Source organism: Mustela nivalis (genome assembly GCF_964662115.1).
Source record: "Mustela nivalis genome assembly, chromosome: 14".
Lineage (NCBI taxonomy): Eukaryota > Metazoa > Chordata > Mammalia > Carnivora > Mustelidae > Mustela > Mustela nivalis.
In genome coordinates, this window is record NC_139033.1 from 22,566,573 (window position 1) to 22,638,661 (window position 72,089).

The 72,089-nt window shown below is 44.1% G+C and overlaps 1 long non-coding RNA gene across 1 annotated transcript; it reads left to right on the top strand.

Moving 5' to 3' along the window:
• Positions 1 to 14,435: 14,435 nt before the first annotated feature.
• On the top strand, positions 14,436 to 18,012 carry LOC309847970. Its single transcript, XR_014302749.1, has 3 exons — positions 14,436 to 14,623; positions 16,348 to 16,547; positions 17,603 to 18,012. It is a non-coding gene; the product is annotated as an uncharacterized lncRNA (long non-coding RNA).
• Positions 18,013 to 72,089: the final 54,077 nt, after the last annotated feature.

The following is a 72,089-nucleotide window of genomic DNA, read 5'->3' on the forward strand; positions in this document are numbered from 1 at the left end:
TTTAAAGCACTACACTTGAAGATTCGATCACGGAGTTAGAATTCTTGAGTTCAAAGCCAAGCACCGGCCCTTAGGCGTTATTTGATGTGTTTGAGCCTGACTCCCCATGTGGGAAAGAAGTATGATCACACCTCACTCACACGGCTGTTGTCAGTGTCGGTGAGATAACCCACATCAGACTCTTTGACACAACCCTGAACTGTCATACACACTTCCCAGTACTTTGAAAAACTGTAGTTGATTAAGTTATTTTATCCGAAGAGTGCGGGTTAATGAATTTTTGACAAGAGCATCTCTGCCACTGTTCCTTTATGTTTTGTCATGGACCAGAATGAAGGCTTGAATTCATGTTTATTGGTTACAGGGTGACCCAGAGATAAAAGTGAAATGGTGGCAGCAAATTAGATGATAAATTCCTGAGTTTTTCTCTTTCTTGAATGTATTTCTCAGGATTCTGTTTTCCCTCTATAATGTCACTACCACAGTCTACCTTAGATGATCCTTTATTTATGTATCTTCATCTTCACTAACCTGTGAGGGTTTTAGGAGAAAAGCTTCAGATTCATCCAGTGGGGGAAGACAGACGCGTATACGGTACCGTTCACAGAATCACAACCGAGCAGTGTGATTAAGAAGGTTGGGTCTTGGGGAAGAAAAGAATCTGAGCTGGGATGAAAACAAAATCTAAGTCTAATATTTCATGCCCACCTGGCCGCGTGAGACCACCAAGCTGCCGGGCACGGGACGGAGGGGGACAGCAGGGCAGCGGTCTGGCCTGGCGCGCAGGAGGACCGCACAGCCTGCAGGAGCCAGCGTGGGAGGGGCTTCGTGGCCTCGGGTGAAAGTGCAGTGATCTCTGGGTGCATGGAAGTTGGTGAAAATTGTGGAGTCAAGATTCCATGGAAATACTGGCTCTCTTGCCATGAAGGAAACAGGTCCTGTGTGGATTTACCAGGTTTATAGATCATTAATATAATCAAACTCAGGCAATCCAAGAAAATACCATGACTCCTTTCTTTTCCTATGCCCCTTAAACCCAGATCTCTCTGTTTCTTCCCTCCTCTGGGGCGGCTTATTACCAGGCCGAGCTCAGCAGGATACTGATGGGAGTCGGTAAGGGCAGTGCTGGGTGCCTCCTGCCTTCTCTGTTTGTTAGGAACTTGGCTACAGACCAGCCGGCAGCAGACGGGAAGGACACTCGTGGTCTTGACGAGAGTTACCGCGTGGATTATAACACATGTGTAGCCTGGTCATCAGTAACAGAGTAAGCAGGACTATGATGGAAATAGGGATTTAATGAGTTTGTAGTTTCTATAAATAGCATATGTGCGTCACCCCCAAGACAAAAATGGACAACATGGTTTTCTGTGAAGAGGAATTTGCTGGAGGAAGTCTTGTCCATTCTTCTGAAAACAAACAAACAAACAAAACAACAACAACAGATATTTGTTAATAGGCTGACCACAGACCATAGATGTGATGCCGGCCGTGGCCAGCCTGTGTTTCTTTCATGACTGTCCTTCTGAGTGTTCAGAGGAGCCCGCCCGTGTCCAGGGGCTGTCTGCTCTGAATCATCTCTGACGAAACGCGTTGATCCTTTCCCTTTGATTTTTTTTTTTTTAATTGAAACAATTCCTTGTTTGGGATCTAGTTAGGCTCTAGATCCTACATGTTCCACGTTGGCCTAATGGCTCTGGGGCAGAGAAGCCCTGGCGCGGATTCAGGAGAACGCACTGCCCGGGAGTAACGCTAGTGCTGCTCCTCGGTCCCAGGAGCCTCTGGTCATCTTGGGAAAGGCTCTATTGTGATTATTGGTGCATTGTTTCTCTAGGTTTTAGCTTTGTGAGATCGAGATAGGGGTTCCTGAATAGAACCTTTTCGTTTCCAGGGTTTAAACACTTCAAGGAATCAAGGATCCTTGGACCGAGGTACAGTGGGCTCAGTCTGTGTTAACTGAATTACATCTCAAGAGATACTTGTCTGCAATCTTTAACAAACACTGAAATGAGAGATGGCATTCACTTCTTCCAGAAACACACAGTGGAAGGGCCCTACAGGGCTTATTTCCTTTACCCCGTGGCTCCTGAACAAGCTCGGTCAAGCCCTCCGGACACATCCAGCTGTCTAGCCGGAGTTTTCTGAAGAGGAGCTGCCAAGTGTGGGGATGAGGTTGGGGCCAGGACCGTGGCACCCGACAGCCTTTCCTCCTTCACAGCCAGTCATGGCCCCCAAGGTCACTCTCTGCCCCCTTAATGTTCTACCACTTCTCCTCTGTGCGGCTCAAGTGCAGAGGGGACCACGGAGCCGCATCCCCCAGCAGAGCCAGGCCTGTTCGGAGCCCCCCACTGGTAACAAGGATGCACCAGCCTCTCTTGTTCCTCTTTGGCTCGGCTCTTCCTGGGGTGCGTTAGCTTGGCTCCGGGGAGAGCTGTGTGGGGTCAACCAGAGGAAGCGCTGTCGCTGCCGGGGGTTTGGGGACAACGAGGCCTGTGAAACAACCAGGACAAATGGGGAGGGAAGTGGGTCCCCAGCAGCACGGGATGCATGACCAGACAGTGTGGGCATTGCTCTGTGGACCCCCCCTTAAAAAGCCCTAAATCCAGCGGAGGGAAAGGAAGCTCCAAGAAAGGGCCCGCACCTGCTGTGGCCGACCGGCCGCTCCCAAGGACCTCGCGTCCCTTCGCATCCTTCCCTTTACGCCCTATTTGTTGGCTTGTTCAGGCCTCTCCCTACCATGCTAGGGGAGGGGAGCTCCTCCTCTGCCTTCCTCTGCTTCCGCTAATGTGCTTGGCCTCCAGGAAGCCATGCTGGGCCCCAGTGGAAGAGAGCCTAGTGGAGGGGCTTGGGCCAGGCCTGTCCTGATCCAATGCCTGGATCCAGCTGCAAAATCAGAAGTGGTCAGTGCCTGTCAGCGTTGGTCTCCTGCAAAGCCGTGAGATCCTGGGAACCACCATGGCGTTTTCTCTGCCATTATCATTATTCACTCTTAACAGCTATGGGCAGCCCAGGGCAGGGCAATAGGTTCTCGGAGTTGCTGGGTCCCTGGGGTTGGGGCTGGAGGGGCATGGTCGTGCTTGGTGGCAAGGCCACATTGGATGGCTGGTGGGACCCAGGCCAAGGGAGGCTGCCCCTGATTTCCCTGGGAAACCCTCTGCCCATCAGTAGCCTGCAGGGTGGTTGAGTGGGTGCGGTGTCCCCATCTGGGGACTCCCACTTAGCGCTTCTGGCAGTTACACGGCCGCTCTAAAAACCAGCTCGAAACAGCCAGGAGTCAACATTCTGTCCCTTAATGCATATCGAGAGTAGCTTTGGGTTTCTATTTTAGAACTTGCTATAAGAACCGCTCTTCTAGTTTAATGGGATAGGAAACTCAGTAAAGAGTAAAACTTGTTAATATTTTTAGCAAATACAAGCATTGATATACGTGACTTTATTTTGAGACTGAGATGTCTGCTTAAACCAGAAGATATTCATTATTTGAAAATGGAGAGGTCAAGTAGGCTTCTGTGCCCACTCTCCCCAGGGGCTACAGCCGCAGACTGATCCCCTCCCCCCTGCCGTGCCCAATCTGAGGTACCCCCAGAATTCCTGGCCGCCGTTGGGTAAGGCAAGGGCTGAACACTCACCAAAGTAATGCCTGAGGTGCTTGAACGGACGCTAAGTCACAGGAGTGGGAAGGTTTTGTGTTTTGGGAAAAAGGAATTCAGTAGGTGTTTCTTCCACAGGATGCTGGGGGAGAACGAGTCATGACAAGGCCGGGCCGAGGGGCCTGGCTGCTGTGTGACAACAAGGCAGGATGGGATGTCTTTGGACTTGGCAGGGATGTGGCCTCACACCAAATGGTCTGTCAAGCAACTGTCTCTTGGTGGCATTGTTCATCTGGTGGGTCATGTGGTTGGGTCCCAGCTGAACGTGGTTCAGCCCAGGCGAGCCAGGACACCGCCGGCATTCAGTGATGTGTGTGCCTCAGCGGAAAGGGAGGGGGAAGGAGATGATTCTCACTTTCCTCGTGTGCTAAGAATTATGACCGTAAGAATGTAAGAATTCTACGGTGTATGGTCATTATGACCGAGCAAATTTTGTACGTCTAAAGGCCCAGAACTGCATGCTTTGGGAACAAGACAGGACAAGACAGGGAACAATCCGAGACAGGATTCCCAATAGGCGTCACTCGCGCAGCAGAGGGGACGGCGAGAAGAGGTGACGGGTACAGGCGCCTTCCTTCTGCCCCGGCACTAGGAGGTTGCGGAGATGGGCCTTTAGAATGCACGAATCTCCTCTCCCTGCTAGGTCTGAGTTGGCTGCACGTCCAGACGTTGGATTCAACAGGGGCATGCATCTGGAAGGTTATTGCCTCAAAACTCCCCTCCCATGTTTGTTACCCTCGTGGCCCCAGGGAGGGCTCTGTCTGCCTGGTCCTTCCTCTCCCTGGTGTTCCAAGCCCGGTGTTGGGAGGAGCTCAATGAATGTTTTGAACCCAAAGTGGGATATTTAAACACTGTGCACACATCCAGAGATGCTCTAGGGCAGGTGTCCCCCGCCCCCACCCCTGAACCCTACTCTGTATGAACCCTCATGTCCCACCACCTGACATCAGTGTCGTAACATGCTTGTTCACATTTTCAGCCAGCTTTTCAGACAGAATCTTCCCAATACACTTTTGAATGCTTTGAAAACCAGTTCATTATGCAAGTGTCAGATTGCCTGTTTGCCGAAAGACTAGGAGATGAGAAAGTGAAACTTCTCAGTGAATCCCAGAAACCCCTCACTCACTCGCCGAGAGTGATGTGCCAGCATGTGGGTCTCCAGCACGGGAACCCTGCCGCGGGTCATCCCACAGGAAGACATTCAAATACTCAACCTCCTAATTGTCTGCAAGGTGATTTGTCCAGATCTGGGAGCAGAGAACACCTGGGGACACGCAGGAGCGCGGTCTATGTCACCCACGGGAACACGCGGTCTATGTCACCCACGGGAACACGCGGTCTATGTCACCCACGGGAACACGCGGTCTATGTCACCCACAGGAACGCCCCGGCCAGGCCCATCAGATATGTGCTCTGGTCACTTAGTTATGCCACACCATGTTTCAAACAGAAACTTGAAGAAAGCCAATGCTGTCAAATGTGTGCTTGGGAGGGGAAGAGAAGCAATTTAAAAGAAGACATTCTATTATTTGTTCTTTGGGTGTTGAGTTTGCTAAGTTCTTTATAGATTCTGGACACTAGTCCTTTATCTGATATGTCCCACCCCCTTCTCCCAAACCCCCTCCCCCCAGCAACCCTCAGTTTGTTTTGTGAGATTAAGAGTCACTTATGGTTTGTCTCCCTCCCAATCCCATCTTGTTTCATTTATTCTTCTCCTACCCACTTAAGCCTCCATGTTGCATCACCACTTCCTCATATCAGGGAGATCATATGATAGTTGTCTTTCTCTGCTTGACTTATTTCGCTAAGCATGATACGCTCTAGTTCCATCCATGTTGTCGCAAATGGCAAGATTTCATTTCTTTTGATGGCTGCATAGTATTCCATTGTGTATATATACCACATCTTCTTGATCCATTCATCTGTTGATGGGCATCTAGGTTCTTTCCATAGTTTGGCTATTGTGGACATAGCTGCTATAAACATTCAGGTGCATGTGCCCCTTTGGTGAGTGCTGTGAAGTGTGTAAACCTGGTGATTCACAGACCTGTACCCCTGGGGATAAAAATATATGTTTATAAAAAATAAAAAGTTAAAAAAAAAAAAAAAAAGAAGACATTCTATGCTGTCAGTCATGGAAATGTGCAGCAGCCCTGATTCTTTACACCTTTACCAAGACTCACTTGAGTTTAGGCAGGACAGTGGCTGCACTGCACTTTCTTTCTACCTTTGGTCCAGGAGGATGGAAGGCTGTGTGTGTGCATAGAGGTGAGGGTCTGGGTGTACAAATCATACACCTGCCGGGGCTGAGAGCCCTTCTTTCTGACTGCTTGGACTTCCAGTAAAAGCAGAACATTCTATAGTTGGAGACCATGCGGTTTTCCCCAATAACGGAGCTCTACCGGGAATGAAGGACAAGAGGTCTCCAGGACCATGAGGGTTAATCTGATCTTTTTATTTTTTTGGAAAAAAAATGTTTCATTATTATTTTTTTTAATTTTCTTCATTTCAGAGCTGTGTACCTTCTGTCTCATGAGCTATGCTTCCCTGCAGGGGCCTTAGTGAACCAGCGAAGGGCAGGGTGTGGGCACCAGGGCGTGGGCTCGAGCACTCCTTTATGACAGTATCTTGTTACTGATCAGAGCCTGCCTGGTGCAAAAGCACGGTTTCAAATTCTGCCCTTGAAACATGGACAAAGCAGTGTTGCTGATACGCATTCGTTCCTGTGCTGTCAAACATTCACTGATTCTGGAGCCTACGACAGCTTAATAGCTAGGTCCTCGGTCAATGTTACTGCACCAGTGCCTCCCTGCCTTTAAGACGCTGAGATTTATGTGAGCAATAGGTAAAGAATGATACGTAGTTAAGACCAGTTCCTGGTTATGTATAGATCATCAGGACTCACTGACGTCCGGAAAGACCTGATGACATGGACAGAGTGTGCTGTCCCAGGAGCCGCCAGCCCCAGTGCCAGAAGTCATGGCTCCTCAGGTTCTTCACCCCGGGATGGGGGGTGGCCGTGGTCCAGCTGTGGTAGAAACAGCATCACCCAGGCTCCAGCTCCTGGGATGGTGGCTGGAATGGATTTATTCTTCTTTCCTTCTTGTTTAAAAATGCAGACATAATGGTTCTTTGAACATATTGCTTCTAGAATATTGTTGGCTTCTTGGTATATGTTTCTCCAAGATACCCTCTCTGACTCTCCAACTTTGGAGATCTGAGTATAATAGTGGATAAGAATGTTCTTTGCATCATGTTTATGACATGAGAAGATTGGAGCTATACTTCAGCGGACTGTTTCTGAGGAGCTTAATCCAACCAGTTAGAAACTGCGCTTTGATGGAATAGTTTTAAGAGACTGCCGTGTGCTTCTATTTCCATGAAGAAAGTGAGGGAACCTTAGCCGTGCAGATGATGCTGGCTCTTGTCTCCCGGAGGTCACATGCCAGTTCTTCCTTCCATAACGCAGATGTTTGATCACTGCTAACAGATCGAATGAATGCAGGGCTGGGTAAAGAAATGCTGATTTGAGGAAAGTCAGTTCTCATAGCTTTGGATTTAGCCATTCTGAATACATGCATTTTTATTTCATATATTAATGACATAAGGATAGACATATTTCACACACCTAAAACTTTTTACTTAAAAGGGCCTTTTCTTTAATCATGGAAGACAAAGTCAGCTCTCACTCCAAGAGCCATGGCTCTGTTCCTTCCCAAGAGAATTGGCTTAGGTTTACTTATCCACGTAGAATCTAAAATTCACTCTGAGCCCTAGCATACACATTTTAATTAACATGGAGCAATCATGCTAAGCCCCTTCTCCCTTGTCCTGTGGAGTGGAAGGGCACAGCCTTCCCCTGTGAGACACGGGGGAACATCTTCAGGTGGGGCGTCTGGGACAGAGGTTTTAGCACTTACAAAGAAAACCACGTGCACTGTAAAAAAGATGGGGAATGCCAAGTGCTCATGAGGACGTGGGACAGCCTTGGCTGGTGGCATGATAGGGCGCGGCAACTCTGATGATGTGTGCAACTGTTTCCCGTGAAGTTCCACACACACTCATGATCCAGTGAGACCCCATTCCTGGGAATTTACGCAGGAGAAATTCAAACACCTGCCCACACGAGGACCAGCGTGCCTGCACGCTGCCCACACGAGGACCACGGTACACTGCACAGCTGCTCTGACAATCACCCCAAATGGGAACTGACCCAACCGTCCATCATCCGAAGAGCAGATGCAGCGTTGTGGAGGAGACAAGCAACGGAGAACTGCCAGGAAGCCGGTGACGGGGCAAACCTTGGTTCAAGCCCAGTGAGCGCGCCAGGCCAGGAGAGGGCACGCTGTCTCTCCGTTCCTAGGGATGCACAGATGGTGACAGCCAGTGTAGCAGCGGCTCTGTGGGGCCAACTGGGGAAGGGACTGCCTCACAAGCGGTACGGGGAAATTTTTACGGCGACTGTTGTGGAGGGGATCACAAGGGTGTATCTACGTTTGTCAAAAGTCAGCAAAATGAATGCAATGGATCTGGATTGCATGTAATTTGTCTCTTGGTAAAAAGAAAATCGCAGGAGCGCAGAGGACAACACAGTGCCTTCTTCTGTCCATGAGCAATGATGTGACCTGGAGGCCAGTCTCCATGCTGAGCCATGACCGGGAGCAGGTGACCGGCTGGATGGCATCAGTCGGTGGCAGGAAGTCGGCCTTAGGAAGTCGAGCTCCCTAATGTCCTAGTCTCGGGACTAGTGACTGGTCATTTTCTAGTTAAGCATACCCTTCTTATTGTGCAATCCCATTTTCTTGGAGCTTTTCTTTCTTTCTTTTTAAAAAATTCCTGATGGCCCAGATCCCACTGCTGATGGCATCTGCATTACTAAGGTATTTCTCAGCACAGCCACCGGAGTGTCCGAGGTGGGCTTGCTCATATGGCTTTAGAAGACGGGAACGTCTTCAGGCCAGAGAGGTGGACTGGCTTATCCCAAGTCATAGTGACAGGCAGTAGGGCCTGGGGCCCATGTTTCTGACTTGACAGTCCCTCTTACTCCAGCTTCTCTCACGCAGAGCTACCAATGACACGTCATCATTTTCTCTCCTCTTCATACTGTGCTTGTGTTATCATCAGTGCACTACCTCTGCCCCAGGAAGGCAGTTTTGGGAAGATGCTGACCACACTCCACCTCCTCTCCTGCCCCCAGATGAATGCCCAACAGCGGTGAGCGTACGGCTGAAAGTTGGGTCCTGGTTCACCACGTGGGGGGTGGGGCACATGTTCATGGGGTGCATGGTTTCATAGAAACCCTGGCCTGCCACGCACACTATGGCATCCTGCTGGCCGCCTTCGACACAAGCCTGTGCAGGTCCTGGAACTTGCTGTGTGGCCCAAAGGTCGAATTCAAGCACCTAAGTGGGTATTTAACTCATTTGAACATCTTAAAATTCTACCTACAAATCAACACTATTTTTAATCTTCCCCTACCTGTCCATTCAAGTCTGAATTCATTCTCATTCAAGGACATTTCTACTCATGTGCTATTTCCAAATGTCCCCAGCTCAGCAGGTGGAATCAGAAGAGAAACTGAGAACATGAATATTTAAGCCTTCAGACGATCATGTAAGCTTCAGATAAGAATCAGTCTTTTGGGGACTTGTCTGAATTTAGCTTTTCTATTTTAAGTACTTTTACTTGGACATTTTTTTTTTTTTACACTGTATTCTTAGCTCATTTGTGCCTTCTAACAATACCTTTCTAAATGGTGCTTAAAGAAGGAGGCTCTGACATATACTCCCCAGTTTGTGGACCACGGATGTTAACGCTCATCCTCCCGAGGTCGCTGGGCTACAATGCAGCCTGAGCGGAGGACAGGGTCTCTGAGGGGCGTGAACGTTGAGACTTGTCACCTGTGATGGTCCACATACTTCTTTACCTTCCTGTCTTTCCACCGGAGGCAATTCATTGATTCTGTCAATCTGTCACCTCAAAGCCTGTATTGCGTGTCCATCATGAGCGAGGTTTGGAATGTGTCACCGCATCCCTGACTATATCCAAGTAGAGGAGTTGACAATCTTCCTGTAACTCCTCATTGGACCTTTTCACAGAGATCTTTTGGTGTCACTGAAAAATTCAACCCGAGGAGAGGCTGAGCCGCAGCTTCCTTCTCCCTCCCGGCTGGCCCTGGCGCGCCCCCCACCCCCATCTGGGCTGCGTGCTCTTCCCGCCCGTTGCCCAAGTTCAGAGCCACGAATTTATTGTAGTATTCTCTTCTCTCTCCCGACAGGTAAATCACTTCAGGCCATACAAATTCTCGCACCAATGTCACTCACATTAAGTCCACTGTCACCACCCACAACCAGGCCCAAAGGTACAGATTTCCTTCTAGCACTGCATCCAAATTAATCTTCACTTAAAGCTTTCATCATATCACTCCCTTAGTAAGCATTTTCAAAGTCTCTCCCTCACTTGTGAGATAATATTCAAAGCTTTTTGCTTAGAATTCAGGGTCACATATTGACTCATATTAATATACCAGAATTAACACTGAGTTCTGACAATTTTTAAGCCCTGATGTCTAGTATTAAGAAGAGCTGCCTCATTTAATGCTGTGGAGAGTGTCTCCTATTTCTACATCTTTGTAAAAATAATTTAGTGAATCTTGGTAAAAGTAACTTCATGAGTCTTTGATTCCCTAAAGCTGCTTCTTTTTAAATACAGTAGTTTGAAAACATTAAGGAACTGCACTCCTTGATGGTCATGTATTGTGTTATTTTCACTGCGGACAGAGTTTGTTTCTGCTGTTTGTAACCCTAGAGGCCACTCCAGTTCTTCTTTAGTCAGAGGTGACTTGCAGAAGCATCCCGAAGGTCCAGACGGGTGGATGGCGTGGCCACGGAGCACAGTTCACAGGATGTGGAAACAGGGCTTCTGTGCTCTGAGCAGTGCCGCAGAACCAGCGGGAAGGGCTGGGCTAAATCAGCATTAGGCACCAAACCTGATTATTATTTATGATAAAGAGAAATTAAATGCTGGAGGGAGCTGGCATGTGGGGTGCACAGGTTTTATGACCTCCCTGATTTCTGCTCCCAGGCTCCCTTCCCTGTAACCAGGTAATCTAGGCACTTACTTTCGAACATAGCTAACCCATGTTAGATTTTCTGGCCTGGACGACTTCTCCTCTCTTCTACATGCCTTTCATAGCTGTCAGGGCTGATCCTCGTTCCACCTCCTCCCTGCAGCAGACCTTGATACTGTCACAGGCTGCTGGTGCTGAATGGAGCCAGGGGTCAATTTACCGCAGTGGGTGGTCAGTCCTTGCTGGGGATGTGGAAGGAAGAGTGTGCACTTGGACCTTATCATCAGGGGGAGGGCAGCTTTTCCGTGGAGAATATTCCTGTCTTATCCAATGCTGGTGGGAATGAAAAATGGAGCAGCCGTGGTGGGATCCCCCTGACAGCCCCTCCCTCAGCAAGTAAAACGTGGAGTTACCCTCTGACCCGGCGATTCCACCCACAGTCTTACACACCAGAGAGTGGAAAATGGGGACTCAAACAGGTGAACAAACATCTGTGTCCAGGGGGGCAGGATTCCAGACAGAGCACAAGAGCCCAAAAGTGGGAACAATGACCCAAGTATCCTTCAACAACAGATGCCAGCCGGATAAAATGTGCCCTAGTTATACCATGGAGTATTACTCTGCCCTAAAAAGGAATGAAGGGCCAACACCTGCTACAAGGGGTGAACCTTGAAACATTGTTTCAAGTAAAAGAAGCTGGAAACAAAAAATTACATATAGTACAATTCCATTCATATGAAATATACAGAGAGGGTAAATCCACATAGATTCGTGGTAGTTTAATAGATTAGTGGTTTCCAGCGGGCTGGCGGGGAAAGGAGTATTGGGAAGTAACTCCTTTATCCAAATAAGGGTGCTTTTCCGCACTCACAGGTTCTGGGCGTTAGGACACAGCGTGTCTCATCAGAAGCCACCGCTCAGCCCCTTGCAGGTGGTAACTGCGCCTCAGAACATGTCTGTCCTTCCACCTGGGCCTCCTTGGGCTGCAGAGGCTGACAGCCCCCCTCAGAAGGGAAGTGTTCCCCAGCCCCTTGGGAAAACCCACCCTCCGAGGATGAATCAGGAAATTAGTCTGTTTCCAAACAAGTTCATCAGTGTCTTTTTTCTGAAACCACATTTGGGTTTTAGCTGCTCCCCGTGCTTTCCAGATGTAAACTGCTGCATTTACAACCTGGCAATAACTCTGGAGTCCAGGGGACCTACACAGGATATGAACGGAGTCCAGAGACAGCAGGTGCCTTGTGACCGTCGCTGGGGGTCCACTCTGATGCCACCTCTGCTGGGAGGGCTCTCTGACAGCCAGAGGGCAGGGGTCCCAGGGTTTTGAGGAGGAACAGCTGTTACCAGAGGAGACCACGTCCATGGGGAAGTCCACTCCACCGGGAAGTCCTCCCCACGGGGAATTCACGCGCATGCGCACAGGTGCTCTCTTGTGGGATGTGACGGTCCTGTGTGTCGGGAGCCCAGGGTCCATATGGAGGCAATCTGAGAAGTGCATGAAGTATGACTTCAGCTTCCATTCGTTCCACCTTCCAGATTCTCCTTTGCGTTTCCTTTGCCACATCCGATTCTCCGGAACCATCCCAAGTCCGTGCCTGCTCAGCCCAGGACTTCGCGCGCGCCCGCCCAGCGCTGACCGCTTCCCTTCGTCGGGTCTCGGGATCCCGAGGCCTCCCCACCAAGGGCCTCCTTCCCTGCTCCCAGAGCGGGGACAGGCGGGGCCTTCGGCCTTGCGTCCCTCCACCTCGGTCCTTCCGCTGACCGAAGGCGGACTGGGTGCGGGAGGACTTCGGCCGTTCGCAGCCTTCGGGAGCCTCGGAGGCCGGCGCGCCCGGGGCCTCCCTCGCGCCCGCGCTGCCCGCTGCGGTCACCGCCTCCCGCGGCTGGAGGCCCCGGCTCGCTCCGGTCGTCCGGGCCCGCGAACCTCTCCCACCCCAGCCCTCTCCGGCTGTGATTTAGGGCTGACGCCGCTAACGTCCGACGGGGCCATCCTGGAAATGAATGAGGGGTTCGGAGCGCAGCTCCAAGATTTCCCTGGGCGGCGCCGAGAGGGGCGGATTGGCTGGAAGCCGAGGGCCCCGCTCTGTGTCCTTCGGGGAAGAACATCTCTGACACTCTCCACGACCCCCCTAAAAGTCTAGGTGTCTCAGAAGTACCGTGAAATATTTCCGAGATTGCCGGGACTGCGAGCTGCACGGTCGGAGAAGGGGGGCCGGATCTCTGCCCACCCCCGGGATCAGGTAGCCTCGGCCACGCGGGCCTTCCAGGGCAGAAATTAAACATCCGCCAACAGCTGTTCAGGGAAAATTGGTTTCTAGTTGGATTTCTTTTTCTTTTAATGCGGATGCTCTGGGGCTGACCCGGCTTCTCCTGGGGATGGGGCTCTGCTAGGAGCGCGGGCCGGGGGGGACTGGGGCGCCCCGCTAGCCCTCCGCCCCGGGCAGCCGCCGCCGCTGGGTGCCCAAGCTCGGCTTGGCCGCGGCCGGTATTTCATTTACATGCTTGTGTTTAAAAAGGTAGCGATTCTGAGTGATGGAAACATGTGCCGGCTGTTCCCTGAGCTCCCGGTCTAATATCCAGGAGATTGTGCTATCGGGAATGAATCAGGTGCCCGAGTGCTGACCAAATGCTTGAACACACGGTCCCGTATTTACAGTACACTATCTCATTTTTAATAGAACTTGTCCGGGAAAGGATTCCAAACAAGCTTCAATCGCGGGCCCCCGAGAAGCCCTGTGGGGATTCATATTCCAAACAGGTCTATAATTTCAGGTCTCGGTGCAATTTCACTAAGTTCCCTGCTGTGCCCTTCTCCGGCTCTCTCTGCCACATCCCATCACGACCCTCCTGTCTCCTTCAGGCAGCTTTGCGGGTCCACATCGGGGCAATTCCTCCTGCAGTGGGAGCAGAGTCCCCGCGAAGGATCCCCCAGTCTCTCCAGCAGTCTCTTCCGGCTCGCAGTTCGCCTAAAAATCCCCCTAAGAAGTGGGGATGGGCACACTTCTCTTTCCTGACACCACCTAACAATTTAAGATATCTTTTATCTTTTTTCTCCCTAGAGATGGCATTTTTTTTTTTTTTAATTTGTCAGGAGTGGTGAGACTCTTAAGACGGTGAGAATTTCCAGCTTGCAGACCGTAAATCTTTTCTAACGTCATGATAATAATAATGAGGGCGCTGGCTCTAATAATGACAGCCTTTTTATGTTGGAAAATGCATAAAAATAAAGATAAACAGGGAGTGGGGAATGAAAACACGGTGAAGATCAGGGACAAGGCTCTGAGAACTCCCTGATAAAATGGAGCGATTTACAAAACATTTATGGGGGCTTTTAAGAACTGAGAATTTGTCAAGTGTTGTGAAGCAGCGAGCAGCGGGCGATGGAGGGAATGTCTTCAGAGAAAAGTGCCGTGATGCTCGCCAGAAATCCGTGCAGGAGTTATTCCGAACGCTTTTCCCTCTCAGCAACATGAATGCAGATTTGGAACCTCTTTCTCTTTCGGAGTGAGCAGGGTAATTTAACGAGCTGTTTAGAATTATCAAATGTCTTTGAGATTTCCAAATATTCTATTCCTGAAAATAGCGCATGAAGTGGCTCAGGTATCATTCTCTCCTCCCCCAGGCACTGTCCCTACTGTGCTATTATCTGCCACGTGATTTACTTCGGCTCTCCTCTGCCCGACAGACAGCGTCGGAACGATGCGGGGATGCGGCCAGCACACTAACGCCCCACACTTCCTTGAGACACAGGGCGGTCATCACTCCCCCGAGTTCCTCCGGAGGAAGATGATGTATGCAATTTGGACCCTGTGACTAACCAGGGGTCTCTCCACCCAGCAGTCAGAGAGAACCACATTTGCAGTTTTTCTGAGATTTGTCAGCATGGGAACGACTCAATCCAGGGAAGGTAACGGGTGTGCAAATGGAAAGCGGAGCCTGGGAATGGGAGGCTGCGTGGTTCCCTTTATTCCCGTGCCTGTGGGGCTCACTCTGTAATTCAAGCAGACGTTTGTGGGGCAGGGGCTGCTCTGACCAGCCTTTGGCCCAGGGCCACCCTGTTGCACAATTCCAAGGCTGCCTTTTGCATCATGCTGCACTGGAATCAAGCCCCCTGGGGAGGTCACCCCGCCCCGCGGCATCCCAACCGCCCAGCCGCAAATCCACTCTGAATCAAAAAAATCATTAGAGGCCCGGAAAAGTCTGCTCTGGTTCGATTTTCGGTCTGCACTTTGCACATGATTTGGTGTTGTATGTGCACACGTGATTTGGACTGCAGGTTGCGATGACCTACAGGGGACTCCTGTCGGGGGCCTGTCTAGGACTACGCACAACACTGCTCTGCTTTCTCCTTTCTTTCCTCTCTGGTTGTCTTATGGAAACAGAGGCTTCATCGGAGAGAAGCAGTTTGAGGTCTGCGTTGTTCTTCTAGGGACATTATTGTCACACTGTCACTGTTATTGTATAAGAAAATGTCGATTGGGGACAAGCTCTGTAGCTATTTCAGAAGTCCTTTCAAGAGGTCTCCCTTACATCGATTCTTAATCCCTCAAGATCTACAAGATTATCTCTCATTATTAAAAGTGCTCCAGCCTCATCCTGCCTTGACACGGCAGGTCCCTGGGGTCTGAGTGGCCACTTGTCCTGTCCTCTTGTCCAGGGTGTCAACCATTAATTGCTGCCAGGTCTCTAACTTAGCCCCACTGCCGATTCAGTGTCTCTGGATTACATCACACTGCGTCAAAAATTTAGAGTCAATTTTTGATTGAAGAAATGATTATTTAGGTGTTAATCTTTGGGGAGGACATTTTAATTTAACTGAGGCCTTCAGAAACTTTCCAGAGTGGTCCTCCAGTGTGGCTTGGGTCAGGCCGTGCAATGTGTATGCGCTGATTTTTCAGGGTCCCACAGTTCGAGAAGCTGACTCACGTTAACACATCTCACAGGAGACTGACATAGGAAACCAGAGTGCCAGTTCATTAATTTACAGCGAGTAATATAACTGTCAGGTAGACCAGATGTTCTCTTGGTCCTGACCGACACATTCTGTCCCCATAGGCAGACTGCTTGGGAAGTCAGACAATCAGAAGAGAGCCTGGGGAATGGGCAGTCAGAACAAGGTTTCATTATTCCAAACGCTTGGCTATATAATACCATTCACCTGTTCAACAGAGTGGGCCCTCGGTCCAGGGGACAGGTGACCCAGTCCCAAGATCATTGTTTGCACGATTTCTGCAAAACCTCACCTGTGTAACTGTTCTTTCCTGTGCTTCCATTTTGGACCTACTTCTTAACATGCCAAAAGTCCTCTGCCTCTCCCTTGGCAGTGTATTTACTAAGGGTGCTAGTAATTCTTGTAGACCATCAGAGCAATCTATCTCATTGATGGGGTTGTGTGTATTAGGCTCTGATTTCTCTGTGCTAGTTGTGTAGTTGAGTTCTTGGAAAGAAGCTTGGTTTGCAGGTTCTTGAAAAACACCACTGAGCTGGCTCCCTGGTACCCTGTCACCCATGTGGGTCCGTAGTTGACTCCTGTTCACGCCTTCTTCCTTTACCTACTTCTCGTAATTAACTTGTTCACTATTCCTATGACCACAGGCTTTGTTCAACCTTAAATGTTTCCTGTACCACCAGTTTCTCATGCATAACATCAGAGAGCTAGAAAAACTTTCCTGCTTGTCAGAGGGATCACATGGCAAATAAAGTGAAGCATAAGGGACCCCGACTTCTTCTGACATTGCTGTTGGACTTGATCTTCATTCGTGTCTCTGCTGAACCTCAGAGGGATATGGCCACTTGTGTTAAAATAACTTCATCCACAAACCCATTTCTGTGTAAGTACTGAAAACCTTGGGGGGGGGGCACCAAATCTCTCCATGCAGACACATTTGGCAGTCTTATCTTGATTTTGGTGGAAATGCCTTTAAGATGTGACATGGATGTCAAATGTGTCTCTTGTTTGCTAACACCCTAGCACACACAAATGTTATTTGGTTAAGAGAGAGTAGCCACAAAATATAAAAATATTTGCATAGTAAGTGTGTGTGTGTGTGTGTGTGTGTGTGATGCTTTAGTGAAGACCTATCAACCAGCATTAAACAGTCACCAACAATGTAAATCATTGTCAGCTTCATTCTCAGTAACTTATGAATTAGTTCTTCAGGCGTGGAGAAGAAAGGAGTTCAACTTTGATAAATACCTGGAAAGGCAGCTCTTCTCTTCGCTTCGATTTGATCCTTGCAGTGAAGACACACAGCCCTTCCCAGTGCGGGGAGGGAACGGTGGCGGATTCTGTCCCCTCCAAGGAATGGGTCTGGCAGGATGCCAGGGCTGCCGTGATAGTTGAATAAAAGACCTGGCCCTCCTTCCCCCCAAAGTCACTTTGGAAAGCTTTGCTGAACATTAACCCCGGCTCCGTCTTCCCCAGAGCATTGCCGGCAAGCCTGTTTTGGTCCATCTCACGTTCAGTGGGAGTCCACCCACGGCACCACTCACCTGAATACCAGCTTTCACAGAAATTATACCAGGACGTAAATAATTAGACATGCTAACAACCACGAAAAGTACTGACGAGGTTGTTCAGACCCCTAATTGGAAGCTGGAGCAAGAGCTGTTCCTCTATAATTAGCATATCACACTGTAACGCTAAACCAGCCTTCAGATACCTGGTTGCTTTCACCTTGCTGTCTGGATCCCGTCGCAGAATGGAAGGGAGCTCCTGGCCTGCCATGGGTGAACGGAATGTGTGGTGCAGTGCTTCCTGAGCATGATGTAGCTGCAACTCTCCTTAATTAAAAAGACAGCTGTTACCCTAAAAAAAGCACAATTCACTTAATGACAGATATTTTAAATGTGTATGCTAATTTCAGCTTTTGCGTTTCATCCCCAGGAAGCGTACACGCGGATGGGTTACCGCTGTAACGCGGTGTGTGAGATGAGCTTATTTCTGAGCGAGGGAGAGAGCGGGGTTGGGGAGCCCTTCTCCCAGGACCAGACATGTGCCCGGAGGGCCTGGGGCCAGTCCCGGAGAGCGTGACGGATCGCTTCGCTGCCATGGTACAGACCCGTTCGTCCAGGAACAGTTGTGTCCTCTTCTCCACCATGGAAAACCATCAAAGTCTTCTTTGACATCCATGACATGAAATAGTGAAAACAGTGCAGAAAGATGCTGTCTTGTACCTAATGACCTTGTGCCGAGAGGGGAACAGAAACAGCTCATTAGAGTGATTTAATGTGGTATTTTGTTAAAACTAAATCAAAATAACCTATGCAATGTGGCTGAGATGCATCCGAACTTGAAACACACAGGACTGTGTTTTATCTCTTTGTTTTCATTTTGCAGCTAAATGGAATTCTAAATTTGAAATACTACAAAACAAGATGCTTTCCAAATTTAAAAAAAATTTTTTTTTTCTAAACAGGCTCACAATCTTGAGATAGCTACAAATTGGGAAATAAACAAGATGTGTATTTGAAGCTGCAGCACAAAAAGAACGAAAAAGATAGAGAAAGAGAGGAAGGAAGGAAGGAAGGAAGTGGGAAAGAGAGAAAGAAAGAAAGAAAGGTTGGTTGAAAGAAAGAAAGAGAGAGAAAAAGGTACATATAAATATATGCATGACGTGGGGGTGAGGAGAGGAAGGTTATTTCAGAAATAATACCCAAAAAAGTAGTCCCGTAATTCTCACAAACTCAAATTAGCTGGGTCTTCGGCGAGGTTATCCGTGTTTTCTGTCGGAAGGAATTTCAGTGAGCTGTTTCCCCAGCTCTTCAGAAGAAAAACGCTTAGAGCTGCACTTGCAATTTGCCAGTAGGGAAATCCTTGATCTTTACCCCTATTGAGATTGTCAAAAGATACCAAAAGCTGGAATCTGTGCTGTTGGAAGTTAATGTTTTCTGGAAATTGCGGCAATACAAAAAGCAACCTCTCCGGCCCTTCTTTCAATAGTCTTTGAGAGGATTCTGAAACTCTCTGTAGGTGGAAAGGAATCAACTCTACCGACTCTATTTTAAATCTCTGTTCCAAATTCTCTCTCCTGTTTGTGTGAACACTTGGGTGGAACCGCGCTCTATTTATTTATTTAACCTGAGCTCCAGCGGACAACTCCAGGTGAGTAAGGGGGTCACTGCACTCGCCCCCGGGAGAGGAGATATTTCTGATTTGCTCTGGGGGTTCCTGGAGGTTGTTGATTCTGTTAGAGTAGGCAGGTAGTTAGGTTTTAACAGGATGCCTGGAGTGCAGCAGAGGGGAGTCATGGCCAGCTATGGGGGGGGGGGGTTAGTTAGAGACCTGTCCTGGCAGCATTCCAAAACGAAGCCACAAGAAGCCGGATCAAACCAGACATGCCCAAGACAAAGAAGGCCAGAAACCCCAAAGTGTTAGGCAGAAAAGCCTCCAAACCCTGCTCCCCAGAAATCCCTCCCCAAGTAATAAGTATTCTATCCACTTGTTAACCATCATCAATGAACAATAGAGACCAACCCTGGGCGCACAGCTGTCCCTTGAGTGGCCTGCTGTCAGCTCTGGAGAGCATGCTTGTGCTTTCATAAACTTTCCTTCTTGCACGGCTCAACACTGTGTCTGATCCATCCTCCATTCTTTCTTTCGAAGAGACGGAGAGAGAGCCTCCTGCCCCGTGTCCTGGGGACGGGTTGGGTGGAGGTCTTGGGGCCTGGGGATCTCCCTGGTCTGCCCAGCAACAATCCAATTCTGTCAAAAATATAATCCAAAATTGTGTTGAATAGGGTGCTTCTCATGGAGTGCCAAGCCACGGATGTTACTGTGGAATGGAGCTCAACCTCTCCATTTCCGATGCTCTGCTGGTGCCTGGGTTTCAATCGAGCATTGTTAATGTGAGTTATTTTTACTATTAATTAACTATTATAGTGAGTCTTCAACATCTGTAAAACCAGGAGAGAAGCATTCTGTAAGAAAGCTTCATATATTTATATACGTTAAAAAGAAAAAAAAAAGAATCCCATCTTTCTGCTGACATTTTTCCCACAACAGTTAAATTTCCTTTGGGGAAGATGTAGTGCAAAATAAAATAAAACAACAACAGTTCTTATTTTTCTCAAAACTTAAGTTTCCTTCACACGTCTATAAAAAAAGCTGTACTAACCCTTGATGAATACATCGAAGACCAGGTTTAAAGACATTTTCCAGTTGCCAGTATGAGTAAAATGAGGCCAGTATGAGAAACGTGTCTAACTGCATGTCTCTGACTCCCTAAACACATGTGGACCACAGAATTCCTGCCCAGGGGACTGCTCCTCCAAGAGAGGAGACGTGAGCCAACGTGGGGAGTGACCCACTTTGGTGCCGTTAAGGAGCAGGTCAAGTCTTGGCATAGATGCCTCATTTAGGTGGGACTCCTGACCGTCCAGGGATGCAGGTAAAAGAAAGTCTGAAAACTTCTGAGGGGTCACTGGAAATCTACCCCTTGGGGGTTCAGGTTAAACTGACCATTTGTTTAATGCGTCAACTACTATATGTTTAGCTTATAACAGTTTAATGGTGGCAAGGAACTGTGGCTGCCATGGGGAGTCGTCTTCCCACTGTTTGTGGGCCACATCAGAATTACCTTGTCACCTGGGCATATGAGGAACTTCTAGACCCTACCCCAGATCCCAGAGCTTTGCATCTTTATGTGATCTCTGGATAATGCCCAAGTACCCTAAAGTTTGAGGACTGAGCTATTCATGGCAGACTTTGAACAGAAGAATCAGTCAGTGGAATTCTGGAGGGAGAGAGGACCCAGAGCCAGTGGGAGGTTTTATAAAGATAGAAAGAGGGAATAGAAATAAGGGGGAGCGTCCTTGAATAAAGCAAATGGGCTGCACTGCGGAGACTTTGTGTTGTGATAAGAGAAGGGAGGTTTTAACATATTAATAACTTGAAAGCAGAGAGCTAAGGAAGTGCCATGAAGTGAGCATCACTCGCCAAATAGTTTTCAAGTCCACAGAGCAGCAAAAATCAGAACACAGTGAGTGTTTCCTTGGATCTGATGTGCCATGGTCTCTCTTACCAAGATGCTGCTCAGTGTCCCCACCAGCAAGGACCTTTTCACCCATTTCAAACCAAGAGTGCTTCCCATGACATGGAACATAGGCCCCAGCCATGAATAACCTCTGACCTTTCGAAAGGTTCATCAGCACCTACCAGGTTTCCAGAACGGACACGAAGATCCCCAACCAGCCAGGACACAGAGCCACGTGGTTGGATCGAAAACTTGGATGGGCCAGAGAGGTACTTTTGGATAGGACACTTGGCCTTAGGAGGGCTGGACAATGCAGAATGAACGCTGTCTTCTTACAAAAGTCAGCAGAATACTTCGGAGGGAGAGCCGTGGAGCCCAGAGCCCATCATAGCCCCAGAGGCAGGTCCCACAGCGATGGAGCAAGCAGAAGCTGACTCCGTGGGAAGGTAACTTGGAAATATTTATCCTTCTTTCCAAATCTTTCTGCTGGTTGAGGGACATTCACTGATGATACCCAGCATCCAACCACCAGCTGGTTCTAGTGTCCTCAGAAGTTCAGTGACAAATTGGAAGTCAAGTGTCACCCTCCTGAAGTCGGGCTCCTTTGTGATTTCTTCCTTGAAGAAAAGCCTTCTAGGCAGAATTCACAATTGGCAATGACTTTCTACCTCCTCCCTGCCTGCCCAGGGGCGCTACCTCATCTGCAACACCCCAGCATTTTGCCGGGTTCTTGAAAGCTGCGTGGGACTCCTCGTGTGGTTGTTCTCCGGGGCCGGAGCAAGGGCGTGCGGTACGGCCTCCGACCTACTCTCCGTCTGATGTTCCCATCACCGGTGTGGGAAGCTTTCTGAAATACTGCATGTTTGGATTAGGTTCATCTCTTTGTAGCTGTACGTATTTTCGGTGGGGATTTCTCTCCAAGGAAAGGGTTTTGAGAAGCTTACTTTAAATTCTGTAATTGTAAAGCAGCTTATGATGAAGAATCTCCAACTGCCTGGGTTTCCGTGGCTGGAAACATTAGTTCCCATAAGTCAAACACAGCCGCCTGGCCACCAGCAGCAAGGGCACCGCTCTGCGGGGCGGAAGCTCTTTGTCCAGATCATCCTTCATTCCCCTGAATCCCATCCCGAAAGCTACTCTCTCTGCTCCGCCAGTTCCTAGGGAAGTTTTTCAGAAGCCCAGAATCTTGGGTATGATCAGAACCTTAAGCCTTCAGATAATTTTTTCTTTCTGGTTAATATCTTGAGCAGAAAAGGGTTTCTTCACTGTCTCTGGTTGCCTGGTCATGAGAACACAAAGTGGAGAATGTGACTACCTCCTGCCCTCCCTTCTCCTGGGACTGGGTTTCCGTGCCCTTACTTTTTAGAGAGTTGGCTGTTTCACATTTGTTAATGACATTTGTTGCAGTCATTGGAATGGTCGGACTAATTTCTGAGTGGTTTATTAAAGATTTAGCAATCCTATTTAAATAAATTAAAATGGAGAATGCTTTTTCAATGCCAGGCTCATTCTCAATTCAAAACCTCAATATGTGCCTTGAAAATATGAAATTCATTTAACTTTCCTTAAAAAAAAAGACCATCTTGAGCATCACTTTTTAACAATATCTTAAAAGTCAATTTTAAAATGATGGAAACAAAACAAAATGAAATACATTTCTGTGAAATAGTGTTTGATGGTATGTGCTTTAAAGAATCTACGAGACCTTAAATAGCATCATCAAAAAACATACACTAACATTTTCTTAGTTTCTGACTTCAGATCATAATGTTCTAATTTCATATCACCATGTTGAAATTAAGGCTATAAACATTGTTAATTATGATTTCATGTCAAGTTCACACACATTAATTTGGTGGTTGGTGTCATTTCTGGTACGTAGCACACATTTCTGTCTAGAAGAGTTTCCAGATTCATATTTATCTTTATCTTGGAATGTGAGATTAGACAACCCACCATGCTGATGAATAGGACAGACATGTCGGTCATACTGGACTGTTTCTGTGTCTCATTGTTCCTATTAGAGCCCTATTTAATCTTCCTCTGGTGTATTGCTGAAGGAACATGATGCAAGGCTCAGTGCCATTAGGCAAGGACAGGAGACAGCTGGCGAATAGTTTCTGTGGGTTCCTGACCTGAGGCTAAATAATGACACCCATCCTGATAATATTAACTTCTGAAACTTCTTAAGTAATTAAGAATGAGAGACAGGATGGGAAGTGTTTTACACGCATTGTTTCACTATTGTAACAACCAGATGAGGAAGGAAATAATATTTTTCCCTTTTGAGACCAAAGATAATGAACCTGGGGGCTCAGCCAGTACAGCGTCGACCCTTGATTGCTGCTCAGGTCATGATCGCAGGGTCATGTGATCTAGCCCCGTGTGGGGGGCTGTGCTCAGGGTGGAGTCTTCGGAGTCTCTCTTCCTCTGCCTTTGCCCCTCCCCCACCCATCAGCTTGTTCTCTTTCTCTCCCTCTCTCTCAAATAAACAAACAAATAAACAAATAGATAAAATCTTAAAAAAAAAAAAAGAAGGTAGCGAATCAGCATGTAAGGCCAATAAAAGCAGGTATTTTGGTCTGTTCATTGACTACTGATCTCTAGGGCTGGGCACATGGTGGGCACACAATAACCAGGGAGTTGTCTGGTGATGAATGAGTGAACTCATCCCAAGCCACGCGAGCAGATGGCTGTCAATTTCTGGTCATCCGATCGGAAATCCTGGAGCTGGGGTGCTCCTGCTTTTATCTGGATGCGCTTTGTCCTGGTTAGAGCCAGAAGACTATCTGCTATTTTCCCCAATGGCACTCTGCCTCTTGCGAACCTTGGTCTGAGAGCATTAACGATTGGCTTGTGATTTTCTTCTCTGAGGTCGGTAGACCTTTTCCTCTCTTCTAATTCCACTAGACCAGGGTCATGTGAAGACTTCAGAGAACTGCGTGTGATTATTATCCTTGGTATTTATTGACCATCTATTATAAACCGGACCCACGCTGTGACTTCATTATGCACAGAAGATGATTTCATTTAATCTCCAACAATCTATTGATCTTGCTGCTGTTCCGAGACCAGCATGAAAAGGTTAAGACACTGCTTGTGGAGAGGGGGAGTTCCCAGAGCTCACATTCAACATTAAGCTTTTGTTCTTGGTCCCTCAATGCATTCTCTGCCAGTGCAGTGTATTACCTGTCCGAGTGGTCAACTTTGGCTCTACAACCCTATTACCTGTCCGAGTGGTCAATTTTGGCTCTACAACCCTATTTTGGTGTGTTCCGATGATATCATTTTGTCTGAACTTTATTTCCTAGTGTAGGAAACAGTGGGTGTAACTTCCATCGGGGTCCTCCTTTTCAAAGCCCATTCATTCTACTCTCCAAAAAAAGGATGTGGAAACCACATCCGTGTACGTAACTGCTCCCAATGTTATTAAAACTAGAAAAAATAACAATAATGATGACTAAAAATAGAGTGACTTCTTGTGGCTCAGGACCGTTGTAGTTGCTTTGCAAGTGACTAGATCCCAATGACTTAAGAGAAAGCCCATATTGTGTGTGTGGATAAGGGGGCTTCAGTGATTACCAGAAGCTCACGTGGCTGGTCAGTGGCAGAGGAGGGGTTTGAACCAGTATGCCTGGCTCCAGAGGTCCTGATGTTCGGTCTGCAAGGGTTTTCTGCCTTCTAACCTCTTTCCAATAGAAGCTATAATGGTGTGAGTCACACCAGTAGACAGCTAGCTCATGAACACATGAAGGGTATCTCGGACTCCAGGAATTTCCAGGCCTCTTTACACATAGGTCAGAAGTCCATTTCCTCCTGTGATGATTAGTTTTATGCATTAGGCTGCCTGGGTTACTGGCTGCCCAGATTTTGTTAAACCGAACTTTGGGGTGTGCCTGTGTTCGTGTGTTTCTGGAAGATCAGCATTTGAATCAGGGGACTCGAGAAGCGCATTGCTCTCCAGTGTGGGTGGGCCCCTTCCAATCACCTGAGGGCCCGAACAGGACAACAAGATGTAGAAGGGGGTATCCATCCATTCTGCCTGGCTGTGAGCTGGAGCCTCAGTCTTCTGCCTTTGGCCTGGAACTTGAATCAGCTGTTCTCAAGCTTCAGACTCAGACTTGAATTTATACCACTGACTGCTAAGTTCCCAGCTTGCAGAGGTCAGGTCACGGGACGTCTCAGTCTCCACAATCATGACGGTCAATTCCTATAATAAATCCCTATAATAAATCTTGACATCTATCTATGTATCCCTATAACAAATCTCGGTATCTATCAGTCTGTCTATCTGTAATTACTGGATATGTAGATTCTATTGCATTTCTCTGGAGAACATAATAATCCCCCCCCCCCCCACACACAGCTTTCCTTCCTTTCTTCCTTCCTCACCTCCAGGTACTGCTACGGGCTTCAGCCAGACAGAGACAAGATGACTCGGATGGCCAGATGACAAGATGGTCCTGAAGACCATCAAGTCTAAACAATAAGTCTGTACTAGTAGATATGGCTGGGGTAGTCGCTGGTAGGTAATATTCTTAGAGCAAGTGATGGGGACTCCACTTGCAGATGATGTCACACTAACTTTTATCCTGGAAATAGAGCCTCCACGGGGGGGGTCACCTGCCCCTCCTCATTCATATACTCCCATGGGGTCTGCTGGGAACCTCCAGCTGCGCTTGGTGGGCTCAGGGATGGGCACCTGCTTTCTCCAGGATTTTAAAACCAAGGCTAAGGAAATTAGTCATTTCCACTCTTGTGTGGCGGTAGATGAGAGTTTTCAGAACTCGACAGGGTTCACAGTTACCAGCATTTATGTTTTCTGTCATGGGAACCAGACAGGTCAAAGCATTTGCAAAAAAGAAAAAGAAAAAAAAAAAGCAAGAGCAACATAGATGGCAGAGAGGAACAGACCCGCAAGGCATTCGGTGGCATTTGAGCCGCTGGTTGAAAGCGTACCTGATACTCAATCAAGTTTAACTCTTGGTTCCCTTCTCCACCTGCTCCCTGCAAGCCCTGACAGTGAAACCCGTTCCCGTTGGTTTTAGCGTGGCTTCTGTGCCTTAACCCCAAGAGTTCTCTTTCTGCCAACGTTAAGCTTTCTATAACAGAAATCCTTTGTTCTTACTTCAGATTATTTGGCTCCCAAGAATGAAATGATCAATAAGTCTCATATTTACTACGCTCTTTACAGCCGGTAACTAGAAACTGTATTCTAGCCCAGGCATACCTCCTTCTGAGCACCTTTGAGATCTAGTTCTACGGAGACAAAATCCGATGGATCAGGAGGAAAGGCAAAATGATTGTCAGGGATGCAGTTTCACAGGGATATAATTTCTCTTCTGGGTGTAGAAAAAGGTTAGGAAGAGAATCTGGCAGCTCCGATTTAGGATTGCTCGCGACAGATGAATATACATTGATATCTTCGCCACCATTTCTGAAAGAATATGGACCATTCCAATATTCCATTTACTAGAAGTGTTTAACATTTCCCACGCACTGATTTAAATATTTATACAAATTCTCTTCTACACACCATCACCAAATTACGATATTTATAGGTAAGAGATGGCTCGAATTGCTTTTTGAAGGAGTGCATTAATTTAATCTTGAACGTGCAGTTACAATTCACCACTTTCTAGAGCAAAAATTGAAAGTATAATAAAAAGATACATTTTAATTATAACTCAAAAAAGCCTGGTGATGGCAATGCTTGATAATTATTCAAGTCTATTTTGGAGATATACAAGTACAAGCCATGCAAACATATTTAAACACATCTTTCCTACTATATATAAGATGTTAAGTAGTTTGCAGTATGTAAACACCATTAACCACAGTGTATTCAGTATAATTAGGCTACAGAAGCTAACATTTAGCAGAGTATCTTAATTTATGCTTGAGAAAGGAAAGATGAAAACAGAAATCAGATGAACACCAGATTTCTTCCCATTCTCTTTGCAATAGATGTCAATATTTGTCAATGCACAACCCAGATCACAGAAATCGGGAGGTGCTGCCCCAGGGCCCTGCGAATCGGGGAAGCTGCGGGCAGGGTGAGTGGGTGGGGGGAGGGAGGCCAGCCTCTCTCCGGGGCCTTCCGCCCAGGGCCCGGGTGCAGGCATGGTGTAAGTTAAAGTTCAGCCCATCCGAATAAGTTGTCAGCCTTTTTATCTCTCTTTCTGTCCCCGCCTTGGCCTCTTCCTTGTTTTCTTTTTCTTTTGAAGTTCTGTAGTGTTCGATTATAATTCTAAAATCAGGAAACTCCTGGCACATTTGGTTATTTTCCATGGATTCTATGTCAGTGGGGCAGTTGTGTGCTTCTGTGACCATGATGGGTTCTGTAGAAAGGCCAGGCTGGAAGGCAGGTGCTGCTCCAGACGTAAAAATCCAGTGCAAGCCCCGGCGATGGACGCGTCGGCGGTTCGGGATAGATCGGGTGGGGTCTGCCGCTCCAGCCGACGGGCCTTCTCGTCTCTGTCGGTGTCACTGGATGTAACCACAAAGACAAGTCTTTATTTGTTATAATTAAGGAGGCTGCAGTGTTTCATTTAACAAATTATAGACACTGGGGCAGCAATCTCTTTCCCTGACCCAGAACACCAATTAGCCTGGTTATGCGTCCTCCTTTTGATTAAGAACCTAATTCCCCCTTGGTTCCTAGAGGTTACGGGGGGCTTATGGACCATGCCATGTGAGACGTGCTCAGTGGACGGCCCAACAATTCCGTCACATCTGTGATTTAATGGGTGTTTGCAACTTAACTTCTGTAGGGTTTAACTAAAGCCACACTAAGTCTGTTTTATTCATTAGGTTAACTCCAGAACCTGTTTGTTAAATTCATTTTTGTATGATCATGGCCAGACTTAAACTTGGGATTAATGTGAAATAAACATTTTTTTTGACAGTAAGGATATTTTTCAGTCTATATTATCAAAATTTCTCCCTAGTAGGGGAGCATTTTATGTGTCTCTTGAGTGTCTTACAAACTCCCACTCTTAATGGTGTGTTCAGGGTGAAATTGATGTGTTACTGCATTGGTACTCCATGTGCTATTATAATGTTTTAGGGTTGTAAAACATTTTTGAGCTGGTGTGTGTGTGCCTGTGTGTGGGGGGGTGGGTAGGGGAGGAGCACTTAAGTCTAACTAGGGTAATATAGCACTACTAATTATATTGGTCTAATTAATCTAATTAAATTGCAGCTAGGTATAATTTTGTACATGCCATTTGTCTACATTAACATTATGTAAACCTACTCTGCCTGTCCATGCATTTTATATGCAGTATTTTCTTTAGCACCTCAAGGACTCTCGGTATTAGAGCAGGGTAGAATTCATTTCAACAGCTTAGGAAAACAGAATATTGGGTGGCTGGAGGAATTGGAAGGTGAGCGACAAAAGAGAGTGCGCACACTTTCTGTTGCAGCAGGAGATTTCAGAGATGTGAAAGTGCAGGTGTTTTCAGGAGGAAAACTTCAGTGTCTCTCTCTCTCTCTCTCTCTTTTTTTTTTTTTTTTTTGCGGGTCTCCTCCAGGCTTGCTGTGTTTGTTGGGATAATCTTGAGTTTTATTGCTGATGGAAGGTATAGTACTTACAGGGCGGCTAGGACACAAAAGACTTGGCATCTTTGAGATGTCTGTGGGTATAACACACAGGCTGGGTAGTAACAGCTTCCTCATCTCACAGACAAGGACGCCAAGGCGTGGACCACTCGCATCACTTGCCAAAGTCTGGGCTGCTGGGAAGTCAGACACCTGCACTTTGGATCCAGGCAGTCTGACTTCAAGACCAAAATTTGAACTTTTAAACACAAAGCTAAGTAGTCTCAAACAAAATAAAATCTGTTCTGGAAATCCTGAACACCAGAGCAATGAGACATTCTGCAAACTTTCTTTAAATAGATAGATTCCAGCAGAAAACAAGTCGATATGGTTTGTGCCTCTGAGAAGCGACCTAGCCTGAAAACTTAGAGACTGATTTATGATGGGAGAGGAGAGTCCTTGCTGCTCGGGGGAGGGAAGTTTTTGTTTTTAAATTCCTGCAACTTTATGAGCATCAAGTTGTCTTCATGCCTTATTTCGGAAGAAATGACCTGGTCATTGAGCGAGTGTGGAAGAGTCGGGGGAGGTGGTTCTTAGCTGGGGAGGCCGTGAGTACAAAGCCAATACTGATGTTTGAAGATTTCTGCTACATGTGGGGCGGATGAAACAGAGAACAAAGGGTATCCAGCGTGGCCTCGAACACCAGTTCCTGAAGGAATGCAGTCGCCTCAGAGGGAGTTAATGGCAGTTAGGAACTCCACAATCCACCTCGGGAGGAAAAGCAAGGAAGAGGTCAGGCTGTAAAGAGACAGTATTTCATTCAAAGTCTCATTTTCTTGGCTGATTGATGACATTCCCAGGAATTTGAAGGGCTGAGCGCTCACAGAGCTATAATGAGCAGAGGGGTTGGCAGTGGTGTGCAACATGCCTCCTGCTGTGTAACAAACCACCCCAAACCTAGTGCTGATGGAAACGACCAGGTGCTCCCCGGCTCTGAGTCTGTGCTGGGCTCAGCCTCCCTGGGCTGGGCTCGCTGGGGCACATGCGGTGAGTCGGTGAACTGGGTGGAGCCTGGAGGGGTCTGGGGGCTTCCCTCCCATGTGCGGTGGATGGGATGACTGGTCCCAGGCCTTTCCTCGCCCAGCAGGCTCGCCCGGCTTGCTCTGCGCTGGCGGACTCTTGAGCTAGGCTGGACAACGACCCGTCTCTTCCGCTCATTCTACCCATCAAAACACAGCATTGGGTGAAGTGATGTATTGACTTCTGTGACCCTAACACAGAATGCATGTCCCTTCCCTTTGCCCACGGAGTACTTACCCAAATTGTCAAGTTTTGAAATTACAAGAAAATCTCAGTAAATTTCAAAGGACTGGAAGAGATATACTGATAAAGGTAAAAAATGTTCATTGTGTTAAATATTAACAATAATTAATAGAAGGTTCAAAGAGCACAGGAGTCCTCAATTCCCTTCTTCATGTGAGAACAGGTGTGACTTTAACCATTTGAAGAGAAACGCAAATGAAACCATGTGGGTGATCATTTCTCTCCCATCTCATTGGCAAAATAACTCCTAGTTCGAGAATATACTGTGGATGAGGCTGTGGAAACAGTTTCATGCATATGGAATTCACAGAGAGAAGTCTGATCTGAGGGTACACTACAAATATGCGTGAACGTAAATGCAGGAGTTTATAAAATATCAGAGGCATCAAAATATTGGTAAATACAAAATATCAGAAGCAACCCAATGTCCAGAGAGAGGGCTGAATCAGTAAATTATGAAGTTTACCCCACGATTAGGTAGCTTGAGGGGACGAGGAAGGTCTGTGGGTCCTCCCTGGGCACAGGCCGGTGGTGGCCCAGGTGAAGTGTGCAGCCATGTGGGCGTCCTCCTGCGTTTCGTGTGAGGCAGCAGTGAAAACAAGACGAGGGTGCACATGAGCCCTTTTAATCTAATTTTGTTTTATGAATTCTTTAATACTTAGAATATAAATTAAAAAGAGAAATGAAACAAAGTTAAATAGAAAAGAAATTGTTACAAATGAATGTAGCTGCATATTCAATTAGGATTTCAAGTGGCTTTTTAACAAATAACTCCACTGTACAATCTTATTGAAAAATATTCTTTTTTTTTTTTTTTTTTTTAGTTAACATATAGTACAATATTGGTTTCTGGGGTAGAATTCAGTGATTCATCACTTACATACAAATATTCTTAAAAATGAAATAACTGTCAACTATTCTCAATGTTGACTCAGTAATTTTATTGGTAGTAACAGTGAATTTTAAACTCATTCTACATATGTTGAATAATAAAGCCAATTTATTCATATTATGAGTTATATATGTATTATATACTGTAATTTACATATATAGATATCTATTATCTATCTGTCCATCTATCCATCCCTATGCCCTCCCACTGATTAGACCCATGAGAACTGATACCTCAGTGGCAATGAACAACTCTTGGACTCAGATTATGTTTATTGGCACCATTCTCTATGGAAAGGAACCAGGGTTTCTTAAAGAAATTGTCAGCTCTGGTCTTGGTCAGGAAAAGTAGAAAATGAGCCTGGTCATCTTCTGTGCCAGAAAGCAAGGATGTGCTCACAAACTAATGAGGAAGATATATATAGACATATAGATATATATCTCACTATATTGTACTAACTGATTCAGACAAGAGTCATAACTGGATGTTAACGTCACAGATGACCACACCCCATAGATTATATTTCAATTGCAAAATGAAAAATGCACCTTGACAATGATTAAACTTTTGTCACTAACGGGAGGCGACCTGACATCATGCGTCTTCTCCTGTGTTCGATATGAGATGTACTCAGCACTTACAAAGTGTTCTTGTCAAAAATTTGGAACTTGAATCTAGCAAATTTTTGGATCCTGCACACTTAACAGGAAATATAGGGAACCAAGAAACATGTTAAAAAATACCTTTAGATAAATGTGGAACATTCCACAAGACTTTTTTCTTCAAAAAATATATCATGCAAGAAAATAAAGAGAGAGTTGGGGGAGATCTATATTAAAAGAGATAAGGAGGCAGAGCTAATTGTCTGTGATACAGACATTGGTTGAAAAGTAATTCAATTTTTAAAAAAGCTTTTAAGACTTCATTGATTCACAAGAGGGAATTTGAGCATAAACCATGTATTACGTGATCATAGGGATTTTTATTAATGTACTAGGTGTGAACTGTTCCTATACTGGAATATGTTCTTATGTTTGAGGAAATACATATTAATATATTTATTGATGAAGCAAGATGATGCCTCTAAATTATTTAGAAAAACACTTTATTAGAAAAAATGCAAAATGTTCATTTGTGAATTGTTGAGTATATATATGCATTTTACTATTCTTCCAACTCTGATGTTTTTCAAAATTTTATTATAAAAGTTGGAAAAGAATGGAATGCCACATAAAACTTTGCTGATGGACAAGCATTCTCAGGGAACATGAATAGTCTACCAGGAAAATAGAAATTCCTAAAGTTACCTCAGAGATAGGGAAGGAGCTTAATCAGATAAATGACTGTGAAAGACCTTGATAAAATCTGTGAAGGACTCATCACTTAAATTGTTTTTGTTTGTTTTACTCCAAGGAAGGGAAAAGTGCCATGAATTATAAACTGTCAAAAAGCATCCAAGTGATAGGTATGTTTCTGATGTCTTTTATAAAATAATTTGTAACCTACTACCAAACCTCTTCATTATAGCAAGACTAGGAAAAGAAAGAAAAACATATTTAAAAATTATAATAATGTAAATACCAAAATCCTAAATGAAACATTAGCAAATTAAACACACAAAGCCTAGAGATAGGGCTTAATATTAGAAAATAAATGATATAACTAATCACATTCCTATGAAAGTCTCCTCTGTTCTGGGCTCAGACATAACTTCTTCATATTCTGGCTTTTCTTTTCATCAGAGATTGAATCTATTTAAACACATTTCCTCATTTGCAAAAGGAATTTGAAAAGGTGTATCCAACCCATATGATAGTTCAGAAATTAAATGAGATACACATAAAGCATTTAGCACTTAGTTTGCCAGTGATAAACAAATACTGGCTACAGTTACTGTGTTAAAGGAGAAAAACCACACAATTGTTTTGAAAAATGCCCAAAAGACATTTAGTAAATTGTAGTAACTTTGCACATTAAAATAAAATCCTCCATGTAACCCAAGATTAGGGAGATACCAGGACAAAAGCGCTATGTTCCAAACAATAGCTCTACGAACAATGTCCTTGACTCAAAAGCCAAGCATTAGAAGAATGATCTTGAAAATTAATAAGAGGATTTTTAAAATCACTGCTTAGTATTTTCTAGAACCTGCTATCCACTATAATAAGAGAAGAAAAATAAACAAGAGCAGTGATCAGAAAGAGAAGGGAAAATGTCCTATTTTGAGATAATATGTTTGTTCATCTATAATACCCTAGAGAACCAAGTTTGCCTCTTATAATTATGTAAACCATGCTAAATTTCTGTTTTCACAAAATATAAAGTCGCATTCACCCACACATTTCCCCTGAAATATTGTTTCTCGGAAAGAATAAGCAAGGTGGTGGTCAAATTCATGGGATACTCCCTTTATTCTGTGACCTCTTAGAGTTTCTCAGTGCATGTTACTTTATGAAAGGCTCTTTGGAGCTTAATACATCAAGATAATTAGAAAGCTCTCAGAAATGTGTTTTTGATTATTTACTTACTTGAAAACATTTTATTTAGTGTCTACAATGTGCTTCCTGCTACAGTGACTGCCCTTGTGAAGTTGATGGTGTCGCTGGAGAGACGGAAATCAGTCCCATGATGACAGAAGCAAAGCTGGAATCCCAGCCCTGACAAGGTCGAGGAGAAGCCCGGCGGGAGGTGACGAGAGCTTCTCTGGAGTGAGAGGAGCTGGTGAGGACGGAGTGGGGAAGCATGTCCCCTGGGACGAAGTGTGCTGCGTGGGAGCGTGCTGAGGGGGAGGGGAAAGACCACAGCAAGGGGGTGCGAGCAGAGGGGCAGCTCTGAGACCGAGGGGGGGTGGGCCGCCAGTGATTTTAGGGGACCGTTGCCTCAATTCTAGAAGCAGCGAGAAGCCATTAGCCAGAGGGATACCTGAGGCTAGTGGAAAAACACCTACATTTTTAAAAGATTACTCTTCAGTTGAAAATGAGCCCATAATAAGAACAAATAGAAACGTGGGAGAGTAAGAGAACAGCACTTAGACAAAAAAAAAAAATCAGATAAGACAGTGACATGGAACTGTATGAAAAATGCCAGGAAATATCAAAGACATTTTAGATATATTCAGAAAAAAAGAGATTTGGGTACAAATAGGTCTGTAGCTTGAAGCCAGTGACATAGAAAAAGCAGAGTGTCTCTGTATCTATTTTGCCCCTGTCTTCTGTGTCAAGGAGGATAATTCTCAGACTGAAAAGGGTAAAAATAAATGTTGCTTCAAGGTAGCAGAGACCATGCCTGGTGAAAGGATTGATACAGAGCACGTAGCAACTCTGAAGACTTTTGACTCCTGGTTTATATGTTGCTGGATATCCAGAGGACTTAAAAAAAAAAAAAAAATGCACTGTGTTTGGTCCTGCCCTTGAGCAGACCGGGAAGAAGAAGGGGGTTGGAAGCAAGAGGATAGGTAGATGTTCTGGTTTTCAAAAAGAGTAATGAGGAAGGCAGAATTTATTCAACAAAGATTGGAGAACTTGATTTCAATCCTGAGCAAATTCCATAATACGTTTTTAAACACAAAGAGGAAGATTTTATTGCAAGGAGCCACAGGAAGTTCACGAAAAACAAATGATGTCAGTTTGAATTCAATCCCTTTGTTAAGGGGATCATGAAGCTGAAAGGCCGGGAAGATTCAGGACCCCGTAGGCTACTCATGTCAGGAAACTATTTACGAAGACTTTGTGATCTCTGGAGTCCACGGGGAGACTGGAGCTCTTTCCCAGAAAAACTAGTGCCCTCGGGTGCCCATCATGCCACGAAGTCTGTGCCAGAGACAGGTGAGTGTCGCGGTCCCCTTCGCTTCCTTTTCTGTTAATCCATCAACCTGACACTCTGTCTTTTGTCCCATGGGGGAGAAGCACGTTCAAGTCTCTGTCCAGCGTGCTGAGGCCATGTGACAAAGTGATGGTCAGCAGAACACCCATGGAAGTAATGTGAGCAAATCAGGGTCACATCTTTGGTACGTGTTTACCTTAACTTCCTCTTTCTCTTTTCCTACTGGTGAGAATGCGTTCATGGTCAGGTGAACAGCCAGGCAGAAGAAGCAGGTCTCTGGACGATGTCATGGAGCAGAGCTGGCCCTGCCACTGGGCCTGCGGGCCTCACCCCTGCTCTCTTCATCCAAACAGAGAAAGCCTTTCTGTTTGTTTGATCATGGGGTCACACTGTTAAAACACCTTACCTTATATGCCAGATAAATCACGAGCCTTGGGAACTGTCAGAACGTAGTTATCAAGGTGCACACTAGCACAGCCATGTTAAATAAATATGCATGTAGCATATATTGATATCAACTTTCTGAAAGTTATCTGACTTAAGACCACAGGTCTCATCTTGCTCACACATTTTTAAATGACTTGAGGTAGAAGTTATATCATTAAAGCAATACATGATGGATAACAGAAGTAGAATAGAAACAGAGAGAGTTTAAACAATTTGGAGCAATAAGCTTAATTAAATTTATAGATCTACTCACTTTAGCAGAAACGAAGTCCTGCTCATTGTCTCACAAGCAAAGAAGGAAGGAAGGTATCTGGCAACAGACATTTCAATGACACAAATCCTTGATACAAATCCCCAGGGAGTGCAGATATCAGAGGAAGGAAAAGACCATGCAATCTTAATTATTAGAAGAATCCTACCTAGAACTGTTGAGAGATGTTGTTCGATTTGCACTGAACTTTGTATTCCAGAAGAGATATGAATGTCCTCAACAAAGGAATGGACCTTGGTACAGACTCCCAGTTCTGCAAACATAGAATGGAATGCCTCAAAGGAACAGGTTTCCCTCTCTCCAAATGAGGAACCAGCAGGATGCTCCTGGTGCTGAGGGTTGTGGTTGACAATTCCATCAGAGATCGGGACAGTTTGCAATGCAAGTTTATGTTATTGATTGATTGTATCTATCTATCTATCTATCTATCTATAATCTATCTGAGAGAGAGAGAGAGAGAATGAACAACAGGGGGTCATGGTGGGTAGGAGCAGAGGGGAAAGGTAGAGGATGGGAAAAGAATCTCAAGCAGACTTCACACATCTTGTGGAGGCTGATGAGGGACTCAATCCCAAGACCCTGAGATCATGATCTGAGCCTAACAAAGAGTCAGTCACTTAACCGCCCCTGCCACTCAGGTGCCCTACAGAGCAAGTTTGAACTTACGTTGCAGCCCTGGGCCTTGAATCATCCAGAGACGATCAGGAAGGAATGTAGGAGAAAGTAACAGTTCCAGTGACGACAATAATCAGATAAAAGGCAAGGAACGCTTCGACTGGGGTTTGTCCAATAGGGTCATAAGCTGCATACAGCTGTTCCAGATGTCTTTTGCTGCCTAAAAAATTGCTCCAAACCTAGTGGTTTAGAACAACTACTTTATTTCACCATGAGGGCACCCAGTGGCATTTAGTTGTTGGCTGGATTGGTCTAGCAGATCCAAGATGACCTGGCTGTGGCTCCTGGCACCTTGTCAGAGACTGTTGGGGGCTGCCTTGTCTAGCTTCCTTTCCACATACTCTCTGTGCCTCTCCACTGGTCTCCCCAGTGGGGTTGTCCAATTTCTTCCCCAGCGGCTCAGGACTCTGGGCAGGAGCTACAGTACTCATTAAGGTAGGTCCAGAACGAGCACAGCGTGGTTTCCAACTTTCTCTCCTTGCCCCACTGTACGCAAGCTAGGTTGAATTTGGGGGGAGACAGACTACTTCCAAATGAGAGGAGTGTGTCTTTCATTCACCACAGAGGTCAAGGAGAATGGGCACCATGGAAACAATACTTAGACTGGAGTGGTTAAGGAATCCAGGGCTGACTGAGAGACTAGTTTCAAGAGAGTGTGAATTCAAAATCAGATGTCAAGATCCTCTTATTGAAATAGATAGAGCTAGTGCATGTGGATTCTTCTTTTAAGGAGCACTGATCATGACAAATTTTGTGTTCTTAAAGAATTATTAGAAATCTGGGAGGTAAACATTTGTTCAACGAGAAGGGGGTTTGTGGATTCAAATATTCTTAAATTGAAGCCATTAAGTTAAATTCTTGTTTGTGTGATTTTAGGAGAAAAGTGTATATTGCCATAGTCCAAATGTTAGCACCAGTGTCTGTAGCAAAGAGATTACCAAATATCCCCTGCTTTGATTCATGAAGTGAGTAGATTATGCTTCTTATTTTTTATATAAATTTGGAACGCATGTACACAGACATAATAACAATACACAGGACGCAATTGGTTTGGTCCTTTGTGCTTTAGTGAAACACAGTGACTTATCTACAGACTTAGTTTATGGTAGGACTGGCTGCTCAGACTGCAGATAGAAAAATACTGTTTATGCAAGTTTTCAGTTGGAAATGGGTGTTTGTTATTTGTCCGTCTTTTGAGGTATAATACTTTCATCTGTTATCACTACACTGAAGAAAGCCCTCACTCTTCAAAACCTGTTTAGAAAAATTATCTCCCTCTAATATCAATTATTTCTCCACATATGCTTGTACCCAATAAAAAGAGACTTTATTTTAGGGCCAACTTAATTTGTATTTATAAATTTTTGGAAAAAATGGATTTTCTTAGAGAAAAACTGTAATCGTAATTAACTTTTGTTGTGAACCCAGCATTTAGAAATGGGAAACTCCAGAATAAAGCTAGGAGGATTGAAATGGCTGGCCAAGAAACAGATTTAGTCTCTCCTTGACCGAAAGATGACCCACCACAGCCAGGTTTTATTGTATCTGGGAAAAAATAAGATTGGCACAAAGATCTGTATAGCATTTCTTCTTTAATAAGTCATTACTGAATCTGGCAGCTGCCCAAAGCAGTTGAAGGTCATGTAATAGAACTTCGAGTTTCTTCATTATTTTAACAATTCAACCAAAGTTGATCTTGATGATTATTTTCACTTCCCCAGTGAAAGACGGACATCATAAAGAAGGTATCAAGGATGCTGTGAGGTAGCTTCTGGTATCACCTGAAGAACTTGCCCAAAGTCACTTATTTCAAAGTATTTCAGGGCGAGCCTTTGAATCCGATGTGTTTGTCCTGTTGAAGTCAAGTCCTCTCCTCTGCGCTTCTGGGGAGGAGACCTCTTGTTTCGTGCTGTGGATCATTTCCACAGTCGCTTCTGGGCAATCGAGTCTTTGTCTTCCCTCAGATATCCAAACACAAAATGTGTAAAGGAGAAGTGGTGCACTGGTTAGGTCCATGTAGTCCAGACTAGAGAAATCCATTCAAATGAGAATTTATAATACAAAGAGAGGTCGAGTTGTTGTTGTTTTTTACTTTCCTACTTTTGAAAATAGGGACTCGGTTGTATAAAGACTGAAAGTCTTCTGTTTTCTGTTTTCTTCCTCAGTGTTCTTCCTTGCCTTCAGAGTCAGTAATGTCATGGCAAATACAGTCTGCACAGATCATATGAGAAAGTCCAAGGGCAGGCAGGGCAAAAGGAGGAATAGGAGCTTACAGTGGAGAAAAGAATCTGGTGGTGGCAGGTAGACTCACCTGTGTCTTGAGAAAGAATATAAAGAGATTCTTCATATACTTGGCTCATTTCCTCCAGTGGGGGAACATTGTGCAAAACTATGGCATAATATCATAACCAGGATATGGACACAGAGTAGCCTGAGGATCTCATTTGGATTTTCTCACTTTTTGTCTACTCACCATCATAATGAAGACACAGCCCAGTCCTGACATCGTAAGTGTCCCCTCGTCTGGCCCCTTAGCCACATCCACCCATTTTCCAAGCCCTAACACTCAACAACCTGTCCTCCATTTCTAAAATTTTGTTATTTTGAAAATGTTATGTAAATAGAATCATAAAGTATCTAATCTTCAGGGATCCACTTTTCTCACTCAGCATGAATCCCTGGGGAATGATGCTAGGGACAGGCTTGTCATACTCGGCCCTTAATTTGTTGAGGTGTATTCTTTCCATGCCCAATTTCCTGAGGTTTTTATCATGAAAGAAACATGTATTTTGTCAAATATTTTTTCTGCATCTGTTGAGACAATCATATGGTTTTTATTTTTTGTTTTGTTCGTGTGGTCTGTCCCATTTATTGATGTGTATATGTTGAACCACCCTTGTATCCTAGGGATAAATCCCACCTGATCATGATGCATGATCCTTTCAATGCGTTGCTGAATTCGGTTTGCTAAGATTTTTTGAGAACTTTGGTATCTATGTTCATCAGGGACACTAGCCTGTATAGTTCTCTTTTCTTGTGTATCCTTATCAGGCTTTTGTATCAGTTAATGCTTGCCTGGTAAAATGAGTTTGGGAGTGTTCCCTCCTCTTCCATGTTTTAGAAGGTATAGGCACCTGAGTGGCTCAGTGGGTTAAGCCACTGCCTTCAGCTTAGGTCATGATCTCGGGGTCCTGGGATCGAGTCCCACATCGGGCTCTCTGCTCAGTGGGGAACCTGCTTCCCTCTCTCTCTGCCTGCCTCTCTGTCTACTTGTGATCTCTGTCTGTCAAATAAACAAATAAAATCTTAAAAAAAAATGTTTGGTATAATTCACCAGTGAAGCCAAGTGGATTTTCTTGGATTTTCTTTGTTGGGATATTTTTGATTACTAATTTGATCACCTTACCTGTTACTAGTCTGTTCAGATTTTCTATTTCTTCCTGATTTAGTGGATGTATTGTATGTTTCTATACATTTACCTATTTTTCTGGGTTTCAATTCATTGGTGTGTAGTTGTTCATACTGATCTCATATAACCTTCTGCATTTCCATGGTATCTGTTGTAATGTCTCCTCTTTTATTTCTTATTTTATTGATGAGTCTTCTCTCTTTTTTTTAGTCTAGTTCAAGGTTTATAAATTTTGCTTCTATTTTTAAAAAGAGCTTTTAGTTTCATCAATCTTTTTTATTGTTTTTCTGGTCTGTTTTATTTGTTTCTGCCCTGACCTTTGTTATTTCTTTCCTTTTGCTGACTTTGGGTTTGGTTGGTTTTTCCTTCTCTAATTCCTTGAGGTGCAAAGTTAGGTTTGTTACCTGAGATCTTTCTTTTCATCTTGATATGGGTTATTATGTATCTGATCTCTTTATGTGGAAGTTATCTAAGCCTAAAAGCAATGGGATAAATAAGAAAACTGATAAAATTGGCTAGATAGAAATTAAACACACACACACACACACACACACACATGTATACTGAAAGAATCCATTTAACTCATGGTTTCAGCTCAGATCATGATTTTATGGTCATGAGACTGAGCCCTGAGTTGTGAGATTCTCCCCCTCGCCCTCTGCTCCTTCTGCTCCTGCTCTCTTTCTTTCTCTCTTGAAAATAAATAAATATATCTTTAAAAAATAGAACAACTTAAACTATTAAATTTATTATTTGTTCTGCATAAAAAAAGTATGCAATCAATTAGAAAAAGCATTAAAAACCAGTAGGTAAAATGAATAAAGGACATGAACAAAAATTTCCCACAAGTTTCTAACACATATATGGCAAAAGTTCAATTATAATAATAACCTAACATGAAATTTCACATTGATATTTCAATGCTGGTGAACATCTGTTAAACCATTGTCAAGCATTGCTGGACAGAGAAAAAGATGTTTCCATTTAGCTGGACAACAATTTGACAGCATCAGTCAATGTCATCTGACCTAGTGTCCTTTGGCCTAATAATTTTATTTTAAAAGTAAATCCCAAGACAATAACCCCCAAATTTGGAAAGAGTTTTATGTATAAGGCTCAAAATAGCAGAATATGGAAAACTACTCAACTGGCCAAAAGTATCAGAGAATGGGAAGCAAACCACAGCACATGTTAGACTAGTATACTGTCAGTACTCATGGTGTCTCAAATAACATGAGAAAATTCCAGTAATCTAGAGCCCAAGTATGCCCCAGGGGGACGATGGGTGCCCTTCCTTCTCTTTTTCTTTTTGTCCCATCTATCTCCCATAATTTCTACCATGATCATGTGTGACCTGTAGAATAAGAGGAATGTGTTTAAATTGTGCAAAAAAGGCAGCAAATGCCCAGCATGTGTGTTGGTGTGGGCGAGGGTGTTCTGAGAGGGGGCGGGTCTGGAGTTGGGAGGGACAGGCCTGCTCCAGGGGCTGGGTGCGTCTGCTCTTCTTGGATCCAGCCAGTGGGTGGACCATAACCAGTACTGATGACTGGAGAGTTTGTCGGAACTAAATGCGTGGGGTTATTTCATCAAGTGACACCTATCAAGTATCATTTGAGACCTGTACTAAAAATACCACATCGGGTTCTTGCTCATCACCATGGGCGCACCAGGTTTTCCTATGATGTGTGTGTAGCTACATGGGATGCCTGTGTCTGTGCCTGTGGAGGCCGATATGGTCTTCATTCTTTCTAATAAACCTTTGATCTGTTGAATGGGGACTACAAAGCCTAGAGCCAAGGTACCGACGCAGGGAGAGTTTCACAATATGTGCGCGAGAAAGGATGGGTCCCAGGGGCTACCTTGCTGAGCCTGTACCAGCTAATTGTGCCTGTTAGGGTCAGCAATTAGCTTGGCGCTATTCAGAACTTCTGACAAGGCCACCTTCGTCTGTAAACCGGCTCTTCCTTGAACAATAACACCGCAGCCCGTCAGGAGACGTCCATGCAGCACAAAGCAGGACAGAGCTTTCCTCGGGCTGTGGGATTATTAGATCACTCCCCTCCGTGAAGCCGGGCACTGCCGGGGCTCCACGAAGACCCCATGAGGCAATTTCTTAATGACAGAAACAACATTTTCTTTCGTCTCAATTATTATATTTTTAAACTAAGAATTACATATTGGAAGAGTCCAAGGGTTATGTTTTCTTTTGCAGCAGTGAAAAGAATATAAAATATTTTGCTTCAAAAATGATCTGCTAGTGTGGTTATGAAGGTTAATAAGAGTGAAGTTTGGGAAATAAAGCTTTAGAAAAGTCATCTCTGCAGACTCCAGAATTTTTACTCCTGCCTTTTGGTTGTTGAGAAGGGAATTTAGGTGTTTTTGCATCATACCCTTAGCCTCTTTTTAGTTCCTATTGTTTGTTTTTACTTACTGTCAGAGGAAGGAAGCTGTGTTGTTCTTTGCAGAATGATCCTTTTGTTCCTATGATAAAATAACCCATTGTACAACATTTCTTCCCTAGGCTCTGTGGTCCTATTGCAAAGTTATTTATTTTTTTTTAAATTTTTTTTTTGTCACAGGGTGGTAGTTCAGCTGGTCTCCTAGGGTATAGGACCCCTGGCAAGCCAAGCACCGCCTTCTACCTGGGGCTCTCTCCCCGACAGCAGCAGGCCGTGGAGGAGGCCACCCACAGGGTCTCCTGGCCCCTTCTGCACAGCGTCCCCCCGACCCCATCAGCACGGTGGGTCCTTTCCTGCAAGGCACAGAAGCACACAGTGCAGGGAGAGGCACCGTGGCAGGTCTGCGGGTGACAGCTCTGTAATTTCAGCATTATTTAAATACCACATGAGTGCCTTATAGATTTATGTGGCTTCCTTTTGCATCTGCCTCTTAGAATAGACTGGCACTTGTCTCTTCTGGATTTCAGTCGTTTGCTTCCCCTTCTTCTCCAGCATTTTTTCTCTCCGGCCCCTCCCAGATCTCCAGCCTCCAGGGAAGACTAAAAGCCTCCCCACAGTGCTTTCTGTTTCTGCAGCCTCGGCGTGGCCGGGGATGTCTTGTCGTGCACAGGACGGTCAGATTGATAGAGTCTGCCGGCCCTGCTAGTGAAGTTGTTCGGTGTGGTGACTGTTGCGGGGGGTCGGGCTGCCGTGGGCTCTGGGCGTCGGTGCTGTGCGGGGAGTCGGCAGGTGTGAGACTCGGGCATAGCCCGGCGATCTCCTTCGGGAGCCCAAGAGGAGCTGGTCGCTGATGCTCCTGTTCATTATCCCAGCACAGCTCCTAGCAGAGGCTTGTCATGCATTCGTTGCAAGGGCTTGTGGAGGGAGCAGGAGTACATTCAATGGGCGACTTTATTGCAAAATAAATAAATAAATAAATAAATAAATTCTCCTGTGTCTTGGTTGCCAATTTTTCACCGGGGAACTAACATTTCATATCCGCTAAAAGTTTGCAGCTTTCTCTCTCTCTCTCTCTCTTTTTTCCCTTTTCTTTTTGGCGAGCACGTTTCTGCGCCACTGAGCCGACAGCTGGAATCTGTCCCACGCCTGCATCTGATGTCAGCTGTGGGCCCCCCTGGTGGTCCATGGAAGGGGCGAGGGAAGGGCCAGGGGGGAAAATGAAGCATTTTACGATTGTGACCGGTCTGGCTGAAACTGTGTGTCATGTGTCAGAAACCTCACGGCCCCACAGATCTCGGTGGCTGTCGCTGCACCTCTCCTGATGTGACTAGAAGATGCGCGCCCGGCTCCAGGGACCCCAGGCGCACCTGGACGCAGGCGGTGGCATGCGAGCTGGTGCCGACCTGGAAGGAGAGGGGACCGGGCGTCTGCTGGGAGCTGAGACCCCAGGGACACTGGGGAAATGGGGCAGCACGGCGGACAGGCAGGCCCACTGAGAGTTCAATGTGAACTCGGGATTAGATTACGAGTGAAGCCAGGTACCAGCGGACAGCCGGGCGGGCTCTGCCGTCTCAGCCGCCCGCTTGCTTGCGTTCAGACTCTCCAGAGGCACCTGTGCGGGAGCTCGGGCGAGCGGGGCCGCCAGTCGCCTCCGTGTCATTTCTAAAGGGCGTGGAGGGTGGAGGAAAGGAGCAGCGAGGAAAAGAGAAGGCGTGCAGGGGAGGCTGCTGCCCAAACACCCTGCAGCTCAGCCGCGTGGTCCGGACCACATAGTTACCAGGCTCAGTAAATTGTTTGCTTTGGTCTCACAATTTTAAAATAAAAATAGAAGACACTCAATCTATAGGAAAAGGGATGACTGTTTTTCTATTTCCTTTATTTCCTATTTTTTAGTGAAAACTTTCAATAAATATGGGATGCTTAAAGGAACTGAGAAATTGCTTGGCTTATGTTTATGGAATGAAAAAGTTTAAAGACAACGTTTTTTTATTAATAAAATAGATCAAAATAACAGGAGGAGAGGAAGTTTCCCCACTTGATAGAGATTATGTGTAACTATTTAGTGTGCACAGAGAGGGTGGGAGCCCAGGGCCCTGGCACAGAGCTGCTGGGGCCTCTGGGGGCCCTTTCCGCGGGAAGAGAGAATGAGGACACGCGATCTCTGTGGTCACCAGACCCCAAACAGCACGTGGGGTGGGCTGGAATGGGGCAGACTTGCCCCTGGTGTTCTGTGGAGAAACACATGGGTCCCTTTTCAGCAGGTCCTTGTGGCTTTAAGACCAATGCCTCGCCGTGTGACCTGTGGTTCAGTGAGCTTACTCTCTGCACGTCCTGATGCCAGTGTGTCTCCGGGCAGCTGCCCCAGAAAGACAGTCTCCTGCATCCTGACCATCAGTAGAACCGGCCCCTCTGGCCCTCAGCCATCACCCAAGGGTGGCAGCATTCTGGACACATTCATGATGTTTTCTCTTGGAAGCACACCATTGTTGGATTTTTCCTCATCAATACAGTCATTCTTACATTAATTTTTTAAATTAAGGAATAATTGACACATAACATATTTGTTTCAGATATATAGCAGAATGATTTAATATTTGTGCATTTTGCAAAAACGATCATCACAATGTCTAGTTAACATTTATCACCATATATGGTTATAATTTTTTCTTGTGATAACTTTTAAGATCTATTGTCTTCATACTTTCAAATATATAATTCAATATTAACTATAGCCATTATGTACCTTATATTCCTATGACTTACTTATTTTATAACTAGATGTTTATAACATTTGACCCCCAAAGTGGCTGAAGAGGGTCAAAAGGTACATTAATTTGTTTTTGAATTTCATTAAACAGTTTTTTTCTTTTGTTTTTGGTGAGGTTATTTATTTATTTATTTATTTATTTTGGAGGGGCATAAATCCTGGCAATCAAATGTTTTTGCATTCCTTTATTGTTTCTCTCTGATCTCATGCTAAAAAGCTCTTATCACCTGAAATATTCTAGCTGCTATATTTTTTTCTTTGTATACAATGAACTATGTAGACCTTTTGTTTATTATGATATATGATTTGGGGGAGATACCAAACTGCTTTTATTCCCCTAAAAATCAACTATCTCTTCAATGGTGAATAATGCCTGCCTTAGTTAATGATAACATATATCAAGAATTGACCTGTTGTCACTAGCCCTTCTGCTCCATTAGTATGCATGACCACCCTTAACTCCATTCATTCATATTTGGCAAAGTTAGTTGCGTGACTCCCCATACTCTTGTTTCTCAAAATATTCTTTGTATTTCACCCACTAAGTATTCCTAAGGTAATTTAGAATTTTTATTGTAATTGTTTTAACCTGTGGGGAAGTGACAAATTTTTTTTTTAAAGAAAAATAGCATTATACTTTTTTTTTTTACAGTTTATAAACATATATTTTTATCCCCAGGGGTACAGGTCTGTGAATCGCCAGGTTTACACAGGAAAGTGACAGATTTTAAAATATTTAGTAATTCCAGTGAGAAAGAATCAGTATGTTCTCATTCATTCAAGATTTTCTATATTTCAGGGTTTTTTCGTATATTATTTTTCTTATTTCATGTTTTATTCTTTGATATGATATGCTCTGGTTGAAATAGTAAGAGAGAACTTTTTTTCCACTATATTTTCTTCTAGGATTTATTTTATTTTTATGCATTTATAATTTGCCATCTTACTGAACCTATTCATTAACTATCAACTTTCTTTTCTTTTTCATTTTTGGTGGATATCTGGGATTTTACTTATTGAGTAAGTATTATTATGAAATTATCTCAACAGCTATTTATGTCAACTTTTAATAACATGTTTATTTTATAAAACCCTCTAGTTTTTTTCTCATTTTTTAACACAACAAAATTTCTGTAACATGCTAAATAACCAGATATTCTTATATTTTAAATATAAGAATAGAAATTAGATATTTTAATTTTAAAAATGAATTGTCTCTAGTTTTTCCTTACTGAGTATGTAGAGTGCTTGTTTAATGTAATTGTATTCCTAATATTAAGGAAATATCCTTTTAGTCTTGATTTAAAAACAGACCTTGGAAGAAAAGATGCCTTTAATCATGCCATTATTTTACCTCTGACCTATGTATATCTTTGCTAATAAGTTCATTGTCCACCTCCACCACCATCCAGGATATAACCCCCTGAGAACAGGGGATGTAGTTCATGCATCCAAATCCCCTGTAACTAGAGGGCTAAGAAATTAGAAATTCCATTTACTTCGATGGCTGTGCAACATTTCAAAAGGCATGACAATTTCCTGTTCTTGAAACTGGGAAAAAAAAAATTGAAGTTGGAGACAGTTTTTCATTACTTCTTTAGGAGTCACTTCAGTTTTACTGTTTGAAAATTTTCTTTTTATTTGTAAGTCAACTCCAGTAATTTTCTTCTGGAGACCAATTCATTTTATTAAAATACTACATTTGTTAATGTAAGTTTTTAAAGATAATTCTCAGTAATTTAAAATATTTACCTATCTCTGGTAAGGATGCCCTTCTTAGTACTAATTTTCTATAGTTGTGGGGTTTCATCTCTTGAGTATATCTGTTAAAAATTTGTCTATGAATTTTAAATAAGTTTCAAAAATTAACTCTGAATATATCTAAAAATAACATCATTTTTCCCCTAGCTCCTGATTAGTTGATCTTTGCTTTTATCTTTATTTCTTTCCTCTTGGCTTTCTTGTTTTCCCTTCCAAACCTACTGAGCTTAACATTTAAGTAATATATTTTTCCTTTTCTCTTGAAAAAATTAATGGACTCTACTTATAAATTTCCTTTGACTATAACTTTGACAACCTAGGACAAACTTTTTATTATTATTAATATTCAATACCTTATAATTCCTTGACTTTTTCTTAACTCCAGTTATTTAATTATTTAATAACTAGATTTTTTTGTTTGCTTGTTTAAAGCTTTGTCACCTATTTCTAAAATGACTGTTTCATAACCAGAGAATGTTGCTACATAACTTGGAATATTTTTAAGTCTTCTGAAACATATTTCAGAATTGACTTGTTGGACTTCTTCCAAAAAGATGCAGAAGTTACTATTCCCGAGCCCTCTCATTAAATACGATCAGAAACCCTGGACGTTATCCATAAAAAAAGGCAGAGTACAGAAGGGACCTCGGTCTGTAAGGTTTGAAACAGTGGTATGTTATCTGGGTTTTCTTTTTTCCCTCTTATAATCTAGATTTGGAGCTAAAGAAATCAGCAATCCAGAAATACCATGAGGTGTGTACAAAGTCCTAATAAGTCTACTCTCCTCAAAGTATCAGGGGAGGTGCAGCTCAGGAATCCAGAAAACTTTTAGATGCTAACCCCACTCAACTCTAGTCAAATACCATAGAAAAAAAATGCACTGACCACTGCCCACCTCCTGGCAAAGGCTGAGTGGGCAGCTAGACTTCTGCCCTTGCCAGGCTGTAGTGAGGAACCCAAGTTCCTCTCCAGGGTGGTTCCAGAGAAGGCTGAGCAGTAAGTGCAACTCTGGTTCCAGCCAGATGAGAAGTCCTGTCCAGTCTCATGGTGTCAGTGGAGACCACCAGGTAAGCCCAGACTTTGCCTGCCCACACCGCCCGTAAGGCATTGCTAGAGCAGGCTTACAGGGGGAGGAGGTCAGGACGTGCACAGACTCTCAGCTGTGGTGAGGGCACTACATCATAGTCAGCAGAGTCCATGTGGGAGGGGCTGAGAAGATGCTCCTGTTCCCCCCGTCCAGGAGGCAACAGCCCCTGCCAGAGCAAGGACAGGAAAATGACCTAAAACAGGAAGAGTGAATCGGAGCCACAGTCTCATTATATGATACCCTAAATGCCCAAATTCCAACAAGGAAAAAGAAAATCACTCATCACACTAAGAACTAGGAAAATATCAATTTGAGTAAAAAACAAAACAAAACAAAACAGATGGCCACACAGAGATTATAGAAGTATTAGACAATTAAAGCAGCCATCATAAAAATTCTTCTAAGAGGGACTTCAAATAGGTCTCTAATAGGCAAAATAATAGAAAATATCAGCAAATGAACACATCTCAACAAAACCAGAAAGTATAAAGAAGAAACATGAAGACTTTAGAATTGGAAAATGCATTAACCAAAATAAAAACTCAATGAATGACTCAAAAGTAGAGTGCATGGGACAGAGGAAAGAATCCAAGTTGCTGGAGAACTCTCTCTCTATATACATATAAAAAAAAAACTAACACCAATTCTATGGAACCTCTTCAAAGAAATAGAAGATAGGGAATAATTCCCTATTTCTTTTATGAAACCAGAACGGTCTGACCCCAAAAGTACATGAAGACAGAAAAGGAGGAAGGAAACTATAGAGTTCATATACAGATCTTCTCAGGATCATATACAGATCTTCTCAGGATCGTATACAGATCTTCTCAGGATCATATACAGATCTTCTGAGGATCGTATACAGATCTTCTCAGGATCATATACAGATCTTCTCAGGAATATAGGTAAAGAAAACCATTATCAAAATATTAGGAAATGAAAAAAAATTAGGAAATGGAATTCAACAATATATAAAGAGCGTTATACCAAATGGCCCGATGGGACTTACTGCAGAGATGCTAGACTGGTTCAATATTCAAAACTCAAAGAATGTGATCTACCAAATTCACATGTTAAGAAAAAAAATCACGTGATTGTACCTTCTGAGGCAGGAAAAGCGTATGACAAAATTCAATACTCATTCCTGATAGAAAGAAATTCCCAGCAAGTTAGAGACAGAGGGGGCGATTTCGATAGACACCATCTACAGAACACCACAGCTGACCTCCTACCCGTTGGTTTCTCCTACACCTGAGAAGTAAGGATGTTCACTCTCACTGCAATTATTCCACAGAGTACTGAAAATTCCAGCCATCACAATAAGGCAAGAAAAGGAAATAGTAAGGCATGCAGATCAGAAAGTAAAAAATAAATCTGTCCTTGTCTGCAGATAACATGATGGTCTACAGGAAAATCTCAAGGAATTTGCAAACAAAGGAACAACCTCTTAAATATCTTCCTAGAACTAAGAAGTTAAATCAGCAGATTCACAGAATACAAAATCAGTGGACAAAATCCTATGACAGTGCAAGAGTGGAAGCCCAAATTGCAAAGACGGTATGACTCCAAAATATATAATGATGCCAGAAACAATCGGACACTAGTGCACAGTTCTCACAAAATGTGCATGGGCCTTGTGCACTAAAACCTACAAAATGCTGATCAAAGAGACCAAAGATCTAAACAAATGGAGAGAGGACTTCGTTCATTAACTAGGAGACCCAACCTCGTAAAGATGTGTTTAATCCAAATCCACCCTTGCCAGCTGTATACACCAGAGTTTGCCAGTCTCATTTTCTGTAAAAAGGAAACCAAAAACCTCCGTGCACTCCGAGTTCCATGCTTTGACTTCAGAGATGGAGGAGTCAAGGCCAAAAGACATGAGAGACAACTTCCCTTGGCTTAGGGGACAGACACTAGGTGACACTTCCCTCGATTGCCCATCTGACGCCATGAAAGTCCCCCCTTTCTGATTTCCTAGTCCAGCCGTTACAACGGCTCCCACCCCTGTGTGTACTTCTGCTTGACCCCTGATAGATGCCAATATTTAATAATTTGTTGAGCAGATACATGCTTCCTGGTCCTTTTTCCTCTGTGTGTGTGTGTAAGTTCCTCTTTCTCTCTCTGTATGGGGGTTTTTTATTTCTCCATGTGTGGCTGGGGGGCACAGTGCTGGAGAAACGGGCATTACTGGCCACAGGGCCGGTGAGTAGATCGCTCTTCCTCCGTGTTTGCCCACCTGCAGCGTGTGCCTTCAACCACGGCCAGCCCTCCCTTAGTCACCTACCTAAAACACTAATTTTTTCTTCCTGTTTACAAAGTATTTACACTGACCTTTTAATCTGATATGACAAGAGCCGTTTCTTCTCTGCTTTTAAACAGAAAGGACTCATTTTAGAGGCAGCATCTTGTCTTGTTGTCCTCCTGCCCGCAGAATCCGTTTGTTGTCATTTCTACTCACTACAAAATGCAGCTTATCAGAGCATCTAAAAATAAGAAACATAAAGCCATATTCCCCACACCCCAAATGAAGCCTTCTAGAAGGACATTAATATGCCCCAGTTCTCTGTATCTGTTGAATTTTTCGGCAACTCAATCCCAAAACCATTTTTGTATTTGGTCACATGTGAGCTGAGCGAGGGTAATTGACACTACGGGCTGTCAGCTCCTATGTTTTGGTCTATTGTTTCACTTTGACTGTATTTTCCCCTTTCCTTTCTGTTTTCTCCCACCGTACGTGCAGCTCGCCCAAGATGTGTCTTGGTTTCACGGTGGTCCACAGCTCAGGAGCTCATCCGACCCGAGAGCAGTGACACTGGATGTCCTGCGGTGCTTGGAATCCACATTCCTTGTTTATTCACACACTTCTGGTTTGGGGTCATTTCACTGTGGATATCACAGTCTGGTGAACACACGCTCATGTGGATATACACACATTCACAACAGATATTCCCGTGTTCATATGCGTGATGCCCAACATCATCGTAGGGTTCTCCATACAAAGAAATGACCAGCCCATCATGCCGGGCCTGCATTATCTTATGCAGAGAATGCTAACCAGCATATGTCACATCCACAGTGGGACAGAGGAGCTTCAGCAGCTGAGGCTCGTAGCAATAAATTAACATGGAGGGCTTTGAGGGAGGAGAAATAGGACAAAAGAGCTTCAAAATTAGAGATAAATGTTATGGCGCATTTTGATCTGGCCGTCCTTGAATTCAGCGTGAGTTCTGTGTTAAGTTCTTGTAACATGGTTGTCCTTTTCTGAGACAATAAAGTTGACCTGTAGAAAAATATTCAACGACAATTATTTCAGTTAAGTCAAATGGAAATCAAGTTTGAAAAGGAAATAAATTCATATTTCTATTTCTCTGTTTTATACTTCAGACCTCCAGTATTTCATATCTGACTAGTTAGGGATCTGTACAAAGAAAAACACACAACTTTTGGATTCACCCCTTTCTTTCATTTAACCAAAATAGAGAGGTTTTCATATGGGAATTAAACCAACATATCATGTGCCAACACAAGGAATGGAAAACTTAGAATTCACTTCATGGCCAGTAGGTAATGAGTGGCCTAAGGAAAATAAATGATTCGAAAGGAAGGAACCACATTTCATCCCAAAATTTACCCCGAGGAGGTCCCTAAAGACCACAGATTTCAAGGTGCAACTCCCCCTGCACCCCCCACCCCCCAGTCTCCATCAACTTTGTGGAAAAGTGTCTACTCGAGGCTGAGCTGGAAACTGCAATCAATCCAATTGAAATTGCAAACTCTCTCAACAGAGCGTGTGCTCACCACCACATTAACGGAACTTCAACCAAAGATCATACTTGGCATGAAATAGAGTACGGGTAATGGTTGACATGAATCTTTTATGGAGAACAGGTATATACTTACGTAGGAATGGGGAATTCCCACGCACTAGTTACTCCGGGTATGTTAATTAATCTAGCTGAGCAACAAACACAGAGTGCTCACGGGGTACTAGGTATGCTGTGGAGCACCGGGCCCCTGAGGTGAATTGTCTTTTGACCCCAAGGAGCTCATGATTCAATTTAACAGTATAATACATTTGGGAAAAAATAGGTTTATAGTAGAGCATACTGAAAAGGCTAAGAAGACAGGCTAAAAGTATAAAAATATGCCTCATAAACAGACATGGATATTTAAAAAATAGACTAGTGGGACAGACTTCTGAAGAAAGGGAGAAAAACAAGGCGTCAATATCAGAAAAAATGCTGATGGCTTATTGGAACAATAAAGTGTTGACCTTTGTGTGAGAGAGTGTGCAAAGTCCCTCGCCCTCTCTGAATTCCTTCTCTTCAACATACGGAGGCAGAAAGGGGGTCCTGGGGGACACTGAGGTTGGTGCTTCTGAACCAAGCATGGCAAGAGACTAGCAAGGCTGGCTGCTCAGAATGGGGTCGGAGGGACTGAGCCCAGGGGACCAGATTCTTTAAGTGCGGCTTGTAACTGCCAAGGTCCCAGGTCTCGGCCAGGAGCCACAGTACAGGACACGGTGAGCCAGTGAAGGTGGGTAAGGATCTAGAACGAGTGCTGAGTGCTTTTTGTAGAGGATGTAGGATGGGCAGGAGTCTGGATAAGTCTCAGAATCGGTGAAAGATGCATTCGAAGAGATGATTAGCTAAACAGTTCTGGAGAGTTTATGTCTCCTTTGCACCAATCATCAATAACTGTATCTAATGTACACAAGATGCCGTCTGCAAGACAATGCACTTGGTAGTGAGGGATGGGGGTACAGAGAAACAACACTGGACTCTATTTATTCATTAATTTTTAATTTTTTAAAGTTTCTTTTGAAATTCCTCCTCACATACAGTAACATTAGTTTCTGGTGTACAATACAGTGATCCAACACTTCTGTATAAAATCCGGTGCGCATCCTTAACCCTTGTTCAACGTCACTGGCTTCCACCATCTCAGCCACCTGCCCTCTGGTGACCATCACATTGTTCTCTGTAGCTAAGAGTCTGTGTCTTGGTTTGTCTCTCTCTCTTTTTTCCTTTTGCGCATTTGTTTTGTTTCTTAAATTCCACCATGAATGAAATCATATGGTATTTGTCTCTGACTGACTTGTTTCACTTCGCATAACACTCTAGTTCTATCCATGTCATTGCAAATGGTAAGATTTCATTCTTTGTTATGGCTGAGTAATATTCCGTCACACACACGTGTGTGCGTGTGCACACACACACACACACACACACACATCTTCTTTACCATTCATCACTCAGTGGACACTTGGGCTATTTCCATAACTTGGCTATGGTAAATCATGCTGCTGTAAACATCAGAGTGCATGGATCCCTTTGAATAAGTATTTTTTGTATTCTTTGGGTATGTCCTACAACATTTTTTTAAAATTTAAAGTCAATTAGTCAACATATAGCACATATTTAGTTTCAGACGTGGGGTTCAGTAATTTATCAGTTGCATATAACACCCAGCGCTCTTCGTGTTATGGCTCATGCTTTTAATTAGCTTTTGATCTCTTTAAGCAATTCAGAGCCAATCTACATCAACTCTTTACAATGTTCTGGTCTGATGATGAGGAGAATTTGTAGGGAATATTTCAGGAATAAAAACATACAGGAAGGAAACTACATTACCAGAGTCAGGTGTGGGTAGAAGGGAGATTGGAGGAAGGGAGTCAAAGGCGTCAGGTCTCAGTGATAAGCTAAGTGAGTACTCGGGATGCGAGGTAAAACACAGGCACCCTCGTTAACGCTGCTGTATATAGGACGGTTGCTAAGACAGTAGATCCTAACAGTTCTCAACCCCCAATTTTTTTTATTTTTTTCCTTTTCTTCTTCTTCTTTTTTTTTTTCTTCTTTCTTTTTATGATTGTGGTAACCATGTCACAGAAGTTGTAAGCCGGACCATCATGCTGTATGACTTTAACTTATACTGGAGAGTATATCAATTATTTCTCAATAAAACTGGGAAGTATATAGGAAGGAGGCACCATGCCCTAATAAAAAAGAGCATTATATTTGTAATCAAAGGTCTTGAGTGTCAGATTCTGACACATACGAGTTGTGTTACTTTATGCAATTCACCATACACTCTGAAACTCCATGTTCTCCTTTGTGAAGTTGGAGAACTCATATCCACCGACATCGATTAGGGTTCTCTGGCTGCCAGCAACAGAAGTTTATTATAACCAACATAAACATAAGGCAGTATTGAAAAAATATCATGTAGCTTAGGGATAAAAAAGAAAGACTGGAGAAACTTGCTCATAAAGAACAGGAATCAGAACATCTCCTGGGGTCTGGGTAGCAAGAACTAACCAAAGGTCATGTCAAGGAAATACAACTGAAATTAATGGGATCCATCTTTTTTTTTTTTTTTCTTAATTTCCTTGAACCTTCTGTTCAAGATTCCACACTCTGGGAGAGAGTATCCAATTGTCCTGGCTTGGATCCCGTGCGTGCTTACCCTTGGGTGAGGGGTGGGTGGAGGACCCTAATAGCGAGACCCACTGGAATTGTGCATGTTGCAAGGAGGTTACATCCTAAAACAAGGTTAGCAAAGGAAGGGAGAAAGAAGCAAAACCCTACAACTCTTTACCACAGTTGGGTATGCACTCTTAAATGGGGACCCTTGTGAGAGCTTCTCAATTTCTCTTGTGGCACATGCCCTCGGTACCTAAAATCCCATGCAGACAATTTCTTACTGCATTTCTCACCTGAGGGCAACCTTAATTAAGGTAGTCATATTAAAATGCATTTATTATATGAGGCTAGAGTCCACTGGCAGACTGTGCTCTCTAGAGGACACTGTCCCATTAGCACAATGGGGACTGCTCCAGTGAAGGGTAGTGGTGGTGGAAAGCCCAGATATGGGTGATAAGACTCCAGGTTCTCACAGGCTGGGCATCTTGAGTTAGAGATAAAGTGGAGGTAAGCACAGTGACGAGCAGGGCAGCAAGACCTCATGTCAATGAGGAGCTTGCCCCTGTGAATGTGGGACCCTGGCCATTGTGTTCCTGCTGGTGAAAAAGATGGAGAATGGATGCACTCATTGCTTAACTTTATTGCCAAAAATGATTCTTAAAAATTGTCCAGCAGAAGTCCTTTGTCAGCTGGGGTCAAATTATGATCTTCTGCACAGTTTCCAGTTGAAAGTGCATCCACTGAAGGGAAGTCAGGTCTCTCTGAGAAAGGACTTCCTGGTGTTATATAATCAACTGCAGTGGTAGGTTCCAAGGTCTTTCTCCAAAGGGAGCTGTGACCACTCACTAGAGACGCTGGGCACCATGGGAAAGAGACAGTCCTTCCTTCCTTGGACACAGAGCTCCAAAACTGATACCAGAGAACCCAAAGACTAATGTGTACCTCCCCGCACTGAAATAAGGGTACAGGGCAGCCAAGTGAACTGTAGAACCCCGGACCTAGTGCACTTCAGTGGGAGTTCTGGATGGAATGGTAGATTCGGGGCAAGTAATGAATGGGTATCTGACAGCGGTCAAGAGCTCAGCTGGAAGGAGCAACATCGCAGGGTCAAGTTTGAGAAGGTCTGGGCGAGGGGTGCGTGTGCAGGCAGGCAGACCCAGGGGAATGAATGCAAACTGCATACTTTTGCATCTTCTGCACCGTCCACCAGAAAGCCCCCTGCACGAGGAAGCAGTGAATGAGCGGTGGATGAGAGGATTGCCTCAGTGAAGGAAATCTCCTCTCCTTCCTCATCCATGGGGGTTGTGCACTGGCCTCACGTGTGCACAGCTGCGTGGTAGGCTTTGTGAGTGTAGATGGGTCACCCAGCCCAACGACAGCCACCCTCCCCTCCAGGGCTCTGCAGGTGCCTCCTTCCCGTGCCTGCCCATACCTGCGGAGTGAACTCCTCCGGCCACTCTAGATTGCGGTGTTTTGACTTACTGTTTTCTGTCTTTTTCTTTATTGTTGTTTTTTCTCTCTCTTTTTTTTTTTTATTAGGAAATTTTGATATTATTTCTAAACACATGAAGTGGACACTTCTTTTGTTTCTTTTCCAAGCAGATGCTGACGAGGGGATAAATTTACATATGCATCCGCCTTCTGTTACGTAGGTCTAAGTCCAAAATATTCATGCTGTATTTTATTTTTTTTCTGTTATCGACTTTTGATTTTCTCTCTCAATGTATATTGATTTGCAAGAGTATTTTTAAGTATATAAAATGCTTTTTGTTATGTTATTTTTACTAGTTTCCTTTTTTATCATGTTTCCAAATGAGCTTTAGTTCTAAATGAAAAAGGTTGCTTCTTATTCAAGAAGTACATGAGAATATCTGTTTTCTTTCCTAATTATTTTTTAAAAATTATTATCTTGATTATCTGTTTCCTGATTTTTGCAATATAGACTTCATTTTCTTCACTTTATTCTTTTTTTTTTTTCTCTTGTGATTTGGAAGTAGATGCATGTTTTAGATTTTACCAGCAGTTACCTAAAACTTTTAAAATAAATATTTCATTAGCCTAATTAAGATTTTAAATGGTAGAAATGTTCTCCCTGTATGCAGTGTAAGGAATCTGTCATTATCTTTTAACTTCCCACTGAATTTCCAATTCCATTCATCTGTTCCCATCCTGTATTTTAAAATACGTTTACTGTTGCAATTTATTTATTCTTAATATTTGCAGAAAGTATCTGGATATCTGTATATGTTTAATCATTTGGTGTTTGCTATAAGCCTTCTTCTATCACAAACTCACTATTTGTCTCTTTTGATTTTAATGATCCAGAGCAAGGATCCTCAAACCCACAGCCTGTGGGACAAATCTAGCTGCCACTTGATTGTGCCTGGCCCCTAGGCTAAGGATGGTTTTATGCTTTTATGCAATTTTTAGAAAGCAGAAGCCAATTCTATTTCATGACATATGAAAGTCATGCAAAATTCCAATTTCCATTTCCACAAGTCAGGTTTTGCTGGTACAGAGCAATGCCCACCCGTTCGTGCCCTGAGGCCATTCCCCACTCCAGCAGCAGAGATCCTGATTGTAGGGGAGACCTGGGGACCCCCAGAGCCCCTCCTATGGGCTCTATGGCCCTTCACAGGACACGTCCGCCCACCCCAGGTCTAGAGCAATGATTTGAGCCTTCTTCTAGGAACATACACGATGGAGGATATTTACAGTGCTGTGTGGGGACACAGTTCCTTCCTCCGGGCCCTGAATTTGCCGAGAGTGAAGACCACAACCTTCGCAAGGACCAGAGCTGTCGACGGTGTGTCCATAACCGTGGTTATCACGAGTCATGCATAGAGCCCCGAGGTCCAGCTCCGTGACCCTCCCCTCTCTGTCATTCCCCACTGAACACACCAGCGGCAAGGGGCCGAGAGCTCTCTTACTCCGGGGCGACCTTAAATCTTTGCTGACTCATCATGCTTTTGGAGAGTCAGTTACCAACCCTGGCTTTATCCTGATAAAACACGTCTCGTGGCCTCTCACCTGGAACCTCATACACAATCATTGCCGAAATCTGCTTTGCAGGTGCTACCTTCAGGGAGAGCCCCTGGGTGGCCTGTTTCCTGCCACGTGACATACTTGAACACGTGTCTCTGGTATTCGCCTCTTTCCTGGTACCTACAAGATGTTCTCTGTCTGTTGTGTTCACTGTAACTCAATCATGATGACGGATGTTTACACAGCCGCACACTCCCACGAAGACTCGGCCCCCGCGGAGTGTGTCCGTCCTTCTTGGACGGTACCGGGGAAACATAACAAATTAGGAAGGACGGGTGGCCCTACCCATGGAGGTTTCGGGGTAAGACAGTCATTATATAGAACAATGAACAGGTGATGTGGACGATGAGGGGGAGGTGAGAGCTGTCAGAGCCCAAAGGAGGAGAACCAGAGTTAACAGGGACATGGTTCGGGGGGGACAGCACATGGAGGCAAAGCGTAACTTGGAGGCCGGGAGAAATGTTCCTGGTAGAAGAAATAGGGTTTTCTTTATTTAATGGCCAAGGAGTGCAGTGTGGGCAGGGAATCTAGAAGAGCTCAGCCTTGGGGCTCAGAGACTGGGATGTGGAGACAGCCAGGGCTTTGTGGCCCACGTCTGGCTCTTCATGAGGCTGTGAAGCCGGGAGTGGAAGACAACATCGGGGCTGTGGAAGACGGCCGGGTGAGCTGGTGGTGGGTCAGCCTGCTGTACCAGCGGGGAGGCTGGTAAGGTCGCCCGGGGGAGCTCTGACAAGGGGTAAGGACAAGAAGGCAAAGGGAAGGTGTGGTCAGGAGGCGCGTGAGAGTGGAGCCTGGGGTGGCCTCTGGGGGGAGGGGAGGACCAGTTAGCCGTGCTCCCAAGCCCAGTTAGCCGCACTCCCAGGCCCAGTTGGCCGCGCTCCCAGGATCCCATTCCTGGCTCCATGCCTGACATGTGGCGAGAAACAGGGGGTCTAGAGCTGCAGATGGCAGGGAGGTGGCCAGGGTGAGGCATCGAGACCCGAGCAGTGATCCCCAGCCTTCTGCGGGTGCACGAGCGGCCTCTGATCCGGGAGTCACTCACCACACCCTGCTTGTTTCCTTGGGGGCACCCGGACAGTCTGTGAGCACTTAAGGGTCCTATTTCTTTACTTTCTAACTCTCTGTCTGTATCATTTTCCTATGGCCGCTGTAACAAATGACCTTGAACTTCGAACTCCAGAAATTTACTCTTGCACACGTTGGAGGCTGGAAGTCCTCTATGAGGATTCGTCCCAGGAATCAAGGGGCAGACGAGTACATTGTTACTCGCTCCAGCTTCAGGTCACCAAACGTGGTCCTCGGCTTGGGGCAGCATCGCTCCTCTTGCCTCTGTGGTCCCGTGGCGCCTCCTCGTCTGGAGTTAAGGACCCCTTGGCCTCTTTTATCAGGACAGTCCTGATGCATGTGCGACCCTCCTGAATGATCCTAGACAAGCTCCCCATCCCAGGAGCCTGGACTGAATCCCATCCGCCAAGTCCTTTATGAGGAAGCATTCGGAGGTTTCGGGAGTCGGGATGTGGGGGGCGGAGAAAGTGGGCATTCGTCACCCCCACACACCACCTTCCTCTCCGGGATTTCCTCTCCAGGAGGGCGGGATCTCTGCCTGTCCGTTCTCCGTCACATTCCACGCTCTAGCAGCTGGACACAGGGAGAATGACCTCGTCCTCAGATGCAGCAGTGTGCGAAGAGTGTTATTACTATTCTGTTCTACTGCTTTTCCTGTTTTCCCCCCAGTAGCTCCAATGAAGGGAACTAGGAACTTCCCACATGCGGAAGTCTAGTCAATGTTTCCACCCTTGGCCTGTGGCTACCTCGGTTGACTTGCTTTAGGGCTCGCTGGTGCTTTTCTTCCTCTTCCTTCCTTCCTCCTTCCCTCCCTCCGTCTCTCTCTCTCTTTTTTCTTTTTTTGGGAGATAAAGCTTTTTATTTTTATTGTTTTAATTCAAATAAAATTTACATTCATTTAATTAACCTATAGCGTATTACTAGTTCCAGAGGTGGGGGTCAGTGATCCGCCGGTCTTCTAGAACCCCTGGTGCTCATTCCGTCATGCGCCCTCCTCAACGCCCGTCACCCAGGCTCACCGCTTTTCCTTTAAGCTCCTGAGTTCTTTGGCTTCTCTGCAAGGGCCCTGGTATGCTTTTTTGCTGAGTGATTGGTGAGACAGGGGTTTGGGATTTTGGCACCATGCAGAGCTGCATTCTTTGAGAGTGGGTGGGGGCCGGGGTGCCCACGTGACCCTTCTCTCCTCGTGGTGTGCCAGAAGGTAAGCTCACCTGGGTCACCTGTCTTCACCCTCCACCCCGTGAGGAGTCAGGGGCTGTGACAGCCAGGAAGCCGCTCTCCGTGCCACCCTGTGTTTGCCTGCTGGTTTGCTCTCATCGGAAGTGAGAGCCACATTAACCTGCGTGCAAGGCAGCACTTTCCCCCAACTCCAAGCGAGGCCAGATTACGGATGGTGCTGACGGCATTTCAAACCGAGGGTGAGTTTGGGGTGACTGACTGCTCATCTTTGGTCCTATGCTCGTGTAATATTTGCAGCAGGAACAAAAATAGCTCATTAATTATGCACAGGCTTTTATTCTATGTCCTTGTATGCCCGGGGGCTGGGAAGGGACCTGTGGCTTATTGATTCTGCATGTTTGTGCTTTGACGTACTTTTGCTAAAAATATTGCAACTGATAATGGCTAGGAGAAACACTGATGTGTCACCTGAGAGTGCTTTCCTGCAGCCGCCCAACCCAAGTTTCAAGCATAAATTAAAGATGGTTTGAGAAAATGTTAAGTTCTTCCTCATTATCTTTTGAATGATCTTATTTTAGATCTTGGAAAGAAATTTAGGATCTCACGTCTTCCTTGTGAATTGAGAACCAAGCCTAAACATGGATTTTTCTCTTGCAAGTGTGGCCTACCCCTAATATTCAAGCTAAAATATCCATCAGGCGGCAGCTTACCAGCAAAGAGTTCAAGCTCATAATTGCAGAATGTCAAGGACGTGGAAATAAATGTTTCTAGTCTCGGGCATCCTCGAGGTTACATCCATTTCAATACCCCACAAAGCTGAGAAACCTCTCTAGAGAGAGTCAAGTGGTCTTGCCAACTTTTCTAAGAGCGATGCTTCCATAATTTAAAGGAAGGAAAGATGTTTGCTGTTCTGCACCTAGAAGGTCTGCTTTGCAACATCATCACAATCACCAGCATCAACAACATAAGCAGAGCATCAATATTCCAGCAGGTGCCGTTTGTGGGCCGCTCGTCTGGGCCAAGCTCTGTGCTCAGCACTCTGCACGCATTATCTTATGAAGTTATAATAATAACTCAGTGACGCCCCATTTCGAAGGAAGTAGGAACTCAGAAAGATCAACTACTTCATCCAGAGGCACAGCTGAGAAACGAGAGGAGGCTGGGGTTGACTCAGAACTGTTGGGCGGCAACGTCTGGAAACCCACGGAGCAGGGCCGTGTTCTCAGCGTGGGCGGATGCTCCTGTCTTGACCTGCCTCAGAGCAAAGTCACACCACTTACGTGACACGCACAGAACCCATAAACAGAAATCCATGATTCCTTACAGTTGTTTTAATCTGACGGTCGATGAGCGAGTACCGTCGCGCCTTCCACTCGCACGTTCCTCCAGAAGCGTGAAGTTTCGGCTCACCCTGCCAGCTTCTTGCATTTAAAATACTCACACATTACCACATTCTTTCCTCATGACTCTCTCATTTTCATTATCTCAAAAATGAGCTAGATTACGTCTGGTTAATAAACTTCAGTTACCACTACTCACTGGCTCATGCGGACCAAGGGCTCTGTAACCTTGCATCCTTCGGTCCTTCACAGAATGTGACTCCATGTTTACCAAAGAGGAAGTCGTTCTTCCGACAGGTAGTGACTTACCTGGAGTCCCTAAGCTCATGAGACACACAGTCAGGGTTTGAACCCAGGCAGTGCTTAGTTGACCGCCCATGCTCTTCTCACCGGGATGAAAAAATCTTAGTTTCAATTTGTAAGAATTTTTTTAAAAAATTGATTTTGCTTGACCTAAGTTACTTACCTCTACTGTTTGAAAGCCTTTGGCCTCACCCCTTTCTTCTGATTTTGAATTTGTCATAGTGCTTAGGGTTAAATTTGAAATTTGAGATAAATAATACATAGAAAAATAAAATTACAAGTAATAAAGACTTTTCTTTCTTTTTTTCTTTCTTTCTTTTTTTTTTTTTGATGACTCCCTGGAATCATTAAGTTTTCCAAACTGGATCAATATCTTTATTTTATTTTATGTTTTATGTTATTTTTCAGTGTTCCAAAATCCATTGTTTATGCACCACACTCAGTGCTCCATGCAATATGTATGCTCCTTATATCTTCTTCATTAGAAATCACAGATAAACTACATTAAAACCAAATTCTATGGCTCCTCAAAATTAGAAACTGTGTTATTTTATTTTTTTTAAATTCTCAGCATTTTACATGGTTCCTGGCTTATCATATATGTTCAACTATTTGGTGAATTTGATAAAAAAAATTTTAATTTTAAGATACCTGGGATGAGATACCTGATTATGATGGAAAATTAACCATATGAAATGGTATTCTAGCATTCTAATACCCAGGAGAAATTTAAGAAACCATTATCATTATATTAACAATACTATCTGGCTTAGCGATGCTTGGATGTAGTAAAAATGTGGACAGAAACATTGAAGGCATTTTGTTTTGTAAATGACGAGAGGAATAAAAACAGCAGCGAGAGGTTATTTAGTTTGGGAATTGTATTGATCCCTATCTCCTCTTATAATATATTAGTCTGGGCACTAAACGAACTTTCTCTTTGTCCAATTACAGAGAGAAAGAAACAGAACGAGAGCATTCAGGCTTCGAGCATTAAAGTCCTAGTATAAGCCTCAAACCTACCACTTTACATTTACTATAGAAATTGCATTCCCATGGACAATTTGAAAGCATTTTACAAAAATTAATTACTTAAAAATGCATTGCATTAAAAAATCTATTGCCTGCTCTGACTACTTTAAAGTTCCTTTAAGGCATTTTCATTTATCTTTACAACTCTCATTTGAAACAACAACAACAAAAAATGTTTTATATGGTTTTGAACCAGAAAACTCACAGAAGAAATGACTGTTTATTCAACACTAACTCTATACATCTTTTAATTTTTATCACAAAGATACGTTTTATACCTTCAACTTGCTCCATCCAAATCCTGAAGAAAATCCTCATGTATTACTGTAACAGCAACAAAAAGAATATTGAAAAGAGAAATCATTCTTTACTCCATTTCTTTTTTGGATTCTCAAAAAAATCACTTCATTTCCCATGCCTCCATGGTGAGACTTTTACTACTTTGGTTTCTCTCGTGTTTTTTTTTTTTCTTTTTTCTTCTTTTTTTCATTCATATGCACTCAATGGTAGAGGACGCCTATCAACCCGCAAATCCCACGAGGGCTTGATGCTGGCCCACAACAGTTTTGAACACCATGGTAGGTTCTTTGGGCATCAACAGGGGCCAACCCAAGCATGGCCGCATCCCTTAAGGTTGGTGTCATCTTCCTGGGAGGCAGGACATACAGGTGCACACAAGGAAATCCGAGCAGAGAGCTGCACGGCCTCAAGAAACATGAGTCTGGGATGTTGTGAGTCCTCCCATGCTCGGTGGCCAGAAGAGAAGTGGGTGTGAAAACAATCCTACAGCCTTGGAAGGATAGCGATCCCTATGGGCTGGAGAAAGTTTTACTCAGTTTGGCCTTCTTACTGTCTGAAGGAAAAATAAAGGAACAAAGCAAATGAACAAAGAAAATAAAGGAACAAAGCAAATGAACAAAGAAAAATAAGAGACAAACAAAAAATGAGCCTTAAATTTGGAGAACAAAATGGTGGTTGCCAGAAGGGAGGTGGGTGGGACCGGGGGTGAGACAGGCGAAGGGGCCTGAGCGGGCCCCGTCATGAGGAGCACTGAGGAGCGCATAGAATTGTTGAATCACACGGCACACCGGAAACTGACAGACCACTGCATGATGTCCAGTATCCAAAATTGAAGAAAATTCAGGTGTTCTCTTGAGGCTCGATCTCAAAAGGAGCAGTGACAACATTCTCTGTCCTGTTGCGAGCATGATTGTGTAAATGAACTCAAGAAGAAATGGTGAAAAAGGCAATATGTATGAAAATGTTTGTCATGATCTCCATCGGATTAGCAGTTAAGACCAGCCTTCCATCGATGGTTGCACGTTTGGTTGATTTGTTTTGTGGCTGTTTTCTTTGGCTGCTCCTTGAAGTTTCTTTGGGATCAATAATGCATCAATAATGCATCAATAATGGCTTCAAGTCTCCAAAATCTTGAAATCATTTTTCCAGCTTTATTAAGAATCCCTATTTCTTTTCCTATAAAATGAAAAAAGAACATGTGCCCCTGTTTAAAAAAAAAAAAAAAAAAAGAACTTTTGCCAGCAATTTTTTTTAATAAGGTAATTTCAGCAGATCAGATGTCTGAAAGAGGTGACTAGTATTACCCAGGGACCTTTAGCTGAAGTGGAGACCTCGTGGGCTTCTTTTCTCCCAGTGATTAAGCTGAAAAGTATGAGCTAAGCCAAATGTGTAGATCTGGAATTCACTAAATGGCTTCCTCTGACTTCCTTATTTTTCAGTCAGTAATAATTTGATTATAAATAGAACTCAATGGGGCAACATACAAATACATATTCTGAACAGATTCTTAACTTCCAAAATATGTTTTCACCTGAAAAGCAGAATGCGTGTGTCTAATCATGCCTGTGTATTTATTCTAACTTGCTTGATTAACAAAACAAAAGGAAAAAGTCAAATAAACTTTCTTGGTTCTAGTGGGAAACACATTTCAAACCCCAGAGAGGGAGAAGGAAAGAACCCGATTGTGATTAATAATGCTCCTTAGTGAGCTTCTCCCCGACCAGCCCACCCCGCAGAAGGTCTCGGGATTATTTCCCTTCTCTACAAAATGAGAGCAAAATCAGAGAGGGAAACACAGAAAAAGCAAACCTTTTGGCACATTTCTAAAGTTAGCTAAAACTTTATTGTTTAGGTAACCGGTGCTCCGCTCTGGGCTTACAGTACGTACTGGGAGCAGACATACAGTAACTGAATTGTTTCAACTTATCCAAATAGCATTGAAATGGACCTAATTGTTGCACTAGAGGAAAAACCCCATGTGTCTCCAGAGACTATTAGTGTCATTTAAAGGGCTAAATGTATCATAAAACCTGTCTTTAACGGAATAAAATTGTACAGACCAACACAATTTTAGCTAATGTTTTCCACATTTCTTGAAATAAAGGAAAAAGGGAGGAAAGAGAAAAAAAGAGAGAGAGAGAGAAAGGAAGAAAGAAAGGTAGATAGAAAAGAAAGGAAAGAAAAATGTTGGCTCTAAAAACCCGGTCTATTGGGTCACTAAATTACCAGGAATGATTTAATTGTATAGAACATGAAATATCTTTTCAAAAATAGGAAGGATTTTGTAGCAAGGTACTTGCAAAGTAGATTTGCATAAAATATTCCAATTCTACAGGGTAAATGTTATGTTTCTTTCCATTACATTTCTTTCATAATGTGGATTTGAACAAAAATGAAACCTAACTTACACAAGGAACAGATTCAAACTTCTTCCATTTTATGCCTTCACAATGGAAGTGAACTTTGTAGCTGGTTTCACTGACGCTTTATTTTCATTTTATTTTTTGGTTCTGGGGAAATACTCCCCCATGGTATTTTCTTATTGTTACAGATGTTGTACCGCTGAATGTGTGCTCCTCTCCCCTTTGAGTAAAGTAAATAATGGTCGAGCTTTTCCCAAACAGAAGAAGGTAGAGAGAAAGGTTTAAGCACTGCTTTTATTCCATCAAAGAGACAAAAGGATATTTCTTTCCTCCAAAGAAGTTCAGACGATAATGGGGAAAAATCAAGAACAGAGACAAATAGTGAATCAAACTTCAATTGAAAGAACAAATCTTTCTATTTATCTGTCTCATCTTTTCACTGGGGTTGTATATCAACTATCAAGAAAGCTATTTCAAATAAGTTCTGCTAACATAATTGTTATTTTATAAGTTTAGTTGCTATGGTAATGCATGATGTAATCGTCTATTACCATCACAATCCGTTCGGTTTTCATACCTCGCCGGCGTATTATTTCCCCCTTTTCTCCCTTAGTTCTCTAGGATGCGGGAAGAAAAACAAAACAAAATAAAGTGATGTATATATTGTTTTATTCTTCTGCAAAGCCTCTGAATCAGGATATAATTATCCGTGTGTAGGAGCTTTTCCTGGAACTGCAAAGTTTTAGATTTCGCTGCCGTGAGCACGCTGTCCTCACTAAACGACGCGTGAATGGAAACAATTGTAATTTCTTCATTGTTCGCTGCGAAAATGAACGTGCTACGTGCATATTTCCAGAAGATAAGGACCACGCGGCAAATCGTTGAGTGAGGGATGCCCGCGCTGAGGGAGACAGGTTGCTTGGGGGCAGAGTTTTGCCATCCACCAGAAGAGAAGAGGAGCCTGGCCAAAATAAAAATAAGAAAGACTTGGGCAACCCATTGTTCTCAGTGAAGGGCTGCCCAGGGGCCGTAGATCTAGAAATGTCAGGAAATCGTGTCACACCGGGAGTGTTAAAAGATAAGGAAAACAGGAAGGAATGCGTGTCTTGTAAGGAGAGGGACAGTGATGTATTTCACAATAGGATTTTGCTGCATCCCCAAGGTCACTTTGACCTTCCGGGGATGACCTCAGAGTGCCGCACACCATGACCAGGGCTGCCCACTCCAGGCATCCAGGGAGAAGGGCTCCGGATGCAGGACGCGTACACTTGGCCCCTGGTGGCCGGAGAGGGCCAGCTGCAGCTGGCAGAATTGGCCTTGCTTCCTTCCGCTCCTACACCTGCCCTCCTGAACCCTGGTTAGGGGCTCCGTGTCCCCATCCGTGTCTTCATTTCAGGACCCTGTGCTGGAACAGACGTTGGGGGGGCTGTCACTGCCCATCTCTGTTACGCCCTTCCTGAAAGCCATGGTTCTGCTTTTCTGCCGCATCCTTTAAAAATCCTGATCCCCCCCCCCCCGTTTTGTCCCAGAAGCCAGTGAGAGATTTTCATCCTTTCCCAGGGTTGTGTTTCTGTGCTCTGAGCCCTGATTTGCTTCTGCTTCTTTGTGTTTCTTGTCATTGTGCCATTTGCCATCGTGAGAAGATAACTTCTCTTTCTCTCTCTCCCCTGCCAGACTATAAGCCTCCTGAAGTCGGAGACCTTCTCTTACTCACACTGGTACCTCCCCAAAGGGTGCAGCACAGTGCGTGGGGCCCGTAGGCAGCTCTTCGTTGAAGAAAAAAGGAATCCTGTGCAAATCCCTGTCCCTCAGGGAGCATGCGCATTGGAAACGAGTTCTCCGCTACAACTGACAGATTGTACGTGATGCTGTGTTCTACCCACAGCGACTCCCGTGTCTCCTACACCAAGCCCTGGACCCGGCCATCATGTTTGATTTTCTTTGCTGTTATCTAGGGAACAGATGTTTTTCAAATGGTAGAATTTAAGTACATGCTGGCCTTAAATGAGGTCACTCTCCTCTAGTTTAGGAAAAGCCCCAAATTCCACTATTCCCTATACTGCCGTCTATTTTCCTTGATATATATCATAGACAGGATTTCTGAAAGCTTCTGAAAAAACACATAATAAATTTGGTGCTTCTCTTTTCTTATGGTTTTGTGTTATATTTAGAAATATGATAGTTCTGCTCTATTTTTATATCCCCACAAGCGTGGCGTGTAAGTTGTGGGTATTTCCTGAATGCAGGGACAAGGAGAGGACGAGCTAAGGGAGGAAGAAGGCAGGAAAGGGGGAGGGGCAGGAGGGACGTAGAGGGAGGGGTGAGGCAGGATGGACGGCGGGCGAGGGAGCAGGCAGGGAAGAGAAACCCAGGATCGGTTTTGCCTTTCTGTACATAGTGCCTCTTCTCGGCTTCAAGACCCAGTGGATAGTCCCGTATTCTGAGCTTCTGTGTAACTGTAAGGGTTGTGATGAAGTTACAAGACAAGTTCCTAAAAAGAAAACTCAAAGGAGTCATCATTTAAAATGAAACCATTACAATTATGGCCACACACTACTGTGGGCAGCTCTAATAACTTTCCTTTCCAACTCATTGATTCCCAGGCATTTTTCGGGCTGGTTCTGCACAGAGGAGCATTTGCGATGCACAGATGCCCAACCTGTGCTCCTTCCGTCACTCTCATGGTGATAGTTCTTCACAAATGGTGGTTGGTGGCGCCCTTCGTTCTAATTGCTTTAAATTAAAAAGCAATTAGATGCTTGCTAATTTCAGATGAGATTCTCTGGGTCAGGCCTGAGATGGCCACAGAATCATTAGGAAGTGGGCATTACAGATCGCCCTCCAATACCAACTGGACCTCCCGAGAGCAGAAGGTCGGGGCTGGTCCTGCAGGTGGCAGCTGTCTTGACGATGGGCAAGATGATGCAAAAACTTGTTTGTGTTGGACAGGCCCGGACGACGCCATCAGTCTTCTTACTGCTGTTCTGAAATGAATCAAGGCATCGCCGGACTCTGAAGCCATCACTGCGTCCCCAGTGCACGGTGCCGGGCAGGCGGCAAAGCTCCAGGGTTCATACTTGGCCTAACAGCACTTTCTTTGTAAAACATTTCACAGTATACAAGGAGCTTTCCTCAGTTTACAAAAAGGTTTTGTTTTTCTTGTTCTTTCTCAGTTCGAGCTTGAAAAGACCCCACATTGTGAAGTGTTGGTTTCTCAGCCCCCTTCACAGATGAGGGAAGGAAAGCGCGTTGGTGACTTGCCCACAGTCTTTTGGCCCGGCACAGGGCTGGGACCGTACGTGAGGTCCTCAGACTCCATGACTCTATTCGCCTTGACTCATAATTCAATGCAAATAGAGTTATCTGTCTTCACAGATTAAGGGAGGAATTCGCAAGAGTCCCACCTCCCCAGTAACATCTGTGAGTCTACAGTAATTTCGTCCCTAATTCCAGAACCACGACGTGGAGAAAATGGTATTTGTTGCTATTTTAGTTGATTCAGACAAGGACTGGGATTTTCCTTTTGCCTCACCTCCCGAGACTTTAAAGAGCCTAGGAACAACTTCAGCTGTGGCTGAATCTTGTGTGCACGTGGGAGGCCCTCCCTTCAGCCACAGGCAGGCTCTTTGAGGGATGGGGTTTGCTGGAATGGTCCATCTCTCCAGATCGGGACTGAGAAGTGTTACTTTGCTTCCTTTCTACCAGTTTTTATGCAGGAGTGTCATTTACTGAGTTGATGCCATGAGCCACTCTTTCATTCAAGCGGCGTCTGGAGGGATTACCCACAACAAACCAGCACGCTTGGGTAGATGAGTCACCCGAAACTATTTCCTTATTCCAAGAAAATTTTGCAGGCTTGTCAAGGCAAGCTTTCCCTCTCGTTGCAGAATGTGCAATGGAACAACATGGGTCGGTTTGTTTTTAGCTAGATCACTATGAATTGGCACGTTAATATCATACCAATTAAGGAATGAGACAGAAAATAAAGTTAAAATATTCCTTTTGCAAAAATTAAAAAGTAATGGTCAAAAAAATGGTACTGATACTTGGGAGTGTATTAGAATGTTAAGATTCAATGTTAAAAATTTTAATAATTCTCTTTCAACCTCAATCAATATTTATTTTGATTTAAAAAAATTAAAACACATTTTCTTACCTATAAAATTGCACTTTCAGGAAAAACTGGAAATACACAAAAACATAAATATATCAATAAAGATTCTATAAAATGAGCTTGCTAAAATATTCCTATACTTTTTTGAGTCTTTTCTCCATTTCATATTTTTAACATGAGTTTTTCTTATCCCAATAAACATGTCATAAGTATATTCCATTGGGTCAATAGTCAAAGCTTATGTAACTCATTCTTGCTTATGGACATTTAGGTTATTTTTATATTTTTATCATGATCAGTATAACCACAAAAAATGCACATCATTTGTATGTTATATATTTATATATAAGTATTTATATATATTTTATATTTATAAAACATAAGTATGTATATCAATATATAAAATATAAACATTTATATAAATACATGAATATATGTGTATAAAAATATATAATGTATTTATAAAATAATTTCCTCCCTGTTATTTGCCTAAGAGACAAAATTAAATTTTATTTATGACATTTATGGAATATAAAAAAAGTTTTATATTACTTTTTGTAATCAAATTTAGAAAGAGTTTGTGATTTCTTTCCTAAATGTTATGCATGGAAATTTATTTTCTAATCAGAGATCATGTAGTTATTTTTGTATGTATTTTCTTCTCTATTTGGGTTTTTTTTTCTCACTTAATAATTTGGTCTACTCAGAATTTATTCTGGTGTCTGTGAGAGGGAGCTATTTCTGCACTTTTCCCTCAACTTGCTAATCATTTGCCAAATAATACCTGTTTTTGTCATTGTTTTGCATTGATGTTTTTGTCAAATACAAAATTCTCATACATACTGAGTTCTGTTTGGGGGCTTTCTCTTATTTTCAATGATGTGGTTTATTTTCTTTTTCTAATTCATTCTGATCAATGATTTTTAAGGACCGAGACCCTTTGCTAGGATTAAAGACTATATTTTCAAGAAGCTTACAGCTGGAGAGACAAAACCCATGCACAGGCACCTGAACAGATGCCCCTGGGGGAGGGAGTGGCCACCTTGGTGGGTGGTCATAGGATGAGACACAGGTGAATGCATAGCTCATTCCCGCAGAGCCTAAAAGAGCGGCAGGAGTGGATGGTGCAGGTGGACAATGGGTGGTTTGAGTTCATGGAGGCAAGACGGAGAAACTGGGGGTTCCAGGAGATTTCAGTGCCAGGGTTCGGGCAAGCTGGAGGCAGCATCTGTGGGGCTGGGCAGCCATGCCAGGGAATGCACCCTGAGCTGTATCCACAGATCATTGCAAGTGTTTACTCATGCAATGTCGTCTTAAGTTTCAGATCCTTCGAGAACAGACCGGCACATAAGAGGTAACATGCATTCATGTCAACTCGTCGTTTTCAGTGTTTTCCTTTCTGGGTCTTTACAAAACACCCCTACCCTACTGCCTGCGAGCGAGGGGTCTGCGGAAGTGAGGTCTCACCCCCTCTTGCTCATTTTTCTGATACTTTCTACTCCGTAGGACTGTTCTCACTCACCAAAATGTCTCTGGGAGTATCTTACCATGTGGGAAGATTTGAAAAATACTAAACTTGGTGTTTTTTTTTTTCCCCATGTGCATTTCTAGCTCCCAAGTTCACATGGCTAGACATTCTTCAACCTTCGGAGGACAGCTCTAGCTTCCAAACTGACATGCTTTGCCACATTGGTGGGAGCATCCCTGACTTCATCAAAATTATTTAAAAAGTTGCTAAGTAGACCTACTGCCTGCTACGATCGAATTGTCCCACTGGTCCCCATGCCACAGGACCAACAGCTGTTGGATGCCTCACCTGTGGTGGCTGCTGTTCCCTGAGTGCCAGGCTGCTGCTGCTTGGCCTAGTGGCTCATGCACGGATCATCTGAGTCCACGGCAGGGTCTCCTGCGTCCAGCAATGTCCCTCACAGCTACTAGGGCCATCCAGGTCCTGGAGCGGAGACAACTCAGAGCCAGGTCCATGCGTATCCCCAGTTGCCACGGAATGAGAGCGAGATGCAGACCTCACTCTCAAGTCTTAAGATAACGGTGTCCTCTGATGGGTAAGTGGTCACTTTTCTCTATAATTTTTAAAGGTTCTTATTTCATATTTATGAAGACCATTTATATATACTTAAAATTATTTAAATTTTATTTTACTTAAATTCTTTATACTAATTCAAATGGAATAAGCCCTATATTTTTTGGACCGGGGGAATAAATAAGGTACAAGCTTGTCCAAAGCCTAAACTTTGCAATGAATCGAAGAATTCCTTAAAATCTCTGTGCTGAGGTTCAAGCCATCACAGGGAAAGAAGCCACCATTTGCAGAGAGAGGGCGTGATCTCACCCACTGCACGAATTATTTCATAGTGTTTTGAAGCACTTTCTAAGTGAATTTACTAAGATAGATCTATGTACGGAATCGCGTCGTGCCTTGAAATCCGCTCCATCGTTTTGCGACTGATCTTGCATCTCTGTCTCCTGCTCTTTGTGTTTCTGAGGAGTAAGTCTGAAACTTCAGAGTAACACAACTGATGTTTGATAAAACTTGGCTCCTCTTGCAGCTTCGTTACTTGATTACCAACGCCTACTATGCATGTTTCTTACTTAGTTTCTCTCTTTGCCAGTCTCTCACTAAACACATTCTGGCTACCTGCCCGTCCTTTCCAGCCATGTCGATCAACACGCTTTCACAGACCCACTGCCTTTTACAACGAAAACACTCGCCGTACTAATCCGACCCACCAAAAAGAATATGCCGTCTTATGAGCAACAAAAATTAAGAAGTTTATTCCATGATCTCTTTCCCTGTTGGCTTTGGCAAAAAAATCACTTTATGTAATGTCTGAAGTGCTGTTGGCCCCTGATGTTTTAGCACTTTTCTTCCGCCTCAATAATACACAATGTCACTATAGACTTTTCCCCCCATTTTATTATTTTACTTGTGTTGACATTTTGTCTCTCGTTTTGCTGGCTTATCCTCAATGTCCTTCCTTTTTCTCCACATCTCATGTTTCATCTGTGTAAGGCCTGTTCCGTCCGTAACCCACCCCCTGCTCATCCACGTAAATCACGTTTTATATCTGTCCCGGAAGGCCTTATGGTAATTAAATAATGGTGTTTCTTCTAATATTTCTAGGAACACTTTATTATTTTATACTAGACATATTGGATGCTGTGAATTGAAATGGACTTCAGGCAATCGCTTACTTTCAATATTGGTCTGTCATTAGGTTATGTCTAAAGGACAAAATCAAGCATATTCTGTTTTCTGATGTAGTAAATGTAATTGATGTGAAGACTATTTGCTCTTCTATGAAGGCAATGATACAAGCCATAAAAGGATATCTGAATTTTTCCCTGTGAGCAAAAAGGAGAAGGTTCTAATCGTGTAAGAAGTGGACCTGAGAGTTTTGTTTGAAAAGGATAAAGCCATAGATTGAGATCTACACTTGAGACAATATTGATCTTGGGATCTAATGAATGTGGTTTTATTTCAAACAAAAGGGAAAAAGAAGTCTAGTGCGTGTGTGACCTCACGGAGCAAGCCAGCTTGTGGAGAATGGGCCGCGTGGACACGGGGTAGCTGACCCTCCCCAAACCCTGGTCTCCTCACTGGTGAAGCATCATTGAGGAGATTAAGTGAGAAAATGTCTGTAAGCCCCAGTGACTTGTCAGAAACACTTAGTTCCTTTCTTTTGTATCTCACAGCTCCGTTAAAGACAGGTGAAAGCTGCACTCTTGTTTGCCTGTGGTTTTAAATTGTTTGTAATAGCTGCGATTTACTTCCATGTTCAGAGCCTGAATTTCAATATTCCTAATTGTAAAGCTGCAC